This window comes from Pseudochaenichthys georgianus, chromosome 4, assembly GCF_902827115.2.
Source record: "Pseudochaenichthys georgianus chromosome 4, fPseGeo1.2, whole genome shotgun sequence".
NCBI classification, from domain to species: domain Eukaryota; kingdom Metazoa; phylum Chordata; class Actinopteri; order Perciformes; family Channichthyidae; genus Pseudochaenichthys; species Pseudochaenichthys georgianus.
The window spans coordinates 9,063,668-9,134,332 of NC_047506.1; the positions used below are offsets into that span (position 1 = coordinate 9,063,668).

At 42.4% G+C, this 70,665-nt stretch overlaps 4 protein-coding genes and 1 long non-coding RNA gene across 9 annotated transcripts; 4 read left to right on the plus strand and 1 right to left on the minus strand.

Annotated features, from left to right (window-relative positions):
- The first annotated feature begins 335 nt into the window (after window positions 1–335).
- LOC117445318 (semaphorin-4E) lies at window positions 336–28,113 on the plus strand. Of its 3 annotated transcripts, XM_034080886.2 has the most exons (15): window positions 336–449; window positions 4,061–4,116; window positions 18,406–18,886; window positions 19,294–19,436; window positions 20,221–20,283; window positions 20,667–20,765; window positions 22,275–22,374; window positions 22,689–22,799; window positions 22,994–23,145; window positions 23,378–23,550; window positions 23,830–23,986; window positions 24,087–24,309; window positions 25,312–25,427; window positions 25,614–25,830; window positions 26,675–28,113. In XM_034080886.2, exons 3-15 carry the CDS (start codon window positions 18,778–18,780, stop codon window positions 27,430–27,432), a joined length of 2,421 nt encoding a protein of 806 aa, XP_033936777.1. In that variant the 5' UTR covers window positions 336–449; window positions 4,061–4,116; window positions 18,406–18,777; the 3' UTR covers window positions 27,433–28,113. The 3 variants fall into 3 exon arrangements, with proteins under 3 accessions (XP_033936777.1, XP_033936778.1, XP_033936776.1); XM_034080887.2 differs by lacking the exon at window positions 4,061–4,116 and having other exon boundaries at window positions 18,385–18,886; XM_034080885.2 differs by lacking the exon at window positions 4,061–4,116.
- A 3,179-nt stretch (window positions 28,114–31,292) lies between these two features.
- Window positions 31,293–32,017, plus strand: LOC139433743 (uncharacterized). Its single transcript, XR_011643131.1, has 3 exons — window positions 31,293–31,414; window positions 31,763–31,823; window positions 31,936–32,017. It is a non-coding gene; the product is annotated as an uncharacterized lncRNA (long non-coding RNA).
- A 5,192-nt stretch (window positions 32,018–37,209) lies between these two features.
- Window positions 37,210–43,489, minus strand: scamp4 (secretory carrier membrane protein 4). Its single transcript, XM_034081409.2, has 7 exons — window positions 43,399–43,489; window positions 42,188–42,214; window positions 41,883–42,011; window positions 41,574–41,730; window positions 40,481–40,582; window positions 38,932–39,049; window positions 37,210–38,806 (listed from the first exon to the last, which is right to left on the minus strand). Exons 2-7 carry the CDS (start codon window positions 42,192–42,194, stop codon window positions 38,618–38,620), a joined length of 702 nt encoding a protein of 233 aa, XP_033937300.1. The 5' UTR covers window positions 42,195–42,214; window positions 43,399–43,489; the 3' UTR covers window positions 37,210–38,617.
- A 4,372-nt stretch (window positions 43,490–47,861) lies between these two features.
- LOC117445875 (uncharacterized) lies at window positions 47,862–54,569 on the plus strand. 3 transcript variants are annotated; one of them, XM_034081792.1, is made up of 10 exons: window positions 47,862–47,967; window positions 48,680–48,781; window positions 48,881–49,021; window positions 49,203–49,324; window positions 49,608–49,744; window positions 49,840–49,933; window positions 50,409–50,738; window positions 50,824–50,992; window positions 51,311–51,438; window positions 51,734–54,569. In XM_034081792.1, the coding sequence occupies exons 2-10, from the start codon at window positions 48,688–48,690 to the stop codon at window positions 52,055–52,057; spliced, it is 1,539 nt and encodes a 512-aa protein (XP_033937683.1). In that variant the 5' UTR covers window positions 47,862–47,967; window positions 48,680–48,687; the 3' UTR covers window positions 52,058–54,569. The 3 variants fall into 3 exon arrangements, with proteins under 3 accessions (XP_033937683.1, XP_033937682.1, XP_033937684.1); XM_034081791.1 differs by lacking the exon at window positions 47,862–47,967 and adding an exon at window positions 47,975–48,292; XM_034081793.1 differs by lacking the exons at window positions 47,862–47,967; window positions 48,881–49,021 and adding an exon at window positions 47,975–48,292 and having other exon boundaries at window positions 49,191–49,324.
- A 499-nt stretch (window positions 54,570–55,068) lies between these two features.
- Window positions 55,069–58,648, plus strand: LOC117445310 (tubulin beta-4B chain). The gene is made up of 4 exons (XM_034080869.1): window positions 55,069–55,191; window positions 57,020–57,128; window positions 57,242–57,352; window positions 57,443–58,648. Exons 1-4 carry the CDS (start codon window positions 55,135–55,137, stop codon window positions 58,504–58,506), a joined length of 1,341 nt encoding a protein of 446 aa, XP_033936760.1. The 5' UTR covers window positions 55,069–55,134; the 3' UTR covers window positions 58,507–58,648.
- Window positions 58,649–70,665: the final 12,017 nt, after the last annotated feature.

The following is a 70,665-nucleotide window of genomic DNA, read 5'->3' on the forward strand; positions in this document are numbered from 1 at the left end:
CAACTTTAAGAACAACATACACTACAAAAAAAAGTCAATAACATAACATACACGTACAAAAAAAGGAACATGTGAAAAGGAGGTCTCAAATTGTGGTCAAATGATTTTTTCAACAATCCATAAAAGTGCAGTATTTTGTTATGTATGAAAAGCCATTCCAGGTTTCTATTCTCCTAATAAATGGGATTACAGTTACACTTCGAAAATAAAACAAAGAGCAGAAGTATTTCAAATAAAAAACATAGGTTACAGCTGATTGGCTGACACTTTGAGTAAAGGTGAAATCAGAAGTCACGTGACCAGGCGCTGCCTACCGCTGAGAGCTGCTGGAGTCTGAAGGAGTCAGATGAGTGTTGGACGGTGCAGGTGGAGCATGGAGCAGGGAGCGTCGAGCAGGATACAAACAACAGAACAGTTTCTAATGTAGATCTTCATTGTCTCAACTCACGGTGAGTCTGAAGCTGGTTTGCTTTGTTTGCGCGCAGGTTGTTTTTCCTCCAAAGACTTATTATGTTTCCAAGGAGCTTGTGGGAATAGGATTTGCCACCTGTGGGGGTAAGACGTGCACACACTGTTAGTTGACTGTCTTATCTAAGATTATAGGATATATCTAATTATAGCAGCCGAGAGCCAGACTAAAGCAGTATAGGATATGCGTTTGAGCTGACGGGCAGTAACACTTCCCACCGCAGACAGCCAGGGAAACTTGTAGCCTACTGTCGCTGGGAAAGTGTCAAGTAAATCCTGAGGGGAAGGGCTTTAAGCCAAACTGTGTTTTCTAAGCTGATTTTCTTCCATTAAAAAAACCAATGAAACCAATTCATGTATGATACAAATATCCGTGTTAATAGAAACAGCTAGAAATAGCCCAGCTTTCAATTTTGTGTGTGATCATTTGCATTTCCTCTATACACAGCTACGATTCTCTACAGCTACATTAATAATTCACCAACAGCTAAGCTTAATATGCCTGTGTTTGCTGTGTGAATAAATTCCGCTGTGTGGTAACATGATATTAAAGGGTGCGCACAGTTTTATTCATGGTGAGAATTAATGATCCATGAGTGAGGCTGAGGGAGCAGTGCTGTCAGCGCACTGGCTCAGGGGATTGCCCAATTTTAGCTGCCATACTGCAACTCAGTGGGGTCACTGGGTGTCAAGGCAGGGCTGCACAGATAAAAACAGCCTGTAACTCATTGGTCTGAGCTGGAAGTGATGCATGTTTCCTTTGTGTTTCCTTGTATGTGCACACCAATGTATCACAGGTCATCAAATGCCTCCAAAAGCTAGATAAAAGCACATTTTCTCCACTTAATAATCATTGTTTTCGCTAAAACGACTCCCTAAACGAAGTGTATTTTCAGTGAACCTCTGTTGCATTTTGGTTAACATGTGAAGCAGAAACACAGCAGCTTGAGTGCCAATGGTATCCGCTCTACCACAAAATTAAAACAGTTTATTTAAATCCCAGCATGACTGAAACACATAAACCAGTGTCTTTCTGCTTCTAAACACATAAAGGGTGTGTTTTAGGGGCTGCAACTCATGATTACTTTCATTATCGATTAACCTGCTGATTATTTCTCTAGATTGATTGTATGGTCAATTAAATGAAATAATTAATTGTGAAAAATGTCCATCACAGTCCAAGGAGATGTCTTTTAAATGTATTTTCTTTTCTTGTCTTGCCCAAGAAATTCAGTTCATTATGATGTATACCTGTGACAAATCAGGAGATCTCCCAAGATGAGAAGCTGAAAAGCAGCAATTTGGAATAAAAAATTACTTTAATGAAAAACTGACACTCAAAATAATGAATTAACTTATCAATCAGTCAACTTATGACAGCAGCTTTACTGCCTTCAATGCAGGAAAAAGCAATGGTTGTATAAAGCAGCATAGTATTTTACCGAACTGTACGGTATATCCAACACTTCCATAATTGTCTTTCCATTATTCTACCAATTCAACTACAATGCATTGTACTGACTGGAATATAAAATGATCTGCCAGTAGCTGTTTTTGGTTCAAACTAAAATAGCAATCATTCCTTTGATCCTGCCTCCATTGTGGGGATTGTGTGCTCTTCTTTATTCTCTAAATTACAAAAAAAAATTGGACAAACAAAACATCTGAGGATGTCAACATGAGCTTGAAGATTATAGAGGTAGCTTTTCACTATATTCTGACGTTTAAAGACCAAACAATCGAGAACAATAAAAGAGAATACAAATTGAAATGGTGCAACGATGGCATTTACTTTTTGAAGTTTGATAAGACAACAATCATTAAATCAGTGCTATTACATTTAATATCCAAACCGAAGTGCTCGCCACATTTTGTTTTTCTTGGATGTTCCCGTCTGTCAGTGAGCTTGTCACACAACACAGGTAGAGCAGGCGGAGATGTTCGGGTGTTCAGATTTTCCTTTTGTGCCCCACCACCTGCTGGGACTTGCCTGGGTGCGTGTTACTCGATGTGTATTTATGCGTTCAAGCGTGCACTTTACACTCAACCAGACTCTTCTCATCGATGACAAGTGATTTGTCGGAGCAGAACGAGTGAACAGCTTGTTGGATTTTCATGTTTCTAGTTTGCTCCTTTAGCCTAATGATGCGTGTGGTGACATGCTTGAAGACTGTACAGCACATTTTTCTGAAGTATTGTTTTCCCGCTAATTGCAACTCTCCTGCGCCTCAAAACAAAAGGTGGCTAGTCATCATCATAAAAAGTTCATGTGTAGCCTTTGAACTCACAGTTGATGAGAAGAAACCCACAGTGCTAACCCTTTCAGGGATTTCTGCTTGTAGTAAAGGTGTATGTGGGAGATGCATTTTTACATTTGCATCTCTGGAGATGTAAAAAACTATTTTAGTCACACTCTTGTTGTTTGTTCGGGTTTTGTTGAAGCTTATCTTCCATGACGCTGACTCAAATGTCATGATGACAATGTTTCTACATTGTATGCAGGTATTGTACTATATTTCACACAAACAACATGGAGAGATATTCACATTAGTATGCGTGTGTCACAGTGCAGTCAATTAGCTTTACAGGTTTTGCTGGCTGTACAGGAAACTGCTTTGATCCCATATAAAAAAATACATGACTGGATTTCAAACCAGTCTTTCACAACAACTCCTCTGCCTCAGCGTAGTACAGTACACACCTTATCTGAGCGTGGGTTATTATAATTTTGGGGTACTACTTTACAATAAGACTACCCTTATGAAGGGTTTACGAATAGTTTGTAATTCATTTATTAATTAGGTTGTGAACACTTTATAAATCATTAATAAGCTTTTATAAGACATGAGATAAACAGGGCCACTGTGACCGGTTGATGTACTTTGTTACTTGTTACAGCAAAGGGACAGTGCAGATAAAAAAGACACAATAAATAGGCTAACATATCATATAAAGAGGGAAGCATGTGTTAATAAAATGAGTTTGAATTCATGGTAAATTATTGAAAAGAAAGATGATATTCACTTTATTAAATCCCTCTACGGAAATGCATGTGTCTTAGCAGCAGCAACAACAGGGTGAAACACAGGATGGGATGGATATGAGTTCACACAAGCATAGTAATAATTATAATAGAAATAAAGAAATGTAAGAATACAACATTTACACATTTTCTTTTACCAAATCTAACAATGTAAATTAAAATGTAATGTGTTGTATACGTATATAGTACAGATATTTATAATTATGTATGTGTTAAAAATACATGTCAGTTTGAAAGAGCAGCGTTATAACAGTATGTAAATATATAAAGTAGGTGAGGTAGCAGCAAGTCAAAACGATAGTAAACTATACAAAAGTTGTGTTGCACAAGAGCAGTAGATAAGTTATTAATAATTAATAAGCTTTTACACACAGCCTGAAACATTACCCAAGCCTTTCTGAATAACTAACTTGTTTAAATAAAGGAGTGTGGATAATAAAAGGGCCATAAACCACTTTGTAACATGCCATCACGTGTGCAGATATTAAAGATAGGGCGCCATTAGCAAATACATTTTGCCCATAATCTTATGTATCCTTCTTCCCTCAGGTAAGGGGTCAAAGAGTCCATGGGACGGTCCTTCCTGATGAGTTAAAGAGAACAAGGTAGTAGCAAAGGTGGAGGACATGGAGACATAAATGTGGGATCGCTATCTATGTATTATAACTTACGGAAATCTTAAAATTCAAAATCAGCAGTTATATGAACGTCGTGTGCAATGCAGCAGGTGATAAACCGGCACGCAGAGCTCTGTAACTTCCCCCAGCTGTGCAGGAAGTTTGAGCTTTTTTAAACTAATTGTTGTGGTTTATTTGCCCCCCAAATCTGGCTCGCAGCAACCTTGATTCCAGGTCGAGCTTTTCCAGTAAATAAAGCTCTGATAAACTGTGTCACTAGCCTCCTGTCCAGCACCAAATGACAGACAGACACAGTTGGCAACTAGCTGGAGAACATAGTGGAGCATTAAGCAGATAAAGAGACACATTTTTTCCCTGTTGGCCTTAACATACCTAAAGAAGAGTAAATATTTGTCCTATGTTTGTCAGGTGGCCAGACACATGACTCCAAATGAATGGTGATGTTGTTCACGGTCTGCTGTGATAGCTATACAGTATTAAACATTTACAGTGTAAGGCGAGAATATCTAAGTGAGGTGATTTATTTAAATGTTTAAATAACTTTAAAATATGCTTTTTTATAAATATCTGAAATCCCAAGAAAAGATGCAAACAAATTGTAATTCTATTTGAATGACGTCACTTGAGAGACATCATTTAAGGGCTTTATTTTATAAGAAAAGCTTATTCATGCAACTGGTGTCTAGTACCCTCAGCTGTGCATCCGCCAACACCCGAAACACACACAGGTGCACATGTCAGTGTGTGGCTGGTTAAAAAGGAAGAGACAAATGTGACAACTGCTGCTTGTCTTCTATTGTTTTAGCCATATATCTGCCTGTCTGCACGGTTTGGAAGAATCTGTGAAACGCTGTGAAAAACAACCTGCTGTCACTTCATTCAGCTGTGGCGCTCAACCTATAATCCCCTCCCCTCCCCTCCCCTCCCCTCCCCTCCCCTCCCCTCCCCTCCCCTCCCAGCCTAAGGGGGAAAGTTTGCAGGAGTTCTGCGCTCTGACAACAGATGAGCTGTCGTATACAAGCGGTAGCTCGCCCCGGTGTGTCAAGTAACAACAAGGTGGGAGCATGGCAGTTTGTTGCAAAACGCACATTCAAAGCCGAGGTTTTTAGAGGCACAAGGGAGCGAGCTCCTGGCTGCCTCTCTGGAGGAAATTTGGTTGCTGTCATTTTGGTTTCTGTCAACAGCCGAGAAATCTCAAAAGCATGCATCTCTGTATTTTTTTCTCTGCAAGCTTCGTATCTAAACAAAGCTTGCAAAGTAGCTGAGTTCCGTGGCTGCTCTTTGAGCAGTGGGCACCACAAAAAGAGTTCGTTTTTTTTTTACCTTGTGAGTCTACTATGAAGGTAGATATGGTGCAAAATGTGAGAGCGTGTAAAACCTGATGTGAGCACTTGTAGAAAAAAAATCTGAGTTTGTGTGCTTACATTTACACTTGTATAAAATATCCACGAAACTGTGAACCAAATGTACACTTGTATAAAATATCCACGTAACTGTGAACCAAATGTACACTTGTATAAAATATCCACGTCACTGTGAACCAAATTTGAAGTCACAGAAGAAAAAAAAAAGTTGTGTAGCTTGTAGAAAAAAAATGAACTTAGAGATGAAATGTTCACTTGCAGAAAAATACATATTTTTTAAATATATTGTAACGTTCACAGGAAGGAGTCGAGAGGCAAGCTTCCAGTTACTAGGCTTTAATAACTGACTTCTACACAGATGATTACGGAGGGGTATAGCTTGAGGCTCAACCTCACACACATTGACACTGACTTCTAACATAACTCATTGTACACGTCACACTTCCCGCCCTCCCCCGTCTGCTCACCCAACCACAGGCCCGCACCTCAGACAGCAGCCCGTGCAGCTCCATGATTGGCAGAGAGACGGGGGATTCCTGAGTGACACCCTCAACAGCCTATACCAGGGTCGCTACACTACAAAGTCTCTGAAACGACCCGGGGGTCGTACCTGCCTTCTCGGCAGGGGAACTGGGGTCAGGAGGACAGGGGTGGCCGGTTCTGGCCCAGGCGGCGAAACAATGAGGGGACACTCAGTCCCTGATGGGGGACTGCTACTCTGTTCGCCGGGGGACCTGAGTGGGAGTGTCGAGGGAACGGCTGTGGGCCCCGATGTTCCTTGGGGTTCAGCCTGTGGAGAAGCGACTCCTCTGTACGGAGCCAACCTGTCTCTGTGGAGCACCACTTTTCTCCCCTTTGGGGGCAGCTGCACCCTGTAGACCACTTCCCCCACCCTCTCCAGTACTCTGCAGGGACCAACCCACTGACTGTCCAGTTTTGGGCACCGCCCTTTCTTCCGTTGTGGGCTGTAGACCCAAACCAACTCCCCGGCCCTGAAATGCTGCCCTCTTGTCCTGGTGTCGTAGTTCCGCTTCTGTCTCACCCCAGCACTTTTCTGCTGATCGCGGGCAAAGCGTGAGCGGAATCAAGGCGGTCCTGAAGTCTCCTGGCGTACTCAGGCCCTGGAGGCGTGTCCAGGGAATCCGGTGGCTGACCAAACGCCAAAACAGCAGGGGTTCGAAGCTCTCTCCCCAACATGAGGAGGGCAGGAGAACAGGCTGAGGACTCCTGAACTGCAGAACGACATGCCATGAGCACGAGGGGCAGATGCTCGTCCCAGTCGCGCTGATGCTGAGACGTGAGGATTGCCAGCTGCTGTCCCATGGTGCGGTGAAATCTCTCGACTAGTCCGTCGCTCTGAGGTCGCAAGGGGGAGGTGCGTGTTTTGTGCATGCCCAGCTGTGAGCACATGGAGGCGAACACCCGGGACTCGAAATTTCTCCCCTGATCACTGTGCAGGGTCTCCGGCACTCCAAAACGGCTGAACATGCCGGCCACCAAAGCATCTGCGACTGTCTCTGCTTCTTGGTCAGGGAGAGCATACGCCTCTGGCCACTTTGTGAAATAGTCTATGGCCGTGAGAACGTAGCGGTTCCCCCTGTTTGACAAGGGTAGAGGCCCCACCACATCAACCGCTACTCTCTCCATCGGAGCCCCCACGGAAAACTGTTGTAGCGGAGCATGGGAACGACCAGGTGGGCCCTTCCGCGCCATACACAAATCACAGCGGCGACAAAAGTCTTCGACATCCCTCCGACACTGCCCCCAGTAGCAGCCCTGACGAAGGCGCCGGAGAGTCTTAGTGACGCCAAAGTGCCCAGAGCCTGCCGTTCCATGCATGGCCTTGAGTACGACCTCTTGCAGACCCCTCGGGACCACCACTTGCCACCTCTTCTCCCCCGTTGCTGGCTCCTTCCACGCCCGCTGTAGTACGCCCTGACACAGACGTAGAGCCTCAAACTGAGACCACAGCCCCTTGGTTGCTTTGGAGAGCACTGCCACTTCCTCCCACGGTGGCCGATGCTGCGACTCAACCCACTGCAGTACAGGCTGTAGAACGGCGTCCAGCTCCTGCTGTTGCTTCCACTCGGCCACGTCCACTGTCTGGAGCTCCCGGCAGATAACCTCTTCCACTTTCCGCGCTGCCGCACAGACAATGTCCTCCTCCAGCAGCTTCTTTTCCCGAGTCTCTCTCTTCTCGCAGTAGTGGCATCCGCCGGCGGCACACGGGCGGCGGGAGAGAGCGTCTGCATTGGTGTGCCGCACCCCAGCCCGGTGCTCCACCCTGAAGTCGAAAGCTTGGAGCTCTTCTAGCCACCTGGCGACCTGCCCTTCTGGCTCTTTGAACGTCATGAGCCACTGTAATGCAGAGTGATCCGTCCTCACCATGAACGCCTGCCCACATAGGTAGTACTTAAAGTGCCTGATGGACAGCACCACTGCCAAAAGTTCCCTGCGGGTGACGCAGTATCGTCGCTCTGCTTTGTTGAACGCCCGGCTGAAGTATGCCACCACCCGCTCCCCCTCTGGTGTAGTCTGGGAGAGCACTCCGCCCACCCCAACGCCGCTAGCGTCTGTGTCCAGGGTGAACGGCAGCCCGGGGTTGGCTGGGGCGAGAACCGGGGCTTCACTCAAGGCACGCCAAAGGCTGTCAAACGCTGCTTGACATTGCTCAGACCACAGGAAAGCTCTGTCCTTCTGCAGCAGCTGGAACAGGGGTGCGGCAGTGCAAGCAAAACCCCGTACAAACTTTCTGTAGTACGAGGCCAGGCCCAGGAAACTCTTCAGCTGTTTCTGGTTGCGAGGATTTGGCCAGCCTGCGACCGCCTGCACTTTCTCTTGTAGGGTGCCGATGCCCTCACCCCCCACTTTGTGGCCCAGGAAAGTGACCTCTCTCTGCAGGAAATGACACTTGTCTGGATGTAGCTTCAAACCAGCGGCTCTGATCCTCTCCAGCACCACTCTTAGAGATCCCAGGGCCGCCTCAAACGAGCTGCCATGCACCAGGATGTCGTCCAGGTAGACCAAACACTGCTGGCGGGGAATCCCAGACAGCACCCTGTCCATCAACCACACAAAGGTGGCCGGGGCATTACACAGCCCAAAACTGAGGACCTTGAACTGCCATAGTCCCCGGCCGGTGCAGAAAGCCGTTTTTGGTCTGGCCTCTGGTGCCAGAGGAACTTGGTAATACCCGCTGCGGAGATCCAAGGAAGAGAACCACGACGACCCTGCGACCAGGTCCAGGGACTCATCGATGCGGGAAGCGGGTATGAGTCCTTCTTGGTGACCCCGTTCACCGGTCTGTAGTCTGAGCACAGCCGCCAGCCACCTGTCTTCTTCGGGACCATGACTACAGGTGCTGCCCACGGGCTGTCGGAGGGCTCGATGATGTCTGCCTGCAGCATGCTCTGCACTGCCTCGTCGCAAGCCTGCTGACGAGCAAGGGGGAGTCGCCGCGGGCGACACTTGATGGGACGCGAGTCCCCGGTATCGATCTCGTGTTCTACCAGGTGCGTTCGGCCCACCTCCTCCTCCTCCTTCATGGCGAAACTGCCCTGGAACTCTAGCAGAAGCTGCCCCAATTGCTCCTGCTGCTCGGGATTCAGGCCCCCACAGTTCTTCCTCCACACCTCCAATACTGCAGACTGAGCCTCTTCCACCTCCGCCTGGGGTACCTGAGGGGGGGCTGTTATCTGGTGGCACAGTCCGGGGGTGACCGATGGGGAATTGTCCTGAGCGGCCGTCACCGGGGATACGGAAAAGGGGGGAGGGTTTTCTTCCGTTCCTAGGGTACTCACGGTGGGTGTAGAGGGTCTCCCTGCAGGCTCAGCAGGGTCGTGGATACGGGTCATAGTAATCACCGGCCCCCCCTGGAAACTCACTGTGCCTGCTTGAAGATCCAGGAGGCAGCCAGCCGCCTTCAAAAAGTCCAAACCCAGAATACACGGGTCCTGTACATCCGCTATCCACACGGGGTGCTGCACTTCAACTCCCCCCACCGCCACAGTCAGCATGCCTCTTCCTTTCATAGGCGCCAGCTCTCCTGTGACTGTGCGTAGACGCACCGCTGTCGGCTCAAACATAGTCCCACTGGGCAACACATCTGCTCTCACCAGGGTTACTGTAGAGCCTGTGTCCACCAGTGCAGTGCAGGGCACCCCTTCCACGTCGACCGGGATATAGCAGGACTCCCCACCACCAGCACGGCCCACCGCGACGACATGCTCCCCGCATGTGCTGTCATCTTCTTCAGGAAGCCGTAGAGTCTGGCTCCCCCGGCTGTGCTGTCTGGCTCCTTCCTCGGATGTCTGAGTTGGTGACATTACAGCTGTGGTTTGGTTGAGGAGTCCTCGGGCTTGGTTCCGCATCTTCTCCTTTATGCGGGCCCCCCGTTGTTTCCCCGGGTCCGGTATGTCTTGGGGCAGTCCCTGGCCAAATGTCCTGGCTGACCACACCCCCAGCAGACCCTGGTACTTGGTCTGCTTGTTGGCTGCAGAGAAACAGCCCTTATCAATTCAGTCATCTCGGTAACCCATGCAGGTTTCTCCTCCTCCCTGCAGCTCCTCACAGCCGGTGCTGCCGGCCCTCTGTTGCTCCTAGCAGCTCCACTCCACACCTTCTCTCTCTCTCCACAGCCATCTCCAAGGCCGCCTGCAAGGACTGTGGATGCTGCAGCTGTACCTCGACCCTCAAGTCCGCAGGGCGAAGAGCCCTGACGAATTGGTCACGTGCCAGCTCACTCTGCACTCCGGGTGGCATGTGCCCATACGCCCGCCGCGTCATGCTCTCTACGTCGTTAGCCAGCGCACGCAGCGTCTCTCCAAACTCTCTACAGCGGTTACTCAACTCGTTCCGGAGCAGCTCTGGTGGGAAACACTGTCCAAACCGCCTCTTCAAAGCCCCCGCTAACGCTTCATAGGTGAGTCGGTCCTCTGGGCTAAGTAGTAGCAGACATGAAAGAGCCTCGTCTGTGAGGCACAAAGCTAGCTGTAGTGCTTTAGTCTCTATTGACCACCCCCCGGCATGTGCAAGCAGTTCAAATTGGGCATGGAAAGCCTCCCAGTCTGCCTTACCCGAGTATTTGGGTGTCTTCACGGACGCGGCGGCTGCTACTGGTTGCTGGGCGCCGCCATTGTTGTTTACATCCCGCTTGGAAATGGCGCTGAAGATGGCGACATTCCTGCGTCTCTAGCCATCTTCACCGCCGACTCTCTCAGGCGCTCTCTCGCCTCCTGTGCCCTCCTGAACTCTCCACTCATGTCCTTCGACCACCCGCATGCTCCATCTTCCTCTCATCACTATTTTCTTGCTTCACTCCCATCTTGCTGAACTTTTCCATCTCCGCTAGCTTACCGGCTAGCTCGTGACGCAGTTACGAACTCCCGTCAGGATAGACGTCCTCCGTTCGAAAAGTCACTTCTGACACCAATGTAATGTTCACAGGAAGGAGTCGAGAGGCAAGCTTCCAGTTACTAGGCTTTAATAACTGACTTCTACACAGATGATTACGGAGGGGTATAGCTTGAGGCTCAACCTCACACACATTGACACTGACTTCTAACATAACTCATTGTACACGTCAGACAGTCACGTTCAGGTTGAACCGGATGACTGCGGTGCTAACGGAGCGTCCACACTACAGCTTCAAAAAAAGCTTGGAGCTGGGCGTGTCTGGAGCTTGGGGATTTTATTCAAGCAACACGACCAACAACCAATCACATGAATCTCCCGCCCCCGACATACAAAGCAAAAAACCCCGGGGATTTTATGGGAGCAATATATATATATATATATATATATATATACTCCCCAAACAGGTGGAAACCTACCAGTTTCACCCACTGTCTCTGCCACCTCCCTCCATGCCTGGTTCCTCCGGTTTGTATCCCGGTAGGTGAAGAGGGTCTGGTCATACAAAACCGGGTGATTTTCTACGGCGTTAGTTAGTTTCTCCTCCAACTTTTTTTGAAATATAGAAATGAACGGCGGGATATCTCTCCCAGCTTAGACGCGGTTTGATTGGCTACGGCTTGAGCTGTCAGATTTTCTGAAACGGGATTTGATTGGCTGGCGCTGGCTACTCCGGCGTCAGAAGTTGAACATTGTTCAACTTCTGACGCTGGAGACGGACCGCTCTGCTACCCACAATTCAGTTCGGCGAAAAAGCGAGGCAACGTGACGTCACCCCATTCAAGGTGAATGGGAAGATTGGAGTTGTCGACGCTGTAGTGTGGACGGGCCGTAACGGCCCCTACACACGGCGGCGTGCGTTGCCGATTGGCGGTGGGCGTGTCTTGAGCTTGGGGAGTCAACGCGAGCAGCCCGACCAACAACCAACCACATGAATGTCCCGCCCCGGACATACAAAGCAAAGCATTCATGCTACATCCATGCTGGCTAAATATACTGTCTGTGCTTGCTAGCTGTCCATTAAAACGAAATACACTGGATATAAACTCCCCAAACAAGCGAAAACCTACCAGTTTCCCCCACTGTCTTTGCCACCTCCCCCCATGCCTGGCTCCTCCGGTTTGTATCCCTGTATGTTCCCTACCGCCACGACCATTTTCTCCTCCTTTTGTTGACATATGGGAAATAACTGCGGTCTGGCGCTCCCAACATACACCCGGTTTGATTGGCTAGTGCTTGTACTGTCAGATTTACATACGAGGGATTTGATTGGCTGACGCCTCCGTCGAGGCGGTAAAAGTAGAACATTGCTCTACTTTTGCAGCAAGCACCTCGAGAGAAGCTACGCTTTGCCCCCACAATGCAGTTCGGCGAATCGTGACGTCACCCCATTCAAAGTGAATGGGCAGAAGCGTTGAAGTGGCAATGCACGCCGCCGTGTGTAGGGGCCGTAACTGTTCGCTAACGATTCGTGTCGCTACCAGTCCGCTGACATGGCGCGTCAATCAATGGTAAGTTTTGCCCATTACTTGCCCAGTATTACTTTGAATATTATTATTGTGATTGAGGATTAAATCCACTTTGAAGACCACCGTTTTATATCGTGCAGTTTAGCGGCGAAATAACGTCAGTCAGCCAGCTAACGCTAGCTTTGTTGAGTTTATGCTAGCTAAACAAGTAGTGGTTGTAGTCTATACAGCAGTAATTCATATATTATAGCCTACTGCTTTGGCACTAACGGTTGATAACCGTTTATGAAAATAAAACCAATTGAACTGTACTGAAATAATGACAAGTTTTATAATTGTCTTGGGCTCCTGCTGTGTTTTTAAAGCCTTTGTAAATTATCCATGCTATTTTCTATTTAGCTAACGTCGAAGTAGTGTATGTGAAATCAACCTCACAATAAGATGTGTGTATATTACAATTATTAATGTCATATTTCAAGATGATTACTTAGATATTACAATATGGTTGGTTGAGCTGGAGTTCATTATTGAGCTTACAAGTTAACGTCACAGTCATCTGAAGAATGAACCCAAACCTTGTTGTTTTTATTAATTGTATTACAAATTGATATCAAATAAACGGTAAGCATTGGTAACACAATTTCCAAAGTTACAGTAAAATAAAAAGGACCCTGACTCGGACAATACACAATCCAACATGTTCAACAGAAGAGAATCAGTTATATTGTTTGTACACATGGTTTACTTTACATATATATATATATATATATATATATATATATATATATCTCTGTTTGTTTAAAGTGTCCAGGTGATGCAGACAGGCTGGACCAGAGAGTGAGAGACAGAACTGGACTCCTCACAGCAGTGAACTTCAGCACAGGTACTAAGACTCTTTTTTTCATACTGTACAAAGAATCAAGAAAGATATTGGTTTAAATGAATGAAGTATTGACTTGAATACACTGATATACATTCCATTAAACAATACTAGATCACCTACACATCAGTTAAGTTGAGGGTTTTTTCCATGCAAAAAGTCACATTTAGATGTTAACAAGCAATATGACTGTCAGCTTTCTAATTTAATGTATTGAAGGCAAAGATATTTAACACATAGTGAGAACTGCTACTATTTATCTCTCAATATTGTCTGTAAAAACGTGGTAAAAGTTAATCTTTCAGTGAGACAACAGAGCAAGCTTCTACAGTTGCACTACGTTTTGATAAGTTAAATATTATTTTGATAATAACATATATTTCAATGTTGATGAATTTCATACTGTTCATTCATAATCTGATTACAATTAAAAAATTATTATATCAACAGCCCCATAACACACAAACACACCTCTTTCATAAATAACACACTTGTTCTGCAATAATGTTTTATGTTTCCTGTAACTTTTGTTAGGAAAGGACATGCCCGAAAGACACGACATCTTCTCCTTCTCTGAGGGTCAAGAAGAACATCCAAGAGGAACATTAAAAGCTGATGTTATGAGATTGTAAGACCAGTACAGGACATTCACTAAGAAACTACTTTTATTGTGAAAACAAAGATCTGCACAACGAATATTTTTGTAGTCTCTCAGGACCATCATTTGTTTGTGACACTGCCTGCACCTCAGAGAAGGGGTGGTTATAGTCAGGCTTATAAAGTGTGGCGAAAAACATAGTCAGCTGATCGAATGCACCTATTTCCACATCTACACTCCATCAGCTGATTATTTCTATTTGCCTCACTTTATGAGCTTCACATCACCTGTGCCTTGTACCGCAGAGTTTGCAACGTCACAAATAAATGGGGCCAATCTTCAGTCAGATGTGAATGTGTAATCTAACATTTTCAGTACGAATAATGGACAAAAGGAGTGCAAATGCAATTTATTGAAATGTGAACCAAAAGTTAATCAAATGTTTTAAATAAAAAGCACATATGGACAGAAGGTGTAAACCTATTAAATGTATAAGTAAACACATTTAGTCAAATAAAGTGACAGACTAGGCCTGTGCAGTTGGTATCAGCTATGCCCAGCATGGGCTCCTCCATCAGGCCTGGTCCTCCTCGCTGAGGAAAGACCCTCAGTCCTCTCCACACCAACAGACAGGATGTCCATCACACGGAGGTTTCTCCCTGAAGTCTCTGCAGCTCTCTGGACACCACGCTGTCTCAATCCGTCCACACTGAATATGAGAGGGGGAAAATGAAAATAATAAATGCTTTAGACAATAAGAAATATAAAGTTGACTGTTGAGTTGCTCAGTTTTTTTAGATTGTCAATACTATTACTGTATAACTAATATCTCAGGTTAAGAGGCAACTTCAAATAAAGATTGGTCTTTAAATACATGTTGTCTTTTGAATTGTTTGTCTAAAGTCAAGGATCTAGAACTGGTACTTAGTTTTAATGATACAGTCTGGTTATTATGCTGTTTGGAGGAGGCCTCACAGGTAAGAGCACTAACTAGCTGTACACATGTAACACATGTACCTTATCTTGACTTAAATGTATTAAACGTATAGTTCAGTGATGGCAAAATATAAATAACTAATGTCATGCAAACATATTAATATTTGCTTGATTCCAGAGTTGAATTTAGCACAATTGCATACAAACGTTAAGGGATTTTAAGATTCTGAAGTCTTCGTTCTAAATAGAAAATAGCATGGATAATTTAGAAAGGCTTTAAAAACACAGCAGGAGCCCAAGACAATTATAAAACTTGTCATTATTTCAGTACAGTTCAATTGGTTTTATTTTCATAAACGGTTATCAACCGATAGTGCCAAAGCAGTAGGCTATCATATATGAATTACTGCTGTATAGCCTACAACTACTACTTGTTTAGCTAGCATAAACTCAACAAAGCTAGCGTTAGCTGGCTGACTGACGTTATTTTGCCGCTAAACTGCACGATATAAAATGGTGGTCTTCAAAGCGGATTTAATCCTCAATCACAATAAAAATATTCAAAGTAATACTGGGCAAGTAATGGGCAAAATGTACCGTTGATGGATGCGCCATGTCAGCGGATGGTAGCGACACGAACCGTTAGCCCCGCAGTCTCCAGTCACTCGAGCCTCGTCCTTCTGATAGCTCCGCCCCTTCGCTCCCCCCTCCCTCCCCCCACATTTACAGGTGAAAGTTACTTTTGCGACACATTTATCGCAAGAAGCAGTGGCGAACCGTCAGGGCCCTCTAGGCCCTCTGTGAGGGCCTAAGATATTCTAAAAAATAATATTTGAAAACATTAAAAAAAACGTTTTTTTTTTAAATATTATTTTTTATATTTTTTTGTTGTTACATTTTTCATTAGTTTTACCAAAATAACTTGATTTAATTGTATTTAAAATAATATTTCCAAAGAAATAAATCCTTCGAAACTGCCTGTTCAGTTTCTGTTGGAATGTGAAGGGTTAAATGCCGTCTGCGAGTTATGTGAAGACCGGAGGGCTTGTTGGTCCCTCTGTAGATTCACAGAGGGCCCGCCATAGTAACTCAATGAGAGAGTAATGTCAAATGACAGTACAATTGACCAATCATATCTTCCCTCTAAATGGGCGGGCTTTATTTTCGCGGACTTTATGACAGGTTCCGCCCGCTGTGAGGTGTATGCAAGTGGTCCAGTGACGCGTCCTAAAACCCGCAAGTAAGCTTCGCTCGGATTCCCTCGACAGAAAGCAGTGGGATTTCTCCATAAGGTTTTGGAAAATAGCTCGAAATAAGGTCTGTGGAAAACGAACTTGTTAGATAAATGCACGTTTTGTTCAGCCGGATAATATCCACATGTCTACCCTACTTTTATTATTTTCGAATCATAAATCTAATCGATAGATTTATGATCGATAGATTTCTAATTAGCATAAGTTCGTTCTCGATGGCTCACTTCAGTGATAGTGAGGACATCTTTGCGAAATTATTAACCGAGTCATTTTAAAGATTGAGTTACAATGATAAATTGGAGTGGCAAAGGATCAGCTGAATGACCCCGCCATGAAGTGCTTCATCCAAAAGAACAGGAGGATGGACTTTGTGTTTCAGTGATTTGATCATCAAAGGTAGGCCTAAGTCATTTTCAATGCGGGCCGCCGTGCCGACTTAATTCATTTGTAATTGCTACTTGGCTGTGTGTGCCCTGTCATGATAGGTGTAGGTATAAATGATGTTATTTTGTGTGGTAGAGGGTCGCTGTCATTGATGCGTTTCACCCCAGACCGCTGTTTTGATATTCCGCTGAAGTATAGTTGAGACGTAATATCTCCTTTTTTTTAGAGGGAAGGGGGGGTCAGAGGGCCTAGGTATAAAAGTCACGGCTCGCCACTGGCAAGAAGTGGAGCAAAAGTCAAGACCGCAGATTCGTCGATTTATACTGCCACAGAGCAGATTCGTCAAGTTGTAATGACTGATTTGAGAGGTTGTAATAAATAAAGTGGCAGTTGTAATGGAAAATATATTTTAAAAATATGTATTTTTCTGCAAGTGAACATAAGTGAACTAAGTTAATTTTTTTTCTACAAGCTACAAAACTTTTTTTTCTCTTCTGTGAATTTGGTTCACAGTTACGTGGATATATTTTACAAGTGTACATTTGATTCACAGTTACGTGGATATTTTATACAAGTGTACATTTGGTTCACAGTTACGTGGATATTTTATACAAGTGTAAATGTAAGCACACAAGCTCAGATTTTTTTTCTGCAAGTGCTCACATCAGGTTTTACACGCTCTCACATTTTGCACCATCTACCTTCATAGTCTGCACTTAAGTATGCTTTGTGTGTTAGTCTAAGAAAAAGTGCCTTGATGAATTTTGAATGAGGCTGCACCGCTCAGTTAGTCAAAACAGAAAGAAGTGGTAAGTCTCAATGTATCACGATTCCCAGGGTAGGGATGCAGCGCTATAACTGTGAATTACTGTGATCTGCGTGCATGCCCAAACCTGAACTGATCCCCTCTGCTGCGTGAACTCCGCTGAGCCCAGAGGAAGCAGCTTCTTATCAGGGAGGAAGACAGGAAGAGTGCAGGAGGAAGAGGGGGTGGGGGTCGTTGGGCAGCGTGGCAGAAATCACTTGACATCAGTTTCCTCTGTGAAGTTTACAGGGATGACTTTTCATGCTTATTATGACTGAAAGTGGTGCTTTACTACTCTGATGTAACAACAAGGTTATACTTGTCCCTGTTTGGAATGCTGTCTTACTGTAATATTCTGATACAACATTGGGTATACTTGGGAGTTTTAAAGGTGTTTTGCAGGAAGGTTTAATCTAAGTTTTTTTTGCATTGCGTTGGCACATTTTAAATCCAGTGTTTTTGGTCTCATACAATTCACTTTAAAGATTGTCTTTGTTGATTTGATCATTCTGTCTCTTATGAGTCACCATCTTAATAACACTGTGGTGCTTAATGACTAATCTGCCCCTTTTTAAAGAGGCAAGATTTTATTTTGTTGACCAATCAATTGGTGATTGGCTATAATTAATTCCTGCATACTGTACATTTAATGCGTGGATTATCCAATTGATGATTATATTAGTATGTTTCGGTGAATGTATGACCTGTGAACAAATGGGCACTTTTTAAAATGAACTGAATTGTGTGTCATGTTGAGCTGCCATGTCACTTTTATGTTTAACATTTAGTTATAAAGTACATGTACATTTGAAACAATTAATTTGCATTATTTTCTTTAAGTAGTGTTACATTTCTCTCTGGGGTAGCTTTGCACTAGTTCAACTTCTTCCAGGGTGAAAGTAGTAGCTTGCTTGCAGTGTAGCTCTGTTGAAAAAATGGGACACTAAATGTTATCAGTGAAAAACAGAATTTACAGCAGATGAAATAAAATAAAAAAGGTGCAGCAAACCAGCCACCCTTTTCATTCTTGAAGTGAATAGACTATATCAATCAAATGTCCATCTTTTATACATAATTTCCAGTCTTCTCATCATCTTTTCATGTTATGGGTCTCTTTAATTATTTAATTCATAGATGTTTTCATATCTTTCCTAGAGGTGGGCCCCATTAAGATGATCTCCTCCAGCATCCCTCACCAGTAGCTGTGCAGCATGGCTTCTGCTCCTTCATCCAGAGAAGACACCAGCAGATCATTAGCCCTGCGCTGGAGGCTAACACCGACATAGATACTCGCCGACTTCAAACTGAGCCGAGCCGCACTCTGCAGGCCTGGTTACACATCCTGCGAACTGCCTTTTAGAGGATGACTTGTACCATAGCGGCATATGTCTAGGAAGGCAACATCAGCACAGTGTAGCAACATCTGGACTGAGAGCGTGGACCATGTTTTGTGTCTGATCCGGTGCTTTGGTGGCAGAGCTGCACAGTGCAGCTCTTCCACACTTGGACACACCTGGACTCTGAGCCATGTCTCTTCTCTCAGCTCTAAGCATCGTCTGTGGATTGATGCTCCATGTTTCAGTTAATGCACTCGACACTCAATACTGTGTCCCACGAAAGACTATCCCCTACCAGAGTAAGTCACAGATCCTCAATATCACAGCATGTTCTGTGATGTAAAAGGATGCTTTGGAAGTGGAATGAGGTATATTATCATGTTCAGTGTATTACTTACAGTAGATGCCCCAAGTTTGGAGACACAAGCAGTTAAGCAATCATTTGTGGTTGGGCCAGCATCAGTCACATTTTTGAAAAACTGTAGGTAATACCCTGACTATGGATAAGTACCCCATACAACCCTGCTTCAAACTGTTTGAACCATCCCTTTAATTACTTAGTTTTTGTGCATGCTGAGTCAAGCTTATAAAATATCAATGAAATAGCATTTTGTTTCTTGCTGTGAGAGCGTTTTCTCCAACTACACAGCACAGTCTCAGCAGCTGAAATGTAGAAAGTAATGTGGATGCTCTCCTCCCTTTTTAGACGAGCTGAAGTTGTTCAGAGAAGAGGGGATCTTCAACTACTCCACTATGCTAATGAGAGACGACCTGGGTGTGCTGCTGCTGGGGGCCAGAGAGGCTGTGTATGCTCTGGACATCAACAACATTTCTGTCAGAAAGGCTGCGGTGAGAACACGAGAGGAGATTCATAAATAAGCAACTGTTTACAAAATGTGCAGGTCTGCGCACTTATATGCTCATATTTATTCTGTTTGAAGCCGTTGAACACTGATGAACATACACTGACCTGCTGAACAGTAGTATATTAACATGCACATTTTTAAAATAAATAGGTATCATTTATCTATAAGTTGAACAATGATGTTTTTTGGGTTGACCCCATATCAGAGATGTATCAGCTGTGTTGTTGAACGATTTTTCCAACATTGTCTGAAATGAAGAATTTTTGGAGACTGACATTGTGAAAGTATCAATTCACAAGAAAAAAGTTCATAGGTTCAGGGTTAGAACAATTTCACAATTAGATCACGCCTCAAGTAAGTTTGTATCTTTATCTTCCCTCCTTCAATATTAGGGAGTGTATTTTGGCGGACGATATGCTTACAGAAACACATCACGTTGTGTCATGAACTGCACTCCTTTCAACAGCTGGTTCAACGCTGTTGTCTATTTACCCCGTGCACATTTGCATGAGAATTTGGATGAATTATGGTCCTTTTGAACTGTAGACAGCTGGTTTATAATTGTAGCTACACAGCTAACAGTCATAGCTGAAGAGGGATAGGTTTCCCAGCCTGCAGGTATTCCCTTCCCGAGTGTACAGACTGGTCCTGGCGTTAGATCAACACTGTGTGAGGGTAAACGTGCTGCAGCTCCATGCCGTGCAGTGGCTCGGTTGCGACACCATTCCTGTGTGCTTTAACAAAAAACGTTCCCTCTGTTGATGCAGGTGTACTGGCGAGTTACAGAGGAGAAACAGCGGGAGTGCACATACAAAGGAAAACACGCTGAGGTTTGTGTAACTTATTACGAAACAGAGCTTGCAATGCATTTACTTTTACTTGTAGGTAAAGGGTAAAAGCCTTAAAGGGTGACTGTTGACTGAAAGTTGTTTACTCCCCTGTGCAGTTTGTCTCATTTGTAAATCATTGATATGGGGATCTTTTTTCCTTTTCAAGACACAGAACTCTCTTTGAAGTGCTTTGCTTATAGCTTGGTACCGAATGTCCAAATAAAGGCAAAAGAAGAAAATGCATGGACACAGCCCTGACCTTTTGGTCACCAGTTGACCCCAAGCAGCCAGTGTGTTTGTGTCTTGTGTGGCGTGTTTGTGTTTTTGCGGCTGAACTAACAAAGCTCTGACCTTGGCATTTTCTCTGCTGGATCTTGTTGCAGGTGGAATGCCGTAACTACATTCGAACCCTGCACAGAGTCAATGACACTACGATGTATGTGTGTGGCACGAATGCTTTTAGCCCCACCTGTGATTACATGGTAAGTAAACTGTAAAACATGGAGTTAGTTTAGGCAAGCCCTCTGTTTATTAGCCGAAGAGGTGGCTGTGTGAGTCATTCCAATAATTTGAAACTGTTCTCCTTTACTTGGATTATAAACCTGTCAGTGGCTTCAGTGCTCCCACTTAAACTATAATATATTGCGTTGGTTCTCATTTACACCCCAGTGTCTAGTCCATTATCAGGGAACATTAAGGTCTATAGAGGTGTTTTTTCATACTTATCTTCAGGTTTATATTTTGTGCTTCTTCTGTGACATTTTTACATACTTTAATGTTCAAAAAGGTATTCTGCTGTGCTGCAGCACCTCTTTTCTCCCTCTTTCTGAAACCAGAGCCCAGTCTGCTCTGATTGGTTAGCTGGTGGGCTCTGTTGTGCCCAGGATTGACAAAGGCCTAATATCCAGTTACTTTAATAGCCACTGTTTGCTGTGTTAAATTAAGGAAACTCCCACCCTTTATGAAATACAGTCAACACATTTTCTTAGAAAGAAGTGGTATAAGATACATTTCCTTTTTGTAATGTGCCTCTTGGTAGGGCTGCTCAATTAATCATATTTGAATCGCAATTACGATTTTGGATTATGAAAACAACATAATCGAAATAAAACTATTTTAAAAAAAAAAAAAATGTTAATAATATTTTCTATTGGTTTTTCAGTTGAATTATACTTAAAGTTCGGGGTAATCAACTGTTAAAAACATACTGTTCACATTTATTTTTTCAATAAATGGAAGTTTTCAAAGTGAATGGATAGTCGTTTTTAATAATCGTGATATCAATTATTGACCCAAATAATCGAGATTATGATGTTTGCCATAATCGAGCAGCCCTACCTCTTGGTTGCAATAAAGAAAGACAAGTTAAGCCCAGCCTTTTTATAATGTCGGCATGTTTATTGTTTTAGTTGGGTTTTATTGTTCAACAACATCCAGTAGCTCATGAATTCAGTGTATTTTGGCAAGGAACTCAAATCTCAGAGGACTGACTACATCACAGCACAATAACTTTTAAAGCAGACATTATGTTCACTTTAACGTATGATCTATCTTGATATGTTTTTTTAACCATGACAGAGTATCATTGAAAACATTTTTAAATTCAATAACCCTCCCATACATTTGTGGGATATAGATCCGTAGGAAAGATGAAAGCAGATAAATAAGAATACGCTAATGGTTAAGTCTACCGGTGGAAAATACAGATTATCAAAGCTTAACGTTCAAAGAACAAAAATGAGCCTCTGCAAGATTTCATTTGGAGCGGAGGGTTGGAGATCAATACAGAAGGTGTTTTATCTTTTGTATACTTTGGGAAATGGTGAGCCATAATGTAAATATATATTGGTTATAGTTAAAGGCAAACTATGGAACCATGCAAACCACTGGTTAAGGTTTACAACTTCAGTCTTACTGTCGAAATAAAATGGCACTGTTTCTACTTTATTTTCGCTCTCTTAACAAGTCTTTATTTCCTTTGTTTCCGACAGACGTTTGTTAAAGGACAGCTGAAGCTGGAGGGAAAGCAGGAGGAGGGAAAAGGGAAGTGTCCTTTTGATCCCTTCCAGAGATACTCCTCCCTCATGGTCGGTGAGTGTCTGAGGGTTTGCTGCCAACATGAACAAAGCACAGAGTACTGCTGAACGTTCAAAGTGCACCAACAGAAAAGCTCAATGTGAGATAACTGTGTACACGTTTAAAATGCTGCAAGAGCCGGGCACCGAATGAAATAAGAAAAAGTAAGAATATCACCCAATTTCTTGGCTGGTGCTCCCTGCTCACTCCACATGGACTAATTAGTTGGCTCAGTCCATTAGCAGGCATATCAATTAGATATTATTTCCGGTTAATATAAATAATACATTTCCAGTAATTTCCTTTCTCCTCTTCTTCCTGTCCAACAGGAAATGACCTGTATTCTGCTACATCCATCAACTTCTTGGGCTCTGAGCCGGTGGTTCTGCGCAGCTCGGACTTGGCTCTCCGCACTGAGTTTAAGAGCTCATGGCTCAGTGGTGAGTTCCTGTCCTGCAAAAACTAGTCATTTAAAGTGTTCTATTATGGTGTGCATAGTTAAGAGGGGATCGACTGCAGCAACACTTATGCATGATGCATTATTTGAAAGATTTCCTTTGATGTTACTGAGGAAACGTTTTTTAGATTTTTCTGCCCTTTTCCAAAGTGCTAATGTTGTGTTTTGTGATTTCAGAGCCAAACTTTGTCTACATGGACTTTGTGGGGGAGAGCTTTAACAGTCTTGATGGTGATGATGACAAGGTGTACATGTTCTTCAGTGAGAACGCCATGGAGTACGACTTCTCCAGCAAAGTCACTGTGTCTCGAGTGGCCCGTGTCTGCAAGGTATATATATATATACTGAATAAAAAACCTCTTTGTATTTTCAAAGACAAGAGAAAGTTGGTTTAGATCAGTAAATACGTACTGAATAATCACTCGGTCTCTGCAAAACCTTTACAAAGACATTGAGAGAAAGTTTAACAACAATGCCTCACGCTGTCTGATTCCTGGTCTGAGTGTTGTGCTTAAGAGGAATATTTGCAGTCCAGCACGTGACCTCTGTTTCTGTGTTTAGGGGGATATGGGCGGCCAGCGGACACTGCAGAGGAAATGGACGTCGTTCCTGAAAGCTCGTCTGGATTGTTCCCTCCCTGAACCCAGCCTGCCCCCCATTGTCCAGGATGTCTTCCTGCTGAAGAACGAGAACTGGAAGGAGAGCGTCTTCTATGCTGTCTTCACTCCGCAGTCGTATGTACTTGCAATCAAATACAGTAGTTTTTTGGCTGAGGGAGGGTGTGAATGTGCAGCAAGGTAGAAAGTAAATTGACAGTTGTATGGGAAAGAATAAAAAAAGTTGAACAAAAAAGTTATTGGATATTTTCCTTTTTGTTTTTTATTTTTGCATTTAGCTATTCATATTTTAATTTAAAAGATGACATCTCCAAAGTTATCTCTATAAGAGATTAAATAAAACAAACAAATGGAAGTGTTCTTGACTAAATGTGTCTAATCTGTCTTTTTTTTCAGGGGCTTGTCCGAGGTATCTGCGGTATGTGCATATAGTGTGTCTTCCATTCGAGATATTTTCAACGAGGGCAAGTTTAAGACACCTGTCGCTGTGGAGACATCTCACGTGAAGTGGGTGATGTACACTGGAGAGGTGCCAGTCCCCAGACCGGGAGCAGTGAGTCTAAAGACTTTGTTCAACCTAGAAGTTATTCTGGATATTAAAGCAAGGAAAATATGAAATACAAACCATTCTGACTTCAAGTTTTGTGTTTCAGTGCATCAATAGTGTGGCACGTAAAATGGGCATGAATCGCTCTCTGGATCTTCCTGACAAAACCCTCCAGTTCATCAGGGACCGCCCCCTCATGGACGAGGCTGTCCGACCACAGACGGGGGGGCCGCTGCTGGTGAAGAGGGGAGCTTTGCTGACTCGGATTGTAGTGGACAGTGTGTTGGCGCTGGACCAACAGAGATATGCAGTCATGTTCATTGGCACTGGTAAATATTTGATTAAAAAAAACTGCAACTGCTTGTCTGCAATAGTTATGCACAGCACATGACAATAAACAACTTTAAACAGAACTGATGTTGAGGGCTGTTACACAGTGTCAAAATGTATCAATATAACAAATCATTTTCAGTCAAAGTTAAAACAGTTCAAGTTTGAATAAAACATCCTAGTTAATATTATTTATTACTTGCTTTAATCTCCAAAATTGCTTAATTTTTCTCATACTGCCTGTGCTGCAGCACCTCTTTTCACCCTCTGGGTGTTTCTCAATGTCGAGGATGCTTCCTTGGTGGGACATGTCTTCCGAGTCAGGTCCTTCAGAGGCTAGGCAAGAATCCTTCCTGGCATTTGGAGAACGAAGAATGGAATAGGCTAGCAAGTGTGCAGGTCTGTGTCATATGAGAGGCCCCGCCTTTTTTTTGGAAATTGGTCCGTGCGCAAAGCATTGTGGGGATTTTAAGACCACGGAGGATACACATGTGCAGCCTCAAAATTTCCCGCAATGAATGACTCAGTCCTCGGTAGAATTACAGGGATCCTGGACGTTGGAACAGTCCTTCGGCGGGACTCGATGACGTAGCATCCTTGAAATAGTGGCTCTGAAGCAGCTTTCCTCGACATTGAGAAACATCCCCTGTCTGAAACCAGAGCCCAGTCTGCTCTGATTGGTTAGCTGGCGGCTCTGATGTGATTGGTCAACCGCTTAGAGATGTCCCGCCCCTTAGCCTATCACGTAATACACTATCAAGTGGTACACGGTGATGTCACTATGTTACACAAGTAAACAAAGGAGTCCAATGGACGCGTTTCAGGGTGAGAGGGGGAGTGTGTGGGAGAGAAACGTTTTACATGCACAAACACATAATAGGGACTCTTTAAGAAACACATAAACATAAAGTATGAGTAATGATAGTTGATACCTGTGTTTGTGTAATGCGCTTATTCAGTGGGTATACGATATATATGTATACCTTTTTGTTTCCTGATAGAAAACGGTTACATCCAGAAGGCTGTCAACTACGCAGGAGAGATGTTCATCATTGAGGAAATTCAACTGTACGAAACCTCGGTGCCTATCAGCACCCTGCGGCTCTCATCCAGCAAGGTAACTCACCAGGTTCAACATTGTGGCAATATATTTAGTTTTACAATAAGTTTCAGTTTTAATTTATAGCTCAATTTAAATATGTTGTCAACTATATTGCTTCTAACAGGCAGTAGAGAGGCGACAGTGGATATAAAGATGAAATACCTGGTGGTTTGTTAATGTGTGTCTGTGTTGCATACATAGGGCCAACTGTATGCAGGTTCAGAGTTTGGTGCCATCCAGATGCCGCTCAGTAACTGCAGCCGCTATGAGACTTGTGTGGACTGCATCCTGGCCCGGGACCCTTACTGTGCCTGGGACTTGCAAGAAGAGCATTGCTGCTCAGTCGACAGTGTGTCCTACATTGAAACTGCAATACAGAGTCTGAAGGAGGGAGACCTCTCTCAATGTTCTCCTCCAGGTACATTAAGGCACCATGTTTGCATATATTACTGGGCAGCCTTTTTGTATGAAGCAGCAGCATGCAATGAGACCAACCTTATGTGTTCTTCAATTCATTTAAAATGCATTTGTATAGCACCATATCATAGAGAGCAAAGGTGTGCATATAAACAGGGTTATGAGGGATGCTTTAAAAGTGTACTCTGTTACAATTAACACGTAGAAAATGTAATCAGTAGCCTAATATAAATATCACAAAATAAAAGTAATGTAACCTGATTACTTTCCGTTACTTTTGGATTACTTCAATATCAAATGCAATGCAAAGGGAGTCAAGAAGAAGAAATATCAATAATATGGCATTTACATAAGTATATTATGTAATACAACAGAACGATGGAACTTTAGTAGAAAAACATATCTCCATAAATGATAGACCAGGCCTGCAGAAAAGTATAGTTTACAAAAGCTTTTTTTATTTAATACAATAATTAAAAGCATTATATTTGTGTAATGAATCTGGTGTCCACCTACTGCATTTAGAAAAAATGAATAAATAAAGATATTTTTTAAAAAATGATGATAATAGCCTAAATGAAAACCCTTCCTTTTAATGTTTGTAACATTGTATGATAAGATAATACTTTATTGTCCGATTAAATTGTTCTTGCATCAAAGCAGCTTCATTTGCAACATCGTTGTAAACCTGCTAGTAATGCCCATTTTATAAAAATATACCAGTAATCGGATCGTGTATTTCTTTAATGTATCCTGATTATGCTTTTCTATGTAATCCGTTACTCTCCAAGATTGCACATCAAAATACAACCACATAAACAGGTGTACTGTGTGTCTGTTTTTAGATCCAGTGGCAGCCGTGGACTTTACCCTGGTTCCAGGAAACAACATCCAGCTGCCGTGCCAGCTCCACTCCAACTTGGCGCAGGTCGTGTGGCGATTCGCTGACCATACACTTCACTCCAACAACAAATACTACATATTCAGCCGGGGCCTCCTCGTCTTGCAGGCCTCTGAATCAGACGCGGGCCTGTACACATGTGACTCAGTAGAGCTGATCAATGGGAGACCATACAACCGGACTGTGGCGGTTTATCAGTTGCAGCTCCACTCTGATGCAGGAGTGGGGGAGAGCTCTACTCCTAGCAATGAGGTGACAGATTCCTCACCCTCTATTTACAATGTGATTACGGCTGCACCGGAGCCAAACTCGGGCAGGGAGGACCCGTTGACCCCGCAGAACCAAAGCGACACCAGCAAGGTGACTGGTTTAGAGGTGACCGTGGCTCTGCTGTCACTGCTCTGTCTCTGCCTGATGGGGGTTATATTTTGCATCTGGAATCAGGGACGTTTTGGATGCTTCAAGTTTGCGAAGCGCCCAAGTGAAAGCGAGGTGAAAAGGCAGTCAGCCGAATACATGCACATCCCCAGCAGAACTTCAGAGATTAAGCTCCTGGGGCCTGAATCTGGGAGACCTTTCAGTGCCAATAATAATCACTCTGTTGTTGACTTCAAAGGCAACGGGGAGCACCACTTCACACCTATGGCCAACATTTCAAGTCTGGACGGTCTGGGATACATAAATGATGAGTCAGAGATTTGACTGCTGAAGTATAGAAAATCAGTCCGAGGCCAACTGCGGTGCACTAATTATCTTCCTATAGGTGTGCTGCTGTAGAAAAGGTTTCCACATTATAAATTCTTTTGATTGGTGTCCTGTTAATCCTTGACAATTTCCAATACTGTCTATCATTTATGTACTGGGCAGCTGAAGAGACTTTTCTGGAATATTTTTTTTACATATGTATTTTTTTGTAAAATGTTCATTTGTGAATACACTCTGTAATATGTTGTGTACAGGTAAGCGCTTTTTTTCAACTATTATTTATTTGTTCAGCAATCTTAATACCTGTGATCTGAGTCTTGTAAATTGGGTCAGTGAACAAGTAGCACACACTTATACTTTAAATTCCCAGGCAGATATGATTTTATGGACTGTTTACTCAAGACAACATTCAGTCAAAGAGAAAACTGTACATTATTTGGCTGTTAATGATTGATAGTCTGTCATAGGTGATACAGAGTGAACTCCATACCTCTATCTTCCATAATAAAAACACAAGATAATTTCACTGCAGTAAATGTTGTATCATCATTGGGATGTAGAAATATGGATGTCAGTCGTCTATCAATTATTTGCATCAGAGACACAGCATTTTGTTTTGGCATCAAACTTTGGAAAATGCAGCTCTTGTTGGTAATAAAATAAAAAAACGTTATTGTGTGTGTGTGTCTAGCTGTCGGTAATGATTACCCACTTCCTCACAGAGCTGAAAAATATTTCTGGAGCTGGACCGACACGCTTGTTGTCTTGATGTTTCCAACAGATACTCATGTGGCGGGATGATATGAACAAAAACACACACCTGACTTCACAGTTACCTCAGACCTGTTTGTTTTGTCGAAAAGGTCTGAGACCAAACTAAATTACAGGAAAGTAGCATGAATGTACTGTGTTTTTCACACTCTGTCATTAACAACAGCAGTCAGAGCCGCTTCAAACCAGTACTGTAAAATATGAAAGGGTTGAAGTGGGTCTACATTATTCAACAGAGCAGTTTAAGGAAGTTTTCAAAACAGAATTAAAAGTATATTTTGATCTTATTAGGGGATAAATAAATAAAATATTGCCAAGATTGTTGCATAGATATGCAAAAAAAGTGCTTAGATTTCTTAGCATGGGCATATTTACACTGGGGAATAAAGGCAAGCAACTCACCAAATATTGTTTTCTTTATTCTAAAAAAGAGAGCGCTTTTACTGAGTTGTTTTTAACTTTCAGAAGTCGCTAGCTGCCCTCCTGTTCATCAGCCCTAGTTTCCTCCCAAGATTTAATGAGCTCTTACTTTTAGTTCAGGCTGTCTTGCCGTTACGGCTCACAGGCATTTTTTTATTCTACACCGGTTTCTTTGAACATTTCTGACTTGCATTTCTGAATAAATCAATACGACAGCAGAATATCTTCGCCAGGGCATAATATCTTACACTGAGGACATGGGGTACAGAAGTAAAAACACAGCAAAGGTGGGCATTAACACATCTGACACATGGGTCCATCAGCGGTGACGAGAACTGAGTATCACTGAAGCCTGTTTTTGTATCGTTTTGTTATAAAGGGACAGTTCACCCTAAAATCAAAAATGTATATTTTTCCTCTTCGGCCTGACATATAATAATAATAATGCATTTTATTTATATAGCGCTTTTCACAACTCAAAGACGCTTAATACATATAGAAGCCAGACATCTCTGCTGCTGATATCTCCAACCCTCATAACAACATAAAACAATCTAGATAAATAGCAGATAAGAGAACAAATATGTCTTTCTGATTTTAGGGAGACCTGTACCTTTGAGTGTTTGAAGAGCCACAGTCATTAAATTAAAGGTCCCATGATATGCTTTTCCGGTTATTACCCGTCCCCTTGTGTGTTATGTAGCTTTTTCTGCATGTAAACGGTCTTCAGGGTCACAAACCCTCAAAGTACACCCTGTAGCGAGTAAAACTCTAACACAGAAAATACCTGTATATGCTTGCTGCCCCAGAACGCCTCGTTGGAGATTTATCTTTTTCCATTTTCTTCTTCCTGGTCATAGTGACGTAATGCTGCGGATCTCCGAGGATTGGTCCAAATGGACCAATCCGTGGAGCTCCGCACACACACTCACTCGGGCCGTTTCGCAATCGCGAGGATGCTTGCTTGGTAGCACTTCCTTCAGAAGCTAGGCAAGAATCCTTCCTGGCAATCGGAAAACGAAGAGTGGAATAGGCTAGCAAGTGTGCGTCATATGAGAGGCCCCGGTTGCGTTCCAATAGTCCATTTAGCTTAGGAACCTTCCTAACCAAGTGAAATGACCCGGAAGTACGTCAGTGGCAGCCATAATAAGTGCCGTTTCAATTCTCTAAATGAAAGGAAAGGAGGTTTCAAACTTCCTTTATAACCTCCTTTAGCTTAGGAACCACTGGACCTCCCTTACCGAAAGGAGAGGAGAAAATGCTGCCCCACAATGCCTTGCAGCCGCAGCATTTGCCGTCACACAACAGTCAACAAACGATTATGACGGAGAAATCATATCATGAAAGTTACGGTGCTTATTAAGCATTTTAAAACGCAAAAGTGCTTTGTTTTGAACGTTCATCAGTATTATAATCAAAAAGAGAAATATGAACGTTAGTTTTTACTGAAATGATCAAATAAAGTCAACATTTCACTGAGCTGTGTGGGGTTTGTTCAACTCAAGATGTTTGAATGGTGATATACACAGTGATAGATGTTAAGGACTAATGTTTATAATAAATACATTTGTATTTATTTTAAGATATTTTCAAACAATCATACGTATTGGGATCATTTGTATTAATGTGGACCGGAGGGAGAGGGTGATGAGCATAAGTTTCACTTTTCTTTATTTCAATTCCAACTTTGGTCATGAAGAATATGTTTCTCTGTTGTCCACGTTCATAAAGCATAGAACAACAGGTGCAGAGTGTCTAGATGAGTTTACAGTAGTCCCTCCTTCTTATTGTACATCCATGTTGTAGTCCGCTGTATAGAAAACTGTAGTTTCCATAGTTTCCCCACAGCAGCAGACGCACATTTATGACGTCCGCTGGCGCATCATAAACACGTCAGATAGTGAAAGTGCATTCGGATTCTCTAAAGTACCGCAGTCTCTTCTCCTCAGTCCTTTTGAATTCTCCTATCCACTATCCCTTAACCCCGTGACGTTTCACTCAGAGGTCAAGGAATAGGAGATAGGGTTAGAATTTAGGAGCTGATTTTTGGATTATCGGAACGCAACCCCAGCCTTACATTTTCCGCCACAGATTTGGGGAAATTGGTCTGTGCGCAAAGCATTGTGGGGATTTGAAGGACGCGAAGTCTACCCATGTGCAGCCTCAAAATTACCCCCAAACCAAGGACGCGGCCTCGGTGGAATTCCAAGTATGCTGGAGATTGGAACAGTCCTTCGGCGGCACTCGATGGCGTAGTATCCTTGAAATATTGGCTTGGAATCAAGTTTCCTCGTGATTGAGAAACGGCCTCGGAGCTCAAACTCTGAGTGTGTGCTCAGGCTGAGCTCCGCGGTGTCTCGCAGACCCCACGCAGCAACCAGGAAACGAAACCAGTAATCCACCTCACACTGTCCGCTCCTCGAGCCTCAAAGCCTAGGGCAGAGCAGCGAGCCCCGCAACGTCCCGCCAACACGGCACCCAGACCCCACGCAGCATTCTCATCTGTTTGTCATTACTGGTGTCATTTCCTGGTTGCTAACAAACTCATTGTAACCCATGATTGTAACCTATGATTGTAACACATAAACACTGATGTTCCGCTGTAACGGTGGTGGACTCAGAGCCATATAATAGAAGAGTTACGACATCTCCGTTCACTCCAATGGACCACTTTTTTACAGCAATGGCGGATCGTGGAGCCTCTCAATCGTTCCCCGGAAGTTAGCGCCAAGGCTAGCAGAGCTGTGGAGTTGCAGCATAATAGACCGTTCGTGACGGACTTTTAAAGGTAAGAAGAAGTTTAAAGATTTATATTGCGGATATTATCAGTACATCTGATTCAAATGAACATGTGTATTAAAGGATGTCAGTGGATTATCCCTAAATTAGTAGATTTAGGGAACGTTTACAGATAACAGATTAAGCTAGCATACCGAAGCAAGTTAGCAACACACGTTGAACAGCCTTTTAATTGTTTAGAGAAGAGGGGCTTCTAAACGGGATTGTATGCGGGGGTGGAGGGAGTTAAATATTAGATAAATATAACTTTGGTGCGTGTAAGAGTGAGTGTTTTTAGCAGAGCCATATTGTGTCCTTGTGATTCTGTTGATTATTACCTGTCTGTATAATGATGCAGCTCAGCTGATTCTGGATTGATGGCAAAGGGAGAGGGACTTAAGTGAGAGTGAAAACACAAGGTACGTTTAATACTACTGTTTTATATAAGTAAACACCTTATCTCCCCAAGGCAATAGGTGTGCTATATAGGTGTGTATAACCCTTTCTCCTGTCTGTTACTCCCTCTTTCAGCACAAGAACCAGAGGGGGATTCAATGGAGCCTGAATCCCTGCACTGAGACCCTCACCCTGCACCCTGAGTCTCAACTCTCAGTGTTTTTCAAGCCTTTCCCTGTTTTTTTGTATTAAACAAAACATTAAGCTTTCCCAATGGTGTGGTTTTCGTTTTGTGAAAAAGTGCAAATGCAGTGTTTGTATATAATTACATCACATATTTTGTTGCTGTTGGTCATGAAATTGCTCCTGCTGACTTGAGCCAGCCATTTTTTCCTCCGCTCTGTGTCAGTGGGGAAGCCGTACATTCGTACTCCTTTCTCTGAGCGATTTGAGCATCCCCAGGCAGCACAGCAAACCATGGTGGCGACTAGGAGGCAGCACAGCAAACCAGGACAACACGGAGGAAAAGGCACCGACAAACTGCATGATATGCTATTCAATGTTTATTGAATTCCATGTATTTGCAATGGATGTTCCTAAAGCAACACATTTATCATCATCATCATCATCATCATCATCATCATCATCATGCTGCTGCTGGTCCTTTGATAGTCACCTGTCGGTCTCCTGTCCTTTCTGAAAGCCATAAAGATGACATTAGTCATTTAGATAACTTGTGTCCTCAATTACCAGGGGATTACTGAAACTACCATGAATTTAAGAAAATTGTAGAAATTAATCTAATCTGAATTTTAAAGCATTACTTTAGATCCCCTCCCTCTAAATGTATCAATAAACATTAGAAAGTGATGCTCCTGACTACCATACAAGTTTAAGAAGATAATATTGGTTTGAAAGAATTCAAAGCTATATAAACAGCAACAGGCTCTTTAACCAAGGCACTGTTAGCCTAACATGTAAACTAGTTGTTCACACTAATCCTAATATTATCACTTAATATTAGCAAATTCTATTTTATTTTTGAAAACATATTGATGTAAATACATACACATATCGATTTGTTGTATAAATATTGCAAATCAAAACCTTTATTCACTAATAATTACCAAAAATCGTAGTTCTATCTCCTGTTATCAATGCATTCACATTGCCCGCCATGAACTTCCGGGGAACGATCCTCGTCTACATCGTCCACGTGACGATAACCGTTTTTGGACTTCCGTTGTCGTAACTCTTCTATTATATGGCTCTAGGTGGACTCATCCGAAAGGCGAAGTCCCTCCCTTTCCGGGAGCCTCCATGGGACCCCGGAAGCGTACAATTATACATTGAAGTCAATGGAGAGAGAAAGGTTATCTTTTGATCCCGTTTGAATTGTGCCACGAATGACACATATGATGTTTGTCAATTTAAAAGAATATTTTGCAAGTCAAAAAAATAAAAATGTGTCGTAAAACTGTGAAGTTACACTTTTTTTTGTGTGAAACCGCTGAGTGAACTACAGTTCTCTCGTCTCGCACAATACGCGTCACCATCACAAAGACGGCCGTCACGTTAGCAAATTTCACCTGTTTCTTTCAGAATGAGAATAAAAGTATAAAACGAGGTGAACATCACTACAAGTCTGGACACGTTGAGAGCTGTACATACACGAAAGGGGAGTTAGTCGGTTCTGTAAGAGCAGCGGGACCGGCTTTACAAGATGTTGGTGAGTAATATGAGTGCAATGTGGAACGTTAATGTCAGCTAGCTAACATTAGCTAACAAGGTACACTAACGTGTTTTGTTTCAGTAACTAGTTTTCTCCTTTAGAACTTCGTGGTCTCTGTGTATGCTGTGGATTACATTAGTGTTCACAAGAACAAGGTACACTCCCGTGTTTTGTTTTAGTTGCTCTTCAGATTGAAGCGGCCAGTTTTATATCGACTATACTGTATGTGTGATCTCCTTTTACATCTCGTTGTGTCATTTGAGTTTATTTGCTGTGTGTAGATTCAAGGATTTTGGTGACATGAACATGACCATCGCGGAGGCAGTCCAGTTACCATCCTTCTGTCTCCGTGAGGAGGGTGGGTCATATATCACCCATACTGGCACCAGGTCCAAGGGCAGCTGCACATCACAGACCGGAGTCTCTGCTACTTTGTTGTGTGGACCAGAAGGAGGCGATCATCATCCTCATCCCCAAAGACCCTGCATGGCATGGAAATCTCCTCCTCCTGGAGAACTTCTACAGCCAGCATATGCTCCTTGTGTTGGCCAGTAGAGAGGAGGACATTTAAATAAACATACTCTTAACACCCTCAGACTCTGCGTTGTGTTCCGTATGTGTGATGGGGTGTTATGCAGAGGGGAGGAAAACAGGACACAGCAGATTGGGATTGTGGTGGAGACGCTGAGCAGTTATTTCATTGTTGCATGTAATTATTATTATACTGCGTGCTTCTTAGTTATTCCATCTTTTGCTGTAACATGGATCTGTATGTAACTCTATATTTACTTGTTATCTACCACACTCCCTTCTACATCATACACCATCATTATACATGATGGTGTATATAGGATATATATATTTGTATACATATCTGTAAATTGTATAATTAAATTTTTCATATTTGGGATTGTTGGAAACGTCTTTTTGATCTCTGTCTATAAACACAAACTGAGTAAGATTGACAATAAAGTTGACTTTGAAAAATATATATATTCTTTATGAAAATAGTTGACTGTTGGCGAAATGAATCCAAATTAAATGTTGGACTGAACTACAACTACGCCTTTAAATCTCTACGGACTGTTTTTCAGTGGGATGGCAAGTTCCTATCTTTAAACATTTATTCGTTTTTTCTCAGAATAGATTTGATTTTCTGAAGTTAATTTAAATTTGGCGACCATGTAAGGTCATTATTAAAAGGTACAATCAATTTGTTTAGGGTTGACTAAAATAATGATAAACATTTCATTTGGATAATTTACTGACAGAATAAGAAACTCAATGATGCTCTACTCACCTGTTCCTTTTTATAAAGTGAAACAGTTGAAACGATAGATTTTAGTAAACTTAAAAACAACCTTCTCCAAAAGCTATCAAGGAATATACCGAATACTTATTTTAGAACTTTATTACATATTTTTTGTATATAGTTTGAATGATCCATAATTGACCGAAGCTTGTGTTTACACTGACCTGTTTCTCATCTATTAATGTCTTTGTAACTTCTGTAAACCACTACCTCACTCATTTCTTTCATTCATCACGGTTCAGTAAACTAAGTGACACATGAACCAGTTTAATAATTATGATAACGTAGGATTGCAACTCTTTGAAACTGTAGGTGGCTCTTAAAAGAGCCGTTGTGTTTGGGTGTGCTGGTCTCGGGTCAGTCTAAGCCCTCTCGCGGATGCAGCGGGCCAGCTGGATGTCCTTGGGCATGATGGTGACCCTCTTTGCTTGGTTCATCTTACTGGGGGGCAGCTACATGGATGTCGGTGCAGTCCACAGTCATTGTGCAGTTGAAGGCAGAATTAATTTATTATTGACTCCGAATTAAGCACAACTTCATGTCATACAATACATTGACTTTATTTGTAATTGTGTAAAAAAATAAAGCATTGATTAGCAAGCAGGACCTGCAGGAACAGATCACGGTGATGGATGGAGCTGGGAAGAGAGAAGAATAAAGAAAACAGTTCAACTTTATTATCGGATATTAAAAATTCAATTTCAAAACAAGTTGCCGCTCCTACAGTTTTCTAGTGTGTAAAGATGATTTCACTTGACCTATGCAAAATATCACACTCAATACATGTGTGTCTCTGGGGGGTGCATTGTGCCTTTGATGTATATAAATAATATACCATAACCAAATACTATTACGTACAGTGGAAATCAGGTTGCCAGGGCAGGTCAGTGTGCATGTTCCTCAGGGTCTTAGCAGTTACAGGTGAGGGAAAGGAAATAAAAGAGAAAAAGGTCAGTAACAACACTTTAAAGTAACAACACTTTGAATAATTATCTCTTCTAATAATTTTCTCTCAGTAATCACTCAACTACTGTCTTTCCAACAAACAGATTGACTCACCCTTACTGTCATCACAATGAAACACGTCCAGAAGAATCTGTCATGCAAAGCTCCCTGCCTGCCTTCGACTCTCCCTGACTGCTTCCATAGCACCCGGTGGATGGCGCAGTAGGCTACTCTTCAAATGTTTCACGAAATACTTACCATCATGACTACTCTTACTCTTACTTCATGTAATAAAATAATAACTTCATGGTAAGGCTACTAAAAATGACAAGGCTAAGTAATGTAATGCTAACTAACGTGCTCGCTACTCGTCGCTACTAGCTAGGTAGCTAACTTGACTATATATGTTCCATGCACAACATGTGTATTACCTGATATGTCTGATCCAGCGACTCCTGGTCCTTTCATCAGACCGGAATCGATAGAACGAGCAAGTGGTTTGATCACTTATGTGATTACAACCTGGTACAAAGCACACAGGCATCTTGTAAAAGTGAATTTATTTTTAGCAATCTCTTATTTATTGGAGGGAATAAATCAGTTATGAGATCTTCTTCTTCGCTTTAATTACGAGTCGCAACCACTTGGAGCATTATCGCCTGTGACATCACTTACGCGACCCAGAATGGGATTTGTAGTCTTTGTAGTCGCGTATTTTTTAGTCTTATATTTCAACAGTTTTACGACAAAATGTGACTTTTTTGACATGGAACTTATTGTTTAAGATTGACAAACATCATATATGTAGTTCGTGGCACAATTCAAACGGGATCAAAAGATACGTGTTCTCTCTCCATTGAATTCAATATAAATGTTTCGCTTCCGGGGTCCCATGGGCCGGAAGTAGATGGGCGTGACTTCGCCTCTCTATACGGCTCTGATCCGAACAAAGTGGGCGAGCTGACCAATCAGAGCACAGTGGGCTCATAGGGAGGGGGGGCAGGAGCTCCAACAAGGTGTGTAGGACAGAGTGAATACACATACTATACAGAGATGCTGTATGAGAAACCAATGTGATTTTGGAAAATTGCACAATGTTGCACTATTCTAGTAGACCTCAACAATGGAATTATGATCAGTAAAAATGGCCATGTCATGGGACCTTTAATATGCAAACAAACTAAAATCTCCAATATTCCTACATTTTCATACCACCAAAACAATACTGTATAAAATCATTTGGAAAGAAAATCAAACCTTAAACACTTAACAGTTGGATGTTCTAACATTACTCGACACACCAGATAACCGAATAGAATACAGCCATAAAAAATAACTTCTGTATTATGAACGTTTTGGCAATTTTTTCGGATTTGCACCACATTTTCCAACCGTAAAATATTCAGTGAGGACACAGAAATAATGGGAATAATAATATTTATTGAAATGTTGCAATATTTTAAGGTTATTTTTACAATATCACACTTGTCAAATAACAGGAGAAAAAAATGTAAATACTGATTTTGGCAGTTGGCCATAGAGGACACTTTCATAACAAGAATAAAAGTAAATCAAATAATAAGGCAGGCACCTTTTACTTCCAGCAGGTGCCTAGCGTCATACAGGCTTTTGGTATCATTCTGCCGAAATAAAAAGCAGTTAAACTTATATTTTACCTGCATAAAAAGCCACAATCATTGGGTTGAATCAGATTCTTCACATATGATTGTTGCAATGACATTTAATCAGTTAACAAATAGTGTTTTAACACACCATGTGTACATTTGACTACACCGCTGAATCCATTTGCAGTTATTTTTTCAGTCAGTTGACTTGGTTGTAACCCATGGTCAGTTTTTTTTAAAATAAGAGAATCCTGTTCAGTCTGAACCCCATGATAGGCTGCATGAAAACACACTGCAGTCACACAAACATACTCTGTCTATCTGGGGGAAAGTGAAAGCGACTGAAACATTGTCAACAGCAGAAGGACCCTATCCTTCACTGCAGGGTGCTGTCCACTAAAAGCAAACAGTGTAGAAACTGAATACATCTACTTTGGTAGTGACTTTTTTCCAGTATCAAAACAATGGAAAGTGTTAGTGTTTTGGCACATGAGCACTCAGTGAGTAATCGGGAGGATTACACACCCAAAACTTTTGAAATGTTTCCACACGTTGCTTCACTGAAGCAAAAGTTCAGTTTAACACAAAAAGCAGTTTAAGGCGAAAGTCAAGCAAGATAGTTTTTACATACAAAATCTGCACGCAATATTAAGGCAAGAAATTACAGCCAGTAGGCAAGCATGGAGATTTCAAGCACAACGCATCAAAAATAACCTGAACTCCTGACACAGAATACATGTATTACAAAGAAATCAACTCCACCAGATAAAAAACGTGCAGTTTGCAGCTGCTCTCTTGTTGCAAAAGCAAAAAAACTGTGGTTTGGCATTCTATGATTTCTAGCATGCAGATTTTGCAATACATAAAACAATGCTTTCATAAAAGCTCCATAAGGCACACATCCTATACACACTGCTATCCTGAAACAGTTCGCATTCTTTTTGAGTTTCCAATTGCACATTTGCAAGACTTTTTTAAGCATAAAACTGTAGTTCTCTCTCATTCATTTAATAATAAAATATATGTAAACAAAAATTGAAATGTAATGGCATGTTAGGAAGATAACCATCTACTACAAGTGTAGTGCTAAGATCAAGTGAACATTCAAAACAATATTTCTATGCATTTTGTCATGTCAGGGTGATGATATGCTGCTTAAAAACGACCAGCTATCTGTCTCCCTCTAGTGGTGACTCTCCCCTATCACCAGTGGCTGTTGTCGGGGTAACTCGGCACTGCGGCAGGGTACTGGGGCAAACTCGGGCCCTGGGCCGTCTGAGCAACAGCGTTAAAACCTGCTTCCCTCACAGGAGCACTCTTCCACAGCCCGGTGCTCCACTCCTCCTTAGCCTGCTCCATACTGCCGCCGCCGCCTCGGTACATTCTGTGCACCTACCACAGGAAAGGAAAGTGTAAAAAAAGTGTTCATAATCTGCATTTGTGTCTGTTTTTAAGCGTCTGTGTGGGCTTATATAGATGATGGACAAATGCAAGTGTGTTTTTTAGTGTATGCTCACCTTAATGAGAACCAGTGCCATTAAAGCAGTCACCACAGTGAAGAGCAGGGTTGTGATAAGCATCACTATAGCGGAGCCCACATTTGTGCTGAAAAACATCATTGTCGCAATCCAGCCGCTATGATGAGTTGGTGAGGGTGAGATGGAGTAGTACGGGTTAGTGTATCACACAGTATGCAATTAGCAAAGTGGATTTAATACAATTACCCAAAGTAACCAATGAGACATTAAGCAGTGCGCAAACAGATGCAGTGGCAAACAGCTTCAGGATGATCAGTGTCACATTCACTTTACATGACACATTTTATCATTACATGTTACTTGTTATCATGAGTGAATAGTATTGTTGACTTAAGCATCTGAACACCAATATTGCTTAGCTTTAAGAACATGGTTGGTGATAATAATGTCTACATCTACTCCTTATCAACCCCCACGGTCCCTCAGATCCACCGCAGCCGGACTCCTATCCATTCCCACATCCACACTCTGCAGCTTTGGGGACAGAGCCTTCTCAGTGGCAGCTCCTAGGCTCTGGAAGTCCCTCCCCCAAGATCTCCGTGACTCTGAGTCCCTCACAGTCTTTCAGTCCCGCCTCAAAACACATCTTTTCAACTCTGTCTACCCATAAGCCCCCCCCCTCTCAATTAACTTCCTCTTGACTGCCTTTTTATTTTTTACTTACTTGTTTGCCTGTCCTTGTTTGTCTACCCTCCCTCATACTGTAAAGCGTCTTTGAGTTGTGAAAAGCGCTATATAAATAAAATGCATTATTATTATTATTATTATTATTATCTATTCTAAAATAAAATATCAATATGGCATTCTGACTGTAGTTATTTAGATGTGACTCGTGCTTGTATAAAAGTAGTCTTGATAAACAATTAACATGATAATTCAAGACAATCTGTTTGTAGAAATGTGAAAAAATTATGAACTTTTATTATAGTTTGCCCAAAAAACCTTGTTGTTAAGAATTAAACACAAATAAAAACAAATATTTGTAAGTTGGAACATTGTGTAAAACGTAAATAAAAACAATGATGCAAATCCTTTTTCTTTTACACAGCATCCCAACCTCATGTGAATCGGGGTTTGTATACTCAAAGTAGGCCTCATCGGTTCTTAAAGGGACAGTTCCCGTTTTTTGTAGTGGAGCCACATAAGGTACTTATCTTTAGTCAATTACAGTAAATGATGGTCGGCACGCACGTTAAGAGAAACAGACAGGAGTACCATAACAGAAGCAAAGCAATTTACTGCTGTGTTTAAGTACCTCATTCAGCCCCACTTCAAGAGATCCAAACTAGTATTTTAATGTTATGGTTAAAACCTTTCAACCCCATGTACAGCGACTGCAACAACCCCTCGTCCTAAACCATGGAGGAAACTATAATGAATAGAATGATACTTAAATAATCACGTGTGAAAATTTCTGATGGAAACACATTTCCCAGCTGCCTTGATCATTTGACAAAAGCCCTCGTCACAACCCACTCGATGATGAAACATGCGCACAGTTTTTAGAGCTTTTTTTTTTACTACTGACCTTGTTCCCCAGCCAGAGATGCCAATAGTCTGGATTAGAGCCAAGACACACTGAAGGAAGAAGATGAAGAAGAAGGTCATGTAGTTGAACGAGCTGTCAGCCCTGTGAACAAAAGAGAAAACACAAGGATGATACACTCACAATCCAAGAGCTGCACTATTGTTGCAGCGCTGCTTCCTCCTAGCATTTATCAACCCTGAGGATAGAAGGTGAGTGTTTATGATACCACAGAGGAGACTATTTCACACTAGTTTCACAATCATACAGTCCAAACTTTGGAAGTGTAATGGAAAATCAGTGGGGGTGATATTGGCTAGAAGCATTTATGATTAGATCCCATTACTGTATTTCCAGTAATGACATTTTGAAATGAGGAGCCCCTAGGCTGCTGTAGCCTGCTGTAGAGACAGTGTTTACAATCAGCCTGAAGGTGTGAAATATAAGACTTTCTCAAGCAGGATAAGGTATGTCCTCCTGTCTGTACTCCTTGGGGAGTGATACTCACAGCCTGCATGCTAGTGTTGGGATAGTTTGTCTGCTTAGCCTTGTAGTGTGTGCAGTTACGCAGGCAGGTAGATGACAGAATTTGAATCAGTAATTGCAGTTGGGATGAATTCCAACTGACTTTACAACCGTTTTTCCCAGGCTGCACTATTGCCATCATGCTTTTTTTACTCCAGTCTTCTGTTCAGTTCCTCCTACTCTTATCTCTTCCCTACCAAAGATCTTCCTACATCTCCAGTCCTATTGCTCTATATTCTACATCTTTAAACTTCCTTTGACATTGTTTTTTTTTACCTTTAGGTTTTAACGAAAAGTATTTTTGTGTAGAGCTTTTGCTCATTGAGCTCTCCTCCATGTTAACCTCATTGCTTAATTAACTTTTCAAATGGCCTGACCTACATTAACTTTCCTGGTGATGTGTTTTACATTTTGCCTGTATGCGTTATCAAGTGTGATGTCTCATAGTTGTGTGTCTGATGTTACATTATATTCTGTAAAGTATGCAGAGACTTTTTGGGTGATTTGTGCTTTAAATATACCACGTTCAGAAATGATACAGCATAATGACATTAATAAGATGGTGACTAACCGTAAGGCTTTGTAGAGTGGTCTGAACCAGCAGGTGTAACTGCACGGGCTGAACAGTAGGAGCCAGAGTAGTGAAAAGCCGAAATTTGTGGCACTTCCACCCCCAGCCCACCAAGCAATACATGAGATCACATTTAGGAACAGTGTGCCTGAATACACTGCGGGGGAGAGGGGACAGTGGAGGAAAGCAGAGAAAGGGAAGTGATTCATTTTTGTGCATAGTAGTAGAAAGAAGAGATTCATGTTCCTATTCCAAGATAAATTCAAAGAACTATTTAAATGACTATTTAATGTATGTGGCAACACTCACTCATCCAAAGAGTGTAGACTCTGCGCACCAACTGCTGGTGCTGTGCAGGTATTTCCTCTTCAATGTTGTGGTAAAAGCATGGCTTTATTCTGAAGAACTGAGGCAGGGGAGGAAAGTTGTTGGCGCGGTCTGAAACAGGATGCAACATGTCATTTTATTATTTCTGTTCCGAGTAAGAGTTTGTTTAATTAAAGGATGGGCAAGTGTAGTGTGGATTGTGAATTTACCAAGATAGATAGATAGACAGATAGCGAGATAGACAGATAGATAGACAGATAGATAGAAACGTGTTTTCAGTGACTAACCTGCCATCTTGAAATCCCAACAGTTTCCTGGATAATATGAATATACAGAAATTAAATTAGACAATTAACCTTCGTACTTTTATATGTACACATAATATATGTCATATAATAGACTCTTTTACTTGTTTTATTAACTCAATTTGACTGAATAACCTTATGCTATATATCTTTAAATATATTTTGATGCTAATACTTTTATACTTTTACTTAAGTAAAGCTTTGAAATCCGGACTTTTACTGGTAGTGGAATATTTTAAAACCATAGTATGTGTACTTTCCCTTAAGTAAAATATCTGAGTACTTCTTCTAACACTGATCATTTTAAACAAAAAATGTTCTGGTATAGGACTTCTGGTCGAACGAGACATCTGAAGAAGCAACATTAGGCTCTGAGAAGTTGTGATGGATGTGTTTGACAGTTTTTGAACACATTTCATAGACCAAACTATAGTCAATTTAACGTTGAAAATGGAAAATGTAGACCATTTGAATAAATATTATTTTGGACATAAAAAAGTGAGATTCTGCTGTTTTCCTTCTAAGTATAATGCTGTGTGAAGTGATCATGTGTTAACTATATGTGTGACATTATACACAGGGGTGTAAAGTAACTAAGTATATTTACTCAAGTACTGAACTTAAGTATAATTTTGAGGGACTATTTTTTGTAGTATTTCCATTTGTGGGTTACTCTATCCAAATACAATTCAGAGGTATATAGTGTACTTTTACTCCTCAACATAGATTTGGATAAATGAAGTGAAATATAATCAACACTTAATAAGACTTTGTTACGCCTGGAGTAACATTCACAAGCTACCCTGCAGTATACAATCAAAATGACCAGCTTTAATCAGAACATACTATATTATATATTAGTCAATCTGCAATCTACTTTTTGGAACTTTAAGTATATTTTTACTTTAGTACTTTTACTTAAATAACATTGTGTATGCAGGAATTGCACTTGTAACAGACTAGTCCTACACTCTGGTACTTCTACTTTTACTTAAGTACAATATCGGAGTACTTCTGTTGATACTGTAATGAGCTAAAGCTGGTTGTTAGGCAGCTCAGTAACGTTAGTCCAATAGAAGCAGTTGCAAGCCTTTTCATAACGTTGATGCTGTATTTGACTAACTGGCAGTCGGACTAGAAGTAAAATGGTGTGAAAGTAACCGGAATGCGTTATAAAGATATGCCAACGTTACCGGGATAGCGTGTATCTCTTTTCGTTTCCGTCGACAACTGCAGCGGACCGGAGATTCATTCAGGATGCGCTTTTGCGACCCCAGCCATTGAACGTACTGCGGCTGCGCCACAAGTTTAATGTTTGTAGTTTTTAGCTGTATGCATTCAACAAGCTTGGGCGCATAAAGAACTACACGTCCCATGATTCATGAGCGCGGTAAACGGGAAACTCGTGACAGCAACATGACACTACAGTTCGCGGATCCCACCCACTCATGAAAGTACATTCAGGGTTAAACTCAGATTTTATCAGGATTATTTGCCTTTATACATTTTTGATCGTTGTCATAACATTTAAAGGTAATAACATCAAAGAATATTATGTTATTTACCTAATCATTTATTTTGTACCCACGAATCCAATTTTATCAACTCAATTTAAAACCTATTTTTGTTTCATTTTAACAATATTTTAATCTAACTTGATACAGCATCTGTAGCCTTTGATGGTAAACATCTATAGATTTATGGAGTGGATTAATATGCCCTTCCTTTTGATAAATAATAATAACAGCACCTGAATAACAAAAAGTAAAAAGGTAATATGTACATTAGAACAACATTGGATTTATGTGACATCCCCTTTTGTAATTGACAAAAACGTGTTTGAAATTAGGCAGGGATAAGTATTCATTCCGGTGCCATTATTATCTTGGAGCAGATGAATTTTTTTTGCCATTACTGATCAACATTGGACAACTTTGTCAATGTTGATCTTTGACATAACGCAAAAACGTGTGGGTGATGAAGCGAGTGACAAATTATATTTTAAACTTGCAAAATGTTTAAACGCAGTTTTGCAAAAAATACTCTACAAATGTGTTATACTATCAAGTATATCCGAGTCAGGTATTGTCGTTATGCAACACAGGAAATCCGTGTATCTACCGTCCAATTGTTTTTCTTTATTAAACACGTAAACGGAAGAGCGTTTGAGAGGCCTTTTTGCTTTTTACCTTACTAAATGGACTAATGGTCATTGGAGCGAGGGGCGGGGCCAAACTCACGGAAGTGATTTCAAAACAAAAGCGGTGATAATATTATAAACAAAGGGAAACAAGGTGAATTTAGCGATCACAACGAAAACGGCCAAGACACATATTGAGCCCAGAAAATGGATGTTATAAGGGCTGTAAATATAATAAGCCTCTGTCTAAAATGGACAACATTGTTAGGAGATTTAAACTATACAGCGATTCTGCACTGCGGTCAACTCCAAATCAGCTGCTCATCATTCCTGCTATATTTGACGAGTGATACAAATATGTTTTACCACAAGTTCTTAAGAAAACTGACACTGTTGGACTCGGTTCTAGTTTGACTTCTACCAGAAATAAAATGAAGTACTTTTGCTGTGCACTTGTCTGTCAAAGTCCCCTCCATAGTACATAATGCATGTTTTTCTGCTATATTTGATGAATGATAAAAATATAATTTTACCATTAGTTCTTAATGAAATTGATACTGTTTGACTTTGTATTAGTTAGCCTACTACTTACAATACATTGAAGTACTTTTACTGTGTATTGTTTGAGGAATACTCTGTCAAAGTCCCCTGCTGAGAACAAAATCAAGCCACTTCTGCTAAGTTTGATGAGGGAATTCTTTTTTGTCCTTAGTTCTTCGTGAGATTGATCCTGTTGGACTCAATACTAGTGAAACTACCCCCACAAGTACTATGAAGTACTTACTGTGTACTTTTCCAGTACTCCTCTCATCTGTCAATGTTCCTTCCTGAGAACAAGAATGCATGTTTCTCTGCTATTTTGAATAAACGTTAAAAAAAACTTTCTTCATGAGACTGATATTGTTAGATAGAGTATTTTAAGAGGATGGTAGACTTGATATCAGCAATACTTCCAGTCAGTACTCCGGCAGCAGCATTTGTACGCCTTGGAAAGTCTATAGAGTCTGGCCTGGATAGCTGGTCTATCCTTCAGCACACTGATACGCTCAGTCACTCTTGTTGGCCTCTTATGATGCTGCTGTCTTTTAAAATATGATTATTTCTCTGCTCCTACTGTAGTTCATTCCTCGCAGATTCTTCCATCAGTCCCAGTCATTGCATGTCAGTCAGTATAGAGCTTTGAAAAATGTGTCCAATTCAACAAAATGTTTTTTTGTGAGTGAAGGCCAGAGCTAAATTATAGATTGTTTGATTGTGTAATTACAAGGTGAGAGAAAATAAATCCACACCCTCCTATGAAATGTATTTTATTTCCTTTTCCATGTTATACTTATACTTACTTTTGCATTATAACATTTGCATGTTGAACTACATGATATAGCTTCCCCAGCCTCAAGGAAATACAATAAAATAAATGGATTCATAATTTTTTTTAAATGATAACAATTTATAAATTAATAATGTTGTGTGCAAACATTTCAAATTTAAATATAAAATGAAAAATAAGTTTACTTTTGAAATTATTTCTCACAAAAACCTTTCTAAATGATAGTAAACTATTTAAAAAGTGTTGGTCAATATACGTTTTTCTGCCTAAAATAGTTGAAATTGAACGTAAACTGTATCAAACACCACATCCATGGCAATTAACCAATGTTTGCCCGCTATTTAAATTGACTTTGGTTAGTTAATACAAATATTGATATTAGGCTACATATATAATTGATGCAGTCTTTCTGAACACTTTTTCTTTTTAAATACTGAAGAATATTTTTAAATGTTCTGCACAGAGAGTGCCCTAACTTACAGCAGTTGAAAAGATTTGTGAAAGGATAAATTCTTCATGGGCTTCAATGGCTTGTATTATCCTCAGATAGTGGTTTGTTTAAATAACTACTGACATTTTAATAAATATTGCAAAAAAGCGCTCCAAAAAAGGCATATATAACCTGGCCGGCTTAACCAGTGTGTAATTCTTCAAGCACCACAAGATTCAGAGTTTATAAAGTACAATTCTGGGCCATTGATTGTGTCATTTCTCCAGACACATACGGTAAAAATGCCTGTTTTGAAGCTTTAAAATGGTGCAGGAAAAGGACTTTATATTGTACTTAAAGACAGGGCTATTCAGTTAAGAGAAGAGAAAAAGGAAAGCAAATTGTTATAATGGGTGATGTAACATTAATCAAATCAAGTTTTATTTATATAGCACATTTATAAACGATTTTTGGTCGAGCCAAAGTGCTGTACATATAATAAAAATAGCCTACAGTAAAGACACTTTACAGCTAATACAACAACACAGATTGTTCAGAATAGCAGTATGAGAAAAACGACACCCTCTATCCTTAGACCCTCACATCGTACAAGGAAAAACTTCCGGAGAAAACCCACAGTTTAAGGAGAACATGGGAGAAACCTCAGGGAGAGCAACAGAGGAGGGATCCCTCTCCCAGGACGGACAGACGTGCAATCGATGCCGTGTGTAACTCCAAGAGATAATACATTTACAACATAGACCAAATGTTTGGAAATGCATGTTTCTGTAATAAGAAGATGAATCTACGAAGATGTCAACTACAACAAGATTAATGACATACATAATATGAGGTCCTTGGCACTGTGTGATCATGGGGCATCACCCTTACAGCATCAGGACAATATCATATGGAGTCAGACACTGGAAGTGTGCTGGAGGCGTTGTCTGGGACTGATGGAAGGATGAGGCTGATGAGACTGAAGAATCTGTGACGAACTAGCGGATGAGAAATAATCATTAAAAGACAGCATCATCAAGAGGCCAACAAGAGTGACAGAGTGTGTCATTGTGAAGTCTACCATCCTCTTAAAAATACTCTGTCCAACAATATCAGTCTCATGAAGAAAGTTTTTTTAACGCTTATTCAAAATAGCAGAGAAACATGAATTCTTGTTCTCAGGAGGGAACATTGACAGAGGATTGTTGGAAAAGTACATAGTAAGTACTTCGCAGTCTTGTACTGCGGTCAAGCCAGCCTCCACTTGGGAAAACACAGTCAAGCCAGCCCGCACGTGATATTGGGGTGCGCGAATATTAGAAGCATTACGGTAAAATCCCAGCGCTTACTCGGTCAATATAAAAACAAACCAAACATATTAAATTAAGAAATATGTACTATATAATGTGATCAATAATTATTTAAAACAAACTACGTATAACTACCACGAGTAAATGTAAAATGTAAGGAGTTTCAAAATAAAAGTCCTTTGAAATCTCATATTGAAATCTCATATGAGCTATCAGCCCTGTGTTTAGATAAGAATAAAACGAAATCTCTCCCTGATCCAAGACTCATCTCACTGCAGGGTGATAGAAGGACACCCCATCTACTCACCCAGAAAAAATCAGGACATTCTGATGTGGAGTTTCAAAATAAAAGACCTTTCTTTTATTTCAAAGGTCTTTTATTTTGAAACTCCACATCAGAATGTCTGGGTTTTGTGTGTGTGTTAGTCTAACAGAGATATGGTGGATCGTGGAGTCGACGGTCGCTTAACTACTAGCATTATTAGCTTTCAATTAGCAACCACGGCGCTCCCCTGTGTGTGTGAGACGGTGGGAGGGAAACGAATGTGGACTATTGTAAGCTTTATTTCTCTAAGCTATTAACTTTATAACGCTGCTTTGTCACATGTTCACCTATTTATCCCACCGTCCCGGGGCTTGCGGACCGATGTTAGCCGCGTTTCATTATGGGGTGTTTCCGCCATGTTGGAAGTTAGAGTTATAAACCGCTATCACTGTGTGTCCTCGTGGAGTCGACGGTCGCTTTACTACTAGCATTATTAGCTTGCAATTAGCAACCACCCAACAGCAACCTCCTACTGAAGCAGAGAACGAATGCGAGTGAACACTGCGGCGCTCTCCTATATATGTGACGGGGGGAGGGAAACGATTGTGGACTATTGTAAGCTTTATTTATCTAAGCTATTAACTTTATAACGCTGCTTTGTCACATGTTCACCTATTTCCCCGCCGTCCCGTAATTAAGCAGATTAGCACAAAAATCCCAGCAGTCATGCATTCCCTGACGTGAGCCCAGCGGTCCTCTTCTAGTTCCTAGCTTAAACATGCTGATATAGTACAATCAACTTTATAACCAAGTGTATTTTAGATAATTGTAGCTAAATAACCAGTTATATTATCTTAGCTAACTATAACAAATATGCAGGCTGTTTTTATAAGTTGTATGCTTCATAGTATGGTTTGTACATACAGTATGTATTATATATGTGTGTCTGTATTTATATACATATATATATGTATGATAATATAAGTCATTTTCCCTTTGAAGGTGGTGACATGCTGGTTCCTGTCGAATACAAGAGTGTGAGCAAATGGGTCAGGGTACCAAAAGTAGAGGATGTCTACATTTACTCTGAGTTCTTACAAGGAGGTAATTAAAGTGTGTTGCATCATGGTTGCTTTCAAGAGTTTCAGTGTTGTATGTTTATCTTGTGAGTTATGATATGGTCCAAATTATCCTTTGTTTCAGTGCTGGCAAAATTCAATTTGCCAGGTTTGACTTCCTTGATGCTAAAGGATTCTACAGGAGTGGAAGTGGATTCTGACATCTTTGATGAGCTTTTGAATTCATCTCGGGTGTCTTTCAAGGCCTTCACTGAAGAATGCAATGGTAATAAAATGTTATAATAAACGTTATAATTTGAAGTGTGTGTGTGTGTGTGTGTGTGTGTGTGTGTGTGTGTGTGTGTGTGTGTGTGTGTGTGTGTGTGTGTGTGTGTGTGTGTGTGTGTGTGTGTGTGTGTGTGTGTGTGTGTGTGTGTGTGTGTGTGATGTTGAAGAGTCTTCTTCAGAGGGATCATTCTTATCTGATGGGTCATCATCAAGCTCGGACTCAACAATAAGACTAGAATCTACCAAAGCTTGGAAAAGACAGCTGATTGAAGGACCCCCTGACAGCAGCAGTGCAAGAGATGTAAGTTATCTGGTGTGTTTTAACTGATGCTGCACATAATTCATAATTATTTGTACCAATAGTAAGTGTCTTAAAAAAACAAGGGAAATTCCCATGAAATGCTCAAATGGAATGTTCTGTGTGAAAGGGGCAAGATGCCAGTGAGGAAAGCTGTGTATCCAATATCCATTTTTCCTAAAACGCTGTTTTCAGCCCTGATTTATTGTTACGAACCGACATTAATATATGTCCTTGTTAGCTAGGTGACATGTTTGTGCTGAATGCTAGGCAATTGTTGTTTCAGATTGTCAACGCAGCCCTGCATTCAAAGCCAGGTGGTGACCAAGTCATCAAGGAATATGAGAAAAAAAAGAGTCTTTGTGATGGTACAAGAAGAAAAGTGATCAATATACTTGTGGCAGACATGGTAGAGAGCCATGGGTAAGTATTGTATGCTTAACATCTTGTTTTGATTTGATACATTTTCTTCATTTTCTGTCTTTATAAATATTTGTAATACATTTGTTTCTTCTCAGGAGGATCCCTCCAGTCCATGTCCGCATTACCTACGCACTTGGCATTACAACGTTGTTCCCAAATTTAAAAGACCCCGATTCAAAGAATGGTTATGTAAGTATTGATATTAATATGCTTTTGTTTTTAAAGCTAATATATTACTTTCTGCTATAATAATACATTTTATTTCTATAGCGCTTTTCTTGAACCCAAAGACGCTTTACGTTTAGGAGGGAGGGTAGACAAACAAAACAAAAAACCACAAAGAAACAAAACAAAAGCAGTCAGGAGGAAGTTGGTTGAGGGGGGGGGGGGGCTTATAGATACAGAGTTGAAGAGGTGGGTTTTGAGTCGGGACTGGAACAGGGTGAGGGACTCAGACTCACGGAGGTCTTGGGGGAGGGAGTTCCAGAGCTGTAGATGATGAAGAGGAGGGGGCCGAGTGTTTAAGTAACAGTTGAATTATTTAACCCATAACCATGCCACAGCTCTTACATGCATTAAATCTAACACACATGACACAGGTCATGTTTAGGATAATTCCTTGATCTTAACCAGGTGATGGATTAACTTTTAATTAAATCAACAGGAGCATTTCTATGATCACCAGAGTGGTTCTGGTTACCTGGCATGGAGGCTGAAAACTGTGCAGCGCAACTCGGCTCAAGAAATCGAGAAATCCAAGGTCTCTTTTCAAGTCGGACCTAAGACTCATCACAGCATGCATTCACCTGTGAGGCAGTTATCAGGTGATGAATGCAATGAAGCTATGTCGGTGATGAGGCACTCAAGTGACATAACCCTGGTCCAAGACAAAATGAAGGCAACATTTCAGCAAAGACAAAAGGTTGTTCAAGACCGAGCCACAGCCTCCACTGTCCTAGACCTTTTTCCAAGATTCCTGGACACATCAGGCTTGGTAAGAAATAACGACTTTTTAAAAGCTTTGTGGTAGTTCATTTTGCTCACTAATGTAGTTTTCCCTGTCATGTTTTGTGTTTAAGATTGAACAAGACTTCACTATGCTCTTTGGCAAGGAAGTCTCTGGTAAATTTCTTGCGAAATGGCCAACGTTCTTCAAACCGAGGATCATTGCAGATTGCAAAAATCTTCCTGGAAGTTTGCACGTGGATGAGCTTCTTTTGTCTGCACAACAAGAATCTGATGATGGTGGTAAGTGTAAATTGGTGTCTTCAGTGTTCCCTATCTAATCTAAAGTATTGGACTATACCAGAGCTTTTCGTGTTTTGGCTGCTTTGCTCCATATCCCATGTACTTAACATAACTGCTGGCCAGTTTTTTTATACAATATTAAATTAATGCGATATGGAAATCAACTTCTGGGGAGACTCAGGTCCATCTATTATCAATCATTATTCTAAAAACACAACATATAAAGCATCAATGATCTGTGAAAAATAGGCTCAAACATGAGATAATATTGGTAAAGTCATTCAAGTAATTGAAATGGTGTAAATTATTTGTCTGTAGTATGGGACTGTGAGGTGGCTGCCATCCTTCTGCTTCTTCACCTGTTGCCGCCAACATCCAAGGGCAAGAAGTCACCAGTCAAGATTAGTGCAAAGGATGCTGCTGGCCGCCTGGTGAAGTTCTTAAGGGTATGTTCTTTCGAAACGTTTTTAATATATATTTCCATTTAGAAAACAACAGATGTTTGATTGTAAAGATCTGATAGTAATTTTGAAGTGGCTTGACATGTTGCAGATTTTTTTTAAATGTTCAGACCGGGTTGGTGTTTTACAACACGGGAGCAGCTTTTGTCCTAATTTGAAAGTAATTGTGAAAGGAAAAAATAATTGTGCTCTTCCAGTCATTTGAAGATTTTATCCTAATTCTTCTCCAAATTCCAAGTTCTGTTCCTTGTGATTCATTCGCTGTCTCTTTTTCTCTCAGGTCGGGAAAAGCATTGAGACCTTCCTCAAGGACACTGGCCCTGCTCAGCCGTTTCTCCTGTGTGTTGGAGAAAGAAACGACAGCATCCAACATTTCTACATCGTCATGGACCAAAAGGCCATTCCTTGTAAGACGCAGACTGGAGTTGCTGCCTTTGACGAGCTCTTCAAGGCACATTTTGCTTTTGCTGTGTCTTATGATGAAGCACTATGCAACTTCTACACATTCATCCAGACAACCGTGTATGGCATTGATGTTGGAAGTGTGAAGGAAAGTCCTCGAGTCAAGGAAATTAGAGCAAGACTTCTTCACAGTTCAGTTTGAAAGGCAGTCCTTTCTGACTTGAACTAATGTTTACATGTTACATTTGCAAGGTACACCACATAAACTGTTCAGTGTTATTTAGACATTTGAAGTTTCAGCATGGTTTGTACCCAGGAAGGTCTTTGCGTTTGCACTGTGGAGAGCTTGGATGTGTATTTGTGTTTTGCACATACTCTGGTTACAAGCGGCACCTATCTCGAGCACATGAACACAGTGTTGATCCAGATGTCGCCAGCCATGTTGAGTTTGAACCTGGAGCTTCTGTTGGAGCTTCTGTTTCACAGTCAGTTAATGTGGATTCTCCTGTGATGGTCACTACACACATCCCGATGGAGAAAAAGAAATTACTAGACATGTGCAGCTCAGTTATTGCTCAAGTACAAGCATCAGGAGTTCCTGAAAGTACTGTGCAATGTTTAGTTGGTTCGATGGAGGAACTGGTTAAGGACATCCATGCCCATGCAAAAGAAGCTGTTGTTGAATGTTTGTCATCTGAAGCATCTAAAGAAACCCTAGAAAAAGTTGAGAATTGTTTTGATCAGCTTGGGAATCCTTTTTCATGTCTTAACACAGAATCTAAACGGATGAGGCATTTTGAGGAGAAATGGAAAATAGTTCAACCTGTCGAGTATATTCTTGGTGTGCGTTTTGATACACGCAGAGATAAAACAACAGGACTATACAGGCAAGTTCCTGTCAATGATAAGTTCATGTATGTACCCATCATGGGGTCTCTTTCATCTATGTTTAAGAACACGGAACTTTGTAACAGTTTTCAAAGAGCTAAACAACACCAGGAGGGCTTTTACAGAGATGTAAACGATGGCGCGTACTTCAGGAACCACTGTTTATTCTCACAACAAGAGCATGCTATGCAGATACAGCTCTACTATGATGATTTTGAGACCGCTAATCCATTAGGCTCAAAAAAGGGTGTGCACAAACTTGGCTGTGTTTATTTTATTTTGAGAAATTTCCCTCTTGTATCTCTCTTTCACTCAGAAGACTTAAAGCAATATGGGTTTGACGCTATTCTCAAGCCACTTCTCGACGATTTAAAGATTTTAGAAGTTGAAGGAATGCAGGTGCCTTTTTCAACCACACCTGTGAAATGTTCAGTGTTTCAGGTTACAGGTGACAACTTGGCTATAAATGGCCTTTTTGGTTTTGTTGAATCATTTAGTGCAAAGTACTGTTGTCGTTTTTGTTTAACTGAAAAGGGAGAGATGCAATCAGTTTTCAGTGAAGATCATCCAGGTTTAACTTTACGTTCTAAAGCCCTTCATTCAGAACACTGTGCTGCCATTCAACAAAATCCTGCTTTGGCCTCAACATTTGGTGTTAAAAAAACCTGTCCACTCAATTCCCTACGGCTATTCCATACTACAGACAACTACGCAGTAGATATAATGCATGATTTACTGGAAGGAGTGGTGCAGTATGAGTTGAAGCTTGTGTTTCAGTACCTGATAAGGAACTTTATATCCAGAAGTTCATTGTCAGAGAGAATCACGAGCTTCAATTATGGATTTACACAGAGGAAAAACAGGCCAAGTGGACTAAAACTGGATGATGATGATGATGGCAACAATCTTGGCCTTAATGCTGTTCAGTCCTGGTGTCTTTTGCGCAATACCCCATTGATGTTTGGAGATTTAGTTAGCAGGAATTATAGCTGCTGGAACTTGCTGCTCCTCTTAGTACAGATTGTGAACATTGTCTTTTCACCCATTGTAACCCATGGTATGACCTGCTATCTGAAACATCTTATTTTTGATCATCATACACTTTTTAAATCTCTGTTTCCAGAACGAAATTTGATTCCCAAGCACCACCATATGATACATTACCCAAGCTGTATTAGAAAGATTGGGCCACTAATACACATGTGGTGCATGAGGTTTGAAGGCAAGCACACATTTTTCAAAACGTCTGTAAAGAACTTTAAAAAATATCACAAAAACACTGGCAAAGAGACATCAGAATCAGTTGGCTTTTCATTTTGATAACTTTTATTTTAAAAGATTCCAATTTGGCCCCATTACTGAAGTCTTGGTCAGCAGTTTGGAGGGCAGTGAGGTGCTGCATGAAACTTTTGATATGTCTTGTATTGTTCCCACAACTTCCTGGGTCAAAAGCTATGGCACAGAGTACCAGCCTGGGATGTATGTATGTTCTGGTGTTGAAAATGAGATGCCTTTGTTCAACAGGATTGTCAGTGTGATTGTTAAAGAGGACAATGCTTATCTTCTAACTTGTAAAGTCTCAACAACATATTTTGATGATCACTTAAATGCATTTAGTATCGAGGAGAAAAGCGATGTATTCACACTGATCTGTGTAGATGACCTGCCATACTACAGACCATATGATAGGTAATTTTCAAATGACACTGATGGCCAAATGTTTATTGTCCCATACTGTAATTTTGTGTCACTCCATGCTGAACTGTTGTAGGTTTATGAATGTAATTGTGGTGTACTTGCCTTGTAATACAAACTATTTTTTTTAATTTGTTGTCTTGTATTTTTTGTAAAGTGGGTTATGGGGTTTTGGCTGGGAGGGATTGGATCTTCACAACATTCTACACTCTCAAGTGTTACATTTTGTAACACCCAATAGTGTTACTAAATTGAGATCCAGTGTAGTCTGGTAGTGTTGATTCTTTAACACTGACACTAGTGTAGAGTAATATTAACACTACTGCGTGTTGGCCAGTGTTGATTTTCAACTCGTTTCAGTGTTCCTTTAACTACAAGTGAGTGTTAAAATATTAACACTTTCGAAAGTGTTAATTTTACACTGACAAGAGTGGACGCATATACACACTTTTCTGGTGTTAAATTCAACACCGTGTTAATTTAACACTGGCATTTTTGCTGTGTAGCTTTGATTGGTTTACATTTCTGTCTGTTAAAGACACGTTCGTAATCAGCCAATAGATATTCGAGTTGAGGAGAGAATGGGCGGGCCTAGTTGTTGTATAAATCCGAGGTAGGAGCCGATGAGCTGCACTCTGCACATAGAGAAAGGCGCAGTCGTACATTCAGACTTTTACCCCACATCGGAAAAAAAAAATGAGGGAAATTGTGCATCTTCAAGCCGGCCAGTGCGGCAACCAGATCGGTGCTAAGGTAAGTCCACTTGTATTCGCCCTGAGGGAGTAATTTACATTCAGAAATATCGTGTTCTCTCCTCTGGGAGCCGGTGCTTTGTGCTCTTTCGGGTGGGGCGCCGCAAGGGGGTGAAACGTTAGGACGATTCTAAGGGCCCGTGACTGACAGCTCTGACAAGTTTTTCATTTTGAACTCAGCTTTTCTAGTTTTAGAAGGTTAAACTTACATTTATTCACTGTCTTGACAACTTAAACATTTTTGTCACATTGACTCAACTTGCCTTAGCAAGTAATCAGTTGAAACAAAAGAAAAAGGCGGGAAGGCAGGTTTGAGAGCTACAGAACAAAATGTATGCTTCCACATTTGAGTTTAAAAAAAAAACCTCCTCCCTAAACTGAATGCAATGTTTAAGCATGGATGTAATCAACTGGTATATCCTAAAGATGTCATGTTTTAAGTAAGGATAATCTCAACAAATTAACGAAATGACTCCCAATATTAATTGAAATGCTTTTATGGATTTAGAAAATGATTTTATTGATTTAAAAAATAGTTGTATTGATTTAAATTGACATGCATCCGCTAAGAAAAATAGTCCGTTATTACCGTTTGAACTAACGTAGCAACGGGCGGCAGGAACTGCTTCGATAGCGTTTTTGAGGAGCTTTCTGATTACAGATTTGAAAACATCGCTGCTTGCTTTAAAAGTAGCACAATTCATGATGTCAAACCTTTGAAAGTATCTAGATATCCCTGCCCTAATGCCAAAGGAACTGCACACTGAATATGTGTCGCCGTTTGATGTATATGTCTGGACCGCTGCGTAAAAAGGAGGGTTTCTGCCCGTTACTTCTCCGCTGTTTTCTTGTCCCTCTTGTCTTTTTCTTTTCTTCACTGGGGACTCATCAGCCACTAACAATTCCTCCAAATTACTGTGCTCTCCAAATATATTAAAATGAATGTTAAAATCCTCCATGTTGCTATCACACGCCAGCAGAAAACTAAAGACAATCAGACAGTTTGCTTGCTTTTCAAACTGTTACATTTGAAAAACAGTTAGAGCGTCTCTTGTCAGTTTGAAAAGCCAACGGACATCAGATGGAGCGTACTTGTGAACATTGCAATTAAATGTTTAATAGAACGAATCAAGGGCGGTAAAATGTCAGCTTCTTGACTAATAAAATGATTTTCGCCATTTGATAAAACATGTTTTGACATAAATATTGATTCTGTCCGTCCGCTTGTTGCTTGCAAACACCGCTTTCTCACTAGTGTTCCTTCGGCAGCCGTTACTGCAATGCGTAAAAAGGAAGTGAGTAGGCTACTGAAAAAAAGAAAAGCACTACAAACTAGTAACTTTGTATTAAAACTACAATGACGTTGGTAGTTGAAACGTAATTTTCTTCTTTTCTTTTTCTTTTTTACAACAGGCACGTCTAAATCAGGCTTACTGGGTTATGCCATACCGAGCTGCGTCGTGCTTTTGCATGAAGCAGGCTTGGTGGTACAGTGTCGAGTGGAATTTTTCAAATTCATAACCCGTGAGTTGCAGCCAATAAGGGATTAGGGCGCGCGTGTCGAAGTCGGCACAGGTGGGACAAATAGGTTCATCCACGACAATTGATCAACGTTTAGAACAGGCTGATAAATACACAGGTAACTGTAAATAAAATGGACGAATCAGAAACCGGTTTATTGCCAAGTGGGTTAACACATACGAGGAATGTGTCTTGATGTTATGGTGCATACATTTACATGCATGAAAATAAAACAAACATTGGAACTGGTTGTTGAAAGTCATTTTGGTTGGAAGAAATAGCTAACTGTATTTGTTTGTGTCCTATAGTTTTGGGAGGTGATCAGTGATGAACACGGTATTGACCCAACTGGTACATACCACGGTGACAGTGACCTGCAGCTGGAGAGGATCAATGTCTACTACAATGAGGCCTCGGGTAGGTTCTAAACAGCCATGCTTTCTTATTGGCTATTATGTAAAAAAAAAAAAAACATGTGAAAGAATCTTAATTTTAGCCATGTTCCCTTACTTCTAACCTGTGGTTTCTAGGTGGTAAATATGTGCCCCGTGCTGTGCTGGTTGATCTTGAGCCAGGCACCATGGACTCAGTAAGGTCTGGACCTTTTGGCCAGATCTTCAGACCAGACAACTTTGTGTTTGGTAAGTGATATTTATTAGGATTGTTCAGAGCATGGCAACTGATTGTTCACACGGAATGCAGCATCTTCATTTATGATTCTTGTCTTGCAGGCCAGAGTGGTGCTGGCAACAACTGGGCCAAAGGTCACTACACAGAGGGTGCAGAGCTGGTGGACTCTGTCCTGGATGTTGTGAGGAAGGAGGCAGAGAGCTGTGACTGCCTTCAGGGCTTCCAGCTCACACACTCCCTGGGTGGTGGTACGGGCTCTGGTATGGGAACCCTGATGATCAGCAAGATCCGTGAAGAGTACCCTGACCGCATCATGAACACTTTCAGCGTGGTGCCTTCCCCCAAAGTATCAGATACTGTTGTTGAGCCCTACAACGCCACACTATCAGTCCACCAGCTTGTAGAAAACACAGATGAGACCTTCTGCATTGACAACGAGGCCCTGTATGACATCTGTTTCCGCACACTCAAGCTCACAACCCCTACTTACGGTGACCTGAATCACTTGGTCTCTGCAACCATGAGCGGCGTCACCACATGCCTCAGGTTCCCTGGACAGCTCAACGCTGACCTGCGTAAGCTTGCTGTAAACATGGTGCCATTCCCCCGTCTGCACTTCTTCATGCCAGGCTTCGCCCCCCTCACAAGCAGAGGCAGCCAGCAGTACAGATCCCTTACTGTGCCCGAGCTCACCCAGCAAATGTTTGACGCCAAGAACATGATGGCTGCCTGCGATCCACGTCACGGCCGCTACCTGACAGTGGCTGCCATCTTCCGTGGCCGCATGTCAATGAAGGAGGTTGACGAGCAGATGCTGAACGTGCAGAACAAGAACAGCAGCTACTTCGTTGAATGGATCCCCAACAACGTGAAGACCGCTGTCTGCGACATTCCTCCCCGTGGCCTCAAGATGGCTGCTACCTTTATTGGAAACAGCACTGCCATCCAGGAGCTGTTCAAGCGCATCTCTGAGCAGTTCACAGCTATGTTCAGGAGGAAGGCCTTCCTCCACTGGTACACCGGTGAAGGTATGGATGAGATGGAGTTCACTGAGGCTGAGAGCAACATGAATGACTTGGTGTCAGAGTACCAGCAGTACCAGGATGCCACTGCTGAGGAGGAGGGAGACTTTGAAGAGGAGGGGGAGGAAGAAGATCTGGCCTAAAATCCCTTTTCAAAAATCCAAATGTAAGATTTGAAGTTCTGCCACATTCAGTGTTCTGTCTGATAATGTTGGCTTAAGATGGAATGTTGTCTCAGTGTTCTGTCTGCTTTTACGTTTGAATAAAATGTAATGTTCCAAGATCTTTCAGTGTTCTGGCTGCTGTTCCAGTTAATATATTAATCTGCAAGTGTAGCTGCTTACTATTTTCTCCCGAAATTAACAAATGCACTCAAATGTAGGTTCAAAGATATCAACTGTGTATATATGATAATACCATACATGAGCTCATTTTTGTTGTCACAAATATGCTTAATAAAGGAAATACACAAGCAGAACATGACACGAGAACAATGCCAGATCACATGCTGCAGCATAAACAATGGCTTCCTCGTGACCATTCCAAAGGCTGAAATTATCCTTACACAACGTATCATAGTTGTCAGTAGTCATGTGAATAATACAGATTTCTATAGTTAATTACCGATCCGACACGTTTCTACCATGTTTCTACACACTTTTAAAAGATATATGAAGTCATTTACATATTGCAGGCAGCTCACTCCTGCAGGTAGTGGCAAAGGTCACTAGATGGCAGTGTTGGCTAAGTAGGTTGATGCTGAGGGCCAGCGCCAGCAGAGTCCAGCCGCATCCTTTCTTCACCTGGCCCACCAAGCCCTGCTTCTCTCCAAAGCGTGATATGAAACCATTCTGTCAGAAGCAAAAGAGTAGATGAAAGTTTACAATTAAAAGTTTACATTTCACTACAATCTTTACTGTGATATTTAGATTTCCTGTTCAAAGGATACACCATTAGGATCCCATCAAGAACAGTATTTAGGGAGGATTTGCTTCATGGCGTAAGAGAGCAATCACATAACGTTCAGCGTTGCCGTTGGGCGTGAACTTATTTGGATCAGTGTTTCTGTAAAAGTGCAAATGGTGGCTCATTACAAACCACACACAGTGCGTCGATGTCCTCCATCGAACATTATGGAAGTACAGTGGAGGAAATAAGTATTTGATCCCTTGCAGATTTTGTATGTTTGCCCACTTACAAATAAAACAGTCCAGAAATTGACTTTATATAAAAGATACAAATTGATTTGCATTTAACTGTGGGAAATAAGTATTTGATGCCCTTGCAAAACATGTAGGCTACTTGGTGAAGAAACCCTTGTTGGACAGCACAGAGGTCAGACACTTCTTGTAGTTGGTCACCAGTTCTGTGCACATCTCAGGAAGGATTTTTGTCTACTCCTCTGAAGAGCCTCTCCAAATCCTGAAGGTTTTGAGCAGGGGCGTCGCCTGGACCTGAAAACATTCGTGGCTTAGTCCACAGTGGCGGCGGCCGCGGCGCTGCAGTGGAATTTTCTACTGCAACACTCCCCACACGCACACACACAGTACACCCGCGAATGTTACAATGAAGGCTCGATAATCAGCTTACGGCATATAGGCATGGCTAAAGTGCTACTTTTTATGAGTGGGGAGCGGACCTCACCAAAAAAAATCAATCTGGTGCACTTTGAGAGCAACATTAAGAGATCTATGGATACATCTCTCAACACCCATATGAAACAGAACTGGAAACAGATTTTCTTTTTCTTTATGGATATTTTACAAATCACTCCCCTTTTAAACTCTATTCTTGTTTTACTGTCATATTTCATAACTGTTTTTCCTTTATTCTCTTATTGTTTTTATAACTATAATGATCATATGGTGGGGGGGGGGGTCTGTGTGTGTGTCTGTGGGCTGTGTGTGTGTGTGTGTGTGTGTGTGTGTGTGTGTGTGTGTGTGTGTGTGTGTGTGTGTGTGTGTGTGTGTGTGTGTGGGGACATATACTTTTTTTTAATCATGTATATTATTTTTTTCTCAGGTACCTGGCAACCGGTGACTCATACAGGACCATAGCATTCAGCTATTGGGTCGGGCATGCAACTGTGGCTGTCATTGTCAGGGAGGTTGCGGGTGCCATCTGGACCGCCCTGGTTGAGGAAACCATGCCGGTACCACAGACCGAGGACTGGAGAGCCATCGCTGCTGGGTTCCAGGAGCGCTGGAACTTTCCGAATTGCGTTGGTGCCATTGATGGGAAGCACGTGGTGATCCAGGCTCCGGCAAATTCTGGGTCCCTGTACTTCAACTATCAGTCCACCCACTCCTTGGTACTGCTGGCTGTCGTGGATGCCCAGTACCTCTTCAGGGTAGTGGATGTTGGAGGCTTTGGAAGGAGCAGCGACGGTGGGAGCCTGCGGAATTCTGCATTTGGAGAGAGCCTCAGAGATGGCAGTCTGCAGCTCCCACCTGACACCGTCATCCCAGGAGCAGAGCGGCTCGGCCTTCTTCCCCATGTGTTTGTTGGAGATGAGGCTTTTCCGCTGATGGACAACCTGCTGCGTCCGTTCCCTGGACGTCACCTCACACGCGAAAAGAGGATGTTCAACTACCGCCTCAGCCGGGCCAGGTTGGTGGTTGAATGTGTGTTTGGCATCCTCTCATCCCAGTGGAGAATGTTCCGGCGTGTCATTATCATCAGCCCGGAGGTAGCAGAGTTGTGTGTGAAGGCCACCTGTGTGCTGCACAACTTCCTCCGCAGGAAGACGATAGGAAGGACATCACGCACACCTATCGCAGAGTCCACGGATGAAGCTCCAGCTACTCCAACCCTGCGTGATGCACCGAGGATGGGCTCCAACAATGCCACACGCAGATCCATCCAACTGCGGGACACCTTCTGCAGCTATTTCAATGAGGAGGGTGCAGTGCCATGGCAGCATGACGTGGTGTAGGGTCACCATGGCTCTTTTAAGAGCCTCCAAACCAAAAGCTCTTTTAAGAGCTACCCATAATTTCTTTAAAAAGCAAATATTCCATATGAGCCATTTTAAAAACAAACATTCCTAATAAACATGTTTCTTAAATTGATATTATGCATTGCTAACAAGCTTTTTCCTTCAGCCCTGTTTTTACTGATAAACCACTCGTGATTTCAACAGGTTTTCACATGAACAATTATACAGAAGACAGCACATTATACATCGACATACATGAAGCTTCTGTATCTTCCGTATGTTGTAACTGACAAACGACATGAACAAGTGAAGACACAGTATAGCCATAACATACTTTAAATAACTTTTATTTATAATAATGTATATGTAATATTGTGAGTGAAGTGTGTGCAGTGATGAGTGCAGTGATGAGTGTATCAGTATGGCTGTAAATAACAAAAAAAAAAAGATTAATCAGTCTTCCTCCTGCTCTGCTTCAAAAAATGCCTTATGAATGGCAAATTTCAGCCTTATTTTCTTTGCCATGGACATCCTTCGCAATGAAGGCAAGAGGCCCCGGAGAAACAACTCGTCCTCGTCCTCCTCCACCACTGGACGAGGTTGAGGTAGTGGCATGGAGAGAACAGGAGCGATGGCTGACAGCATCCCTTTCTCAAAGGCGGACATCTCCCTTCCTCTTCTCCTTTTTCCCCGGCCCTCAACATTATCCTCTCCTGCCTGCCCTGCCTCAGCTTGCTGGCTGCTGGCTGGCTGAGTCTCACCAAGGCTTTCATCTAGCTGGCTTTGGCTCTCATCCTCTGGCACCTGGCTGGGGTCAGGAGTAGTACAGGGGGGTGGAGGCAGGGTTTGCCGGGGGATATTGCTGGACGTCTCACGGTCAATGAGAAATGGGGTTAAAAAACCCATCACTGCCGTGAAACGCCAGGGCTTATATCCCCCTGACGACCCTGCCCCGCTTCTTTTTGCCTCCTTCTCCCTAGCTTTCTCCTTCTGGAACCTGTCCCTCAGAGACTTCCACCTTGTCCTGCACAATTCCTCTAATGAAATGAAATAATAAAGTTAATTTGTTGAACTACTTATAATAATAATAATAATAATGAGTTCCATTTATAAAGCACTTCATATTTGAATGCAAATCCCGAAGTGCTACAAGTAGTGAGCATGAACAGTATAAATAAACATTACACAACACGGTAGAATTAATTAAAAAGCAATAAAAAAAATAAAATAAAAATAAAAATAAAAGGGTGATAAAAATCTCTAGGCAAAGGCTCTTTTGAAGAGATGGGTTTTGAGGCCTTTTTTAAAAGCCTCCACGGTCTGTGGTGCTCTCATTTGGTCGGGGAGAGCATTCCACAGGCTGGGAGCAGCCGAGCAGAAGGCCCGGTCTCCCATAGTACGGAGCTTAGTCCTGGGGGGTTTGAGGAAATTGGAGTTGCTGGAACGGGTGGTCCGCAAGGAGGTAAGGGGGGTGAGGAGTTCCTTGAGGTAGGGAGGGGCAGTTCCATGGACACACTGGTGGGTGAGGACGGAGACCTTGAATTCGATCCTCAGTTCCACGGGTAGCCAGTGTAGTGCTTTAAGGATGGGGGTGATGTGATCATATTTGCGCACCCTCATCAGGATCCTAGCAGCGCTGTTCTGGATGTATTGGAGCTTCTGGATGCTTTTGTTAGGGATCCCGATGAGGAGTGCATTGCAGTAATCCAGCCTGGAGGAGACAAAGGCGTGGACCAGCTTTTCGGCATCAGACAGAGTGAGTGTGGGGCGGAGTTTGGCGATGTTCCTGAGGTGGTAAAAGGAGTTCTTGCACAGCTGTTTAATGTGGGCCTCAAAGGTCAGATGGGCGTCCATTTTCACACCCAGGTTGGTGACTATTGAGGAGAGGGTAATGTCCTGGCCGGAGAAGGTGATGGTGGTGATGGTGGATGACCGAACCTGGTGTGGGGTGCCAACTATAATGGCTTCGGTCTTGGAGCTGTTGAGTTTCAGGAAGTTTTGCTTCATCCACGCCTGTATCTCCTCCAGGCAGGCAGTGAGTGTGGGTGAAGGCAGGGCTGCAGAGGAGGTAGGGTTGATCCTGAGGTACAGTTGGGTGTCATCAGCGTAACAATGGAATGATACTCCATGTCGGCTGATGATAGAGCCAAGGGGGAGCATGTAGAGTGTGAAGAGGGTGGGGCCGAGAACTGATCCTTGAGGGACACCACAGGTGATGTTGTGGGTACCCGACTCTGCCTCGCCCAAGGAGACGTACTCTGTTCTCCCGGTGAGGTAAGATCTGAACCAGTCAAGGGGAGAGTCAGAGAGTCCGATGGTGGAGTGCAGACGATGGAGGAGGATGCCGTGATCGACGGTGTCGAAAGCTGCAGTGAGATCGAGGAGGATGAGGAGAGAGGGAGAGCCAGCATCAGCCGTCATCAGCAGGTCGTTGGTGACCCTGACCAGGGCAGTTTCTGTGCTGTGGCCTGAGCGGAAACCAGACTGGAAAGAATTGACTAAATTATTCCTACATTAATGAAAAGCAAATCCCTTTATCACTGTCATTTGCATAAAAGGTTTTACATTCACACTTTATATGATGAACATTTATGACATTAATGTCTATGGTGCTATTTTATGCTACATTCCATGCTGGCTAAATATACTGTCTATGCCTGCAAGCTGTCCATTCAATGTTAAAATTAAGTACACTGGATATATCAAATCAAGTTTTATTTATATAGCACATTTATAAACATTTATAAACGATTTTTGGTCGAGCCAAAGTGCTGTACATATAATAAAACTAGCCTACAGTAGAGACACGTTACAGCTAATACAACAGCACAGTTTGTTCAGAATATCATATATAATATAAACTCCCCAAACTGGCGAAAAACCTACCAGTTTCATCCACTGTCTCTGCCACCTCCCTCCATGCCTGGCTCCTCCGGTTTGTATCCCGGTAAATGAACAGAGACTGATCATATAGCACCGGGTGATTCACTACCGCTATAATTAATTTCTAATTATTTGGAATATGAGGAAAAGACCTGCGTAGTCTCTCCCAGCATACACCCGGTTTGATTGGCTAGCGCTGTACTGGCAGATTTGCATAAACAGGATTTCATTGGCTGACGCCTCCGTCGAGGCGTCAAAAGTTGAACATTGCTCAACTTTTGACGCCAGCTACGCCAGCAACACTCCACGTCGCTTCCCAAAATGCAGTTCGGCTAAAAGTGACGTCACCCCATTCAAAGTGAATGGGCAGAAGCGTTGGAAGCCTCAACGCACGCCGCTGTGTGGACGGGCCGTAAGGCTATCGCTATTGGGTTATCCCCCTGCGCCCCCGCACAGCACTGAAACACTTGTAGTCCACGCCCACCCTCTAGGTGGGCCCCACCCTCGGGGCCTCCTTCCGGTATAAATAGGAAGGGGGGCCCGGCAATCTGCTCCCATACAATATAACTTTTCTTCAGCTATTCGTAGAGCCAGTGGGGCCCCGCACTTAGAGGGCTGCGCCATTTACTCATAGAAGCTGGGGTTACAGTAGGTAACCTCAGACCTATTTCGTGTATGGCTTCACCCTCTAAGGCTATCGCTATTGGGTTAAGGGCGAAGCATGATGTAGTCTGCGCCCCACTGGGTCCGCCCAGCACTAGAAGCACAGACACACCTGCTCAATAACACCCCCCTGCCTGTTGTGCCATGCGTAATGGCGCATCACCGTCCCTGGAACATAGCAAAACATGCCTGTCTTCCCGACGGGGTGAAGGCTGGGAACAATACATACTGGCCGCTGTGAGAAAGTAGAGACGAAGGTCCCACCTTGCCCAGCGATCATAGAGGGGGAACAGCTGCTCTCTGCGTGTCAGACAGGTAGGAGAGCGCTCAGCTGGATCCCTGACGTCACTCACTCTGACCACACACTCCGTACAAAGTGTGTCAGAGGAAAAAGGAACATCCATCTCATAAGAGGGGAAAAGGGCCGCTCTCCGCATGCCGAGAGGCAGGAGAGAGGTGCACAGCTGGATCCCTGACGTCACTCACTCCGACAGGACACCCAGTACAGGGTGTGTCAGAGAGGAATGGGAGACATCCCTCAAATAAAAATGAATAAATGAACAGGGGGAAGACCAAGATGCAGCAGTGCAAATATCTTCCACTGACATTCCTCCGTGCAACGCCGTGGAGGAGGAAATTCCTCTGGTGGAGTGCGCATTGATGTTCTCCTGGGGATCCACCCCAGAGGAGACATATGCCTGCGACACAGCCTCACACAGCCGTTGTGCAGACCGAGGTTGCCCGATCGAGTCCTCTCTATAGTGCACAAACAGGCACTGAGAACGGCGCCAGGCCGCCGTGCGCGCCACATAGCAAGACAGCGCGTGCACAGGACAGAGGAGATGAGACGTGGCTTCTTCCTCCGACCTGTGAGGAGGGGGAAAGAAGCCAGCCAGGGTGATCACTCTTGACCTAAAAGAGTTGTGATGACCTTAGGCATGAAGCCGGGTTAGGGCGTAAAACAGCTGAACTGCCATCTCCTTGGATCCGGAGAGCTGACGGAGCCACAGAGAGAGCAGACAAATCACTCACCCTTTTCTCTGATAGAGCCAAAAGCAGTACTACTTTGGCTGAATACAGTTTAAGGGGAACCTGATCAGGTTCAAATGGGCTTTGCTTTAGTGCGCGTAACACCAAATCCCACTGAGGCGCCAGTGTGCGTGACACAGGTCTGAGTCTCCATACTCCTCGCATACAACGGCTGCTGCGTTCTGCGAGCCCCTCGGTTAAATTCACCTGGAATATACATTGCTCTGATGGAGAGCAACGTGTGTGCACGCCCAGAACAGTAGCCGCGTTAAGAAGCTGCGCAGATCGTACTCCTCCCTGGCGATTGAGGTAGGCTGCTTCCTTCATGGGAGCCTGCCTGCAGACCTCCACTCTCAGGACAGTTCCGGTGCAGACCTCCACTCTCAGGACACCTCCACTGTCAGTACAGGAAGTGACGATTCTGACGCGTTTTTTCCCCGCCCACCGAAGGACTCGTTTGATGTAAGTTTTCAAATCACAATGGAGACTCATCACGGAGGTGATGAGTCCGACCACCGTGCACTTTGGGTCGGCCTTGGTCAAGCCCTTTTGACCCCCCCAGCCTGGTTCTCGTAAAAGTTTTTCGCTCAAATGACACCATGGAGATATGTAACGGGAGTTGACAGGGGACTCTGCCCTCCTCACGAGTACCTATTTTCGGACACTTTTTTTCACTTTTCCCCGGTTTTATTATTTTGTAGGTTATTTCACCCGGTTTCTACCGGGGACATTGCCCGGTCTCGGGTGTCGCCCCACGGCCTGTGTCCAGCCCCGCCCCCCCCCACACTCATCCATATATTAACGGATTTTGACAATTGTTGTTGCATTTTTCTCCTCTCACTGATCGAATGGCAAACGCGACCCACTGTCGGAGGGCCTCCGCGCCGGCCGATATGAAGCGTGACCAAGACACACCGTCCAGGGGTCCCACGGGTCCCGCAGCGGGGTGCAGGTTCCCAGCTGGAACCTCTCCACCTCCGCCGCGGTGCACCCGGCAAACACGGTTGTTTCTCTAACCTTCCACTGTTGTCTAGCGGGTGTAACTAAAATACAAGATGTCGTATTTATATATATAAATAAATATATATATAGATAATAAGTGTCAGTGTTATTTTATGTTGTATTAGCGTGCATTTCCTGTTCGGAAAGTGGTGCTGTACTGAGAGTAAACAATACAAGGTGTCCCTATTTTTATATATATCTATATACTTTATGTATAATAAGTGTCAGTACGATTTTATTTTGTATTTGCGTGGCGCTGAGGCTGTACTGATAGTAACTACAATACAAGATGTCCGTATATATCTATATAGATATATACCTATATACATATGTATTATATTAAGTGTCACGATCCGATTTTATTTTGTATGTGCGTGCATTTCCTATTTGGAAAGTGGCACTGTACTGATAGTGGTGATTTTATTTTGGAATTCTTAGCGTGCACTTCCTGTACTGACAGTGGAGGTGTCCTGAGAGTGGAGGTCTGCACCGGAACTGTCCTGAGAGTGGAGGTCTGCAGGCAGACCCCTCTCGCTTCCTTAGCCGTGGCCTGTTGTCTGTGCAAATCAACACATGTTTGATTGTACCGCAACGGGGCGACTCCCCCGTTCTATTTCGTATATGGCTTCGCACGCGGACGAGGCTCTCAGCCAGCAGGTCGCTTGCTCGCATTGTGCCCGTCTCCTGTCAGCCGACAGGAAGCGAAGAGCGGACGCTCTAGCTGCTGTGGCTGAGGAGGACGATTGGCCCGTCCAGAACAGGGACGACGGCCTGTCTCTGGAGCCGAGTGCGGGGCAGGAGTCGGACGACTCCTACCGCTGCCGGAGCGGAGCAGCCTCAGCGGCAGCAGCAGCGGCAGCAGCAGCGGCCAACCCGGCCACAGCGACAGGCAGAGAGACGCTCACAGCAACCGCAGCCGAGGCGTCAGACTCGTCCGTCGGCGGCGGCAGGGGCACCGTCCCGCGCCTCCGCCCCCCCACCAGCAGAGAGGAGGGGTCAAAAGGGAGTGAGGTACTCCCGTTCGTCGTCTGCTCCACGAGAGCCGCCGAGGAAACAGAGCCGGCCTTGACGGTTTGGGAGGCAGTGTGAGGAAAATAAAAGAAGCTTATTTCCCAACATGTTGTCTGAGTCATCAGTTTCAAATGTGTTTCACATATCCCCCACTCTGGGTGTATCAGCTGCCTATGACCTATATCGGTTAATAGCCAGCAGGGTTCTTTACAAAAGCCTGGTGGTTATGACTTTTCGGTTATTAAACCACAGACCTCGCGGCATTCCTCTGTCCGAGATACGCCACCTACACACGGTCACAATAAGCCCATGAGCGCCGTGGTAACGCCTCATGTGGATGTCACTGCACACACCTCCACTCATCCTCTGAGCGTGTACGCGCCTCATGATGAGAGTCGGGGTGAAATGCAGCGTGTGGAGGCCTCCTCACAGCCCTTTTGCTCTAGGCCCACCTTGGGTTGCCTCAACAAGTCCTCCAACTCATACGACCAAATGGGTCGATTGTTTTAAGCCCTTATTACGACCAAATATGTCGTTTGTTCAAGCGCTTAATACGACCTATAATTACGTTTTAAAATTGTCGGCCTCGAGTGCTCCCGTTGAATGCAAACGTTACAGAGGGTTGTTTATTCACAAATAACCCTCTCTGTAAAATCCTAAATTGTAGGATAGTTTGGCCATTAAAACGCTTTATGATTAGATTTCTAGCGAGAAGTATATATTGTACTTTTAGAATCCACGTCCAGTCGATATGTAGGATCTATAGTTTGATCGATATTACGAAGATGATTTGAGATTTCGTCAGGAGAACGTGTATATGCGGCAAGCTTCCATGTAAAGTTACGGGTTGAAAACAGTATTTCCGGTCTCGCCGTTTTCATAATAAAACCAATGATCAAATGATTTAACAGTGATATCTGCAGTACTCATCCACTAAAAAAACATCAGTTTATCCTAGTTAATTATACGACATTAATTGGTTTAAATTGTGTACAATGCTTTTGTGTTTTTCCCATAGGTTTTTCTCTTTCGATTCTGAGAGACACATTTCTTTTTTCAGAGGTTTTGATAGGCTAAAATCACGCCGCAATGCACGTCGGGATATGGTGTTTATGTGATATGAAATCGGAAAACATTAAAAATAATAATAATAATACTTTATTCCGAGTGTGCTTGCTTTTCTCTTTGAAAGTCATCACATAACGGCATTGTAATACACGGTTAGGCTGCATTAAATATTACATATCTGCCCTAGATATGTATTTATAGAGCCCTGATCAGAAGACCTTTTGACAAACTGGAAGAGATGCCGCCAAAACTGAATACGTGACGTGAACCATAAATATATCAACAATTAAACAACATCTTCCATTTCTTTTCACACAATACGTCTCCTTGCAGTATCAACACTAATTCGGCTGTCTTTTATATTTGATCCAATTAGTAGATAGTCTGTATTTACACCATAACGGTGCACAGCTGAGAGAAAGGGACTTTTTTGTAGTTTTTAAAGATATTGCTGATTTTCTGAACTACCTTTCCAACTCCTCATGCAGTTGACTGTTACAGGTCTATAGAGAGGCGAAGTCCCTCCCTTTCCGGGAGCCTCCATGGGACCCCGGAAGCGTAAAATTATACATTGAAGTCAATGGAGAGAGAAAGGTTATCTTTTGATCCCGTTTGAATTGTGCCACGAATGACACATATGATGTTTGTCAAAAAAATTTAAATGTGTCGTAAAACTGTGAAGTTACACATTTTTTTGTGTGAAACCGCTGAGTGAACTACAGGTCTCTTGGTCTCGCACAATACGCGTCACCATCACAAAGACGGCCGTCACGTTAGCAAATTTCACCTGTTTCTTTCAGAATGAGAATAAAAGTATAAAACGAGGTGAACATCACTACAAGTCTGGGCACGTTGAGAGCTGTACATACACGAAAGGGGAGTTAGTCGGTTCTGTAAGAGCAGCGGGACCGGCTTTACAAGATGTTGGTGAGTAATATGAGTGCAATGTGTAACGTTAATGTCAGCTAGCTAACATTAGCTAACAAGGTACACTAACGTGTTTTGTTTCAGGAACTAGTTTTCTCCTTAAGAACTTCGTGGTCTCTGTGTATGCTGTGGATAACATTAGTGTTCACAAGAACAAGGTACACTCCCGTGTTTTGTTTTAGTTGCTCTTCAGATTGAAGCGGACAGTTTTATATAGTCTATACTGTATGTGTGATCTCCTTTTACATCTCGTTGTGTCATTTGAGTTTATTTGCTGTGTGTAGATTCAAGGATTTTGGTGACATGAACATGACCATCGCGGAGGCAGTCCAGTTACCATCCTTCTGTCTCCGTGAGGAGGGTGGGTCATATATCACCCATACTGGCACCAGGTCCAAGGGCAGCTGCACATCACAGACCGGAGTCTCTGCTACTTTGTTGTGTGGACCACGAAGGAGGCGATCATCATCCCCATCCCCAAAGACCCTGCATGGCATGGAAATCTCCTCCTCCTGGAACAATTCTACAGCCAGCATATGCTCCTTGTGTTGGCCAGTAGAGAGGAGGACATTTAAATAAACATACTCTTAACACCCTCAGACTCTGCGTTGTGTTCCGTATGTGTGATGGGGTGTTATGCAGAGGGAAGGAAAACAGGACACAGCAGATTGGGATTGTGGTGGAGACGCTGAGCAGTTATTTCATTGTTGCATGTAATTATTATTATACTGCGTGCTTCTTAGTTATTTTGCTGTAACATGGATCTGTATGTAACTCTATA

Excerpts from the sequence above, each read along its gene's own strand:
- LOC117445318 (XM_034080886.2), top strand. The coding sequence starts at position 18,778 with ATGTCTCTTCTCTCAGCTCTAAGCATCGTCTGTGGATTGATGCTCCAT. Across the intron at positions 18,887-19,293 it reads AAAGACTATCCCCTACCAGA|ACGAGCTGAAGTTGTTCAGA; the intron begins GTAAGTCACAGA and ends CTCCCTTTTTAG. Across the intron at positions 25,428-25,613 it reads TGCGGCTCTCATCCAGCAAG|GGCCAACTGTATGCAGGTTC; the intron begins GTAACTCACCAG and ends TTGCATACATAG.
- LOC117445875 (XM_034081791.1), top strand. The coding sequence starts at position 48,226 with ATGCGAGTGAACACTGCGGCGCTCTCCTATATATGTGACGGGGGGAGG. Across the intron at positions 49,325-49,607 it reads ACAGCAGCAGTGCAAGAGAT|ATTGTCAACGCAGCCCTGCA; the intron begins GTAAGTTATCTG and ends TTGTTGTTTCAG. Across the intron at positions 49,934-50,408 it reads CCGATTCAAAGAATGGTTAT|GAGCATTTCTATGATCACCA; the intron begins GTAAGTATTGAT and ends TTAAATCAACAG.
- LOC117445310 (XM_034080869.1), top strand. The coding sequence starts at position 55,135 with ATGAGGGAAATTGTGCATCTTCAAGCCGGCCAGTGCGGCAACCAGATC. Across the intron at positions 57,129-57,241 it reads CTACTACAATGAGGCCTCGG|GTGGTAAATATGTGCCCCGT; the intron begins GTAGGTTCTAAA and ends TGTGGTTTCTAG. Across the intron at positions 57,353-57,442 it reads ACCAGACAACTTTGTGTTTG|GCCAGAGTGGTGCTGGCAAC; the intron begins GTAAGTGATATT and ends CTTGTCTTGCAG.
- scamp4 (XM_034081409.2), bottom strand. Across the intron at positions 39,050-40,480 it reads ATCTCTGGCTGGGGAACAAG|CGGCTGGATTGCGACAATGA; the intron begins GTCAGTAGTAAA and ends AACTCATCATAG. Across the intron at positions 38,807-38,931 it reads TGGCACTGGTTCTCATTAAG|GTGCACAGAATGTACCGAGG; the intron begins GTGAGCATACAC and ends TTCCTGTGGTAG.